The 72,089-nt window shown below is 38.1% G+C and overlaps 4 protein-coding genes across 4 annotated transcripts; all 4 read left to right on the top strand.

Annotated features, from left to right (window-relative positions):
• The first annotated feature begins 2,264 nt into the window (after positions 1 to 2,264).
• Positions 2,265 to 6,489, top strand: LOC136181257 (GTPase IMAP family member 8-like). Its single transcript, XM_065962129.1, has 3 exons — positions 2,265 to 2,496; positions 4,310 to 5,503; positions 5,654 to 6,489. Exons 1-3 carry the CDS (start codon positions 2,265 to 2,267, stop codon positions 6,487 to 6,489), a joined length of 2,262 nt encoding a protein of 753 aa, XP_065818201.1.
• A 14,914-nt stretch (positions 6,490 to 21,403) lies between these two features.
• LOC114919465 (uncharacterized) lies at positions 21,404 to 31,156 on the top strand. The gene is made up of 6 exons (XM_065950672.1): positions 21,404 to 21,494; positions 25,576 to 25,629; positions 25,777 to 26,409; positions 26,507 to 26,554; positions 27,662 to 28,918; positions 29,072 to 31,156. Exons 1-6 carry the CDS (start codon positions 21,440 to 21,442, stop codon positions 30,619 to 30,621), a joined length of 3,597 nt encoding a protein of 1,198 aa, XP_065806744.1. The 5' UTR covers positions 21,404 to 21,439; the 3' UTR covers positions 30,622 to 31,156.
• Positions 31,157 to 33,146: 1,990 nt separating this feature from the next.
• Positions 33,147 to 41,591, top strand: LOC110001168 (GTPase IMAP family member 8-like). The gene is made up of 7 exons (XM_065950793.1): positions 33,147 to 33,291; positions 33,613 to 33,668; positions 34,347 to 34,400; positions 34,553 to 35,173; positions 35,271 to 35,318; positions 37,766 to 38,956; positions 39,107 to 41,591. Exons 2-7 carry the CDS (start codon positions 33,650 to 33,652, stop codon positions 40,225 to 40,227), a joined length of 3,054 nt encoding a protein of 1,017 aa, XP_065806865.1. The 5' UTR covers positions 33,147 to 33,291; positions 33,613 to 33,649; the 3' UTR covers positions 40,228 to 41,591.
• Positions 41,592 to 51,781: 10,190 nt separating this feature from the next.
• On the top strand, positions 51,782 to 64,094 carry LOC114917175 (uncharacterized). Its single transcript, XM_065950766.1, has 7 exons — positions 51,782 to 52,084; positions 52,668 to 52,736; positions 56,869 to 56,922; positions 57,070 to 57,702; positions 57,800 to 57,847; positions 59,231 to 60,424; positions 60,578 to 64,094. The coding sequence occupies exons 2-7, from the start codon at positions 52,718 to 52,720 to the stop codon at positions 62,143 to 62,145; spliced, it is 3,516 nt and encodes a 1,171-aa protein (XP_065806838.1). The 5' UTR covers positions 51,782 to 52,084; positions 52,668 to 52,717; the 3' UTR covers positions 62,146 to 64,094.
• Positions 64,095 to 72,089: the final 7,995 nt, after the last annotated feature.

Here is a 72,089-nt window from a genome sequence, read left to right as displayed (position 1 = left end):
CGCGGTCACACTGGCCATCTGTACGCACGATTGCCCCCCCGCTGCGCCATTCCCACGCTGGCTGACACGGCCCGCGGTCACACTACACAGGACTAACCGTGCCTAAAAGCACGATTACCTCTTGTACATAACGTCTTAATACAGCACATGCACGCTTTATGTTATTATGAAGCATGCTCAGTTTACAAACAGGCGGACGAGAGAGAACGAGAGAGAGAGAAAAAGCATTTTTCTCTGTGTTGTAAGACTTATGCAGACCACAAACAAAGGACTGGATGGGTTTATTTCACATTTTGTGGGTCAGTAGACACTCAGGTTACCAAAATATATGTTCAAAAACACTGTAAAAGTGGATTTTTCATAATATGTCCCCTTTAAGGCTAGCACCACAGTACATCACAACATCAGAAGGACCGATTGTCAGTTTTTTCTGTTGACATCCAATTCTCAGTTTTTACAGAGCATTGATTCTCCTTACTTGTTAATGGATGGGTAGGTGACATCTTGATTTATTATGTCATTTTGTTTTCTCGTCCAGTGATTAAACTGTCATCAAAGATTTTATTCTGACTCTTGCCTTTGATGAGACTCCAATTAGTCTTGAGGATTTATTTTAAATAAACGTTTGGCGGATGGCTGTTTTCACATTCCTCTGAACTGTTGAAACGCATAGGCTACTTTCTGTCATCTTAAATTGTTGGCTAGTGTTGGCTAGTGATTTTTAAATTTGAATTCAACTCAAAGTAAGAATGTGTGACATGTTTCACATAAATATATCATAAATCAAGTCTATCCTGTGTAAATGTTTCTCTAAGTCATGACTGTCTACAATGAGTGAGATGCTCGAGTCCCGCTGGCTGTGTTGTTGTTAGAACTGTGTTTACATGGACGGGACGGCCAGCTCCTCTGCTTGTGTATAAAAGCTGTTTTAGCCCAGGACAAGAGAAAAGAAGAATATATAGTTATTTTTTATGGTTTATTTGATGGGGACAGATATAATATATTTAGACTAAGTTGTTTTTTTCCCCAGAATTTTTAAGTGTAAATGCACTCTACAGATTTGATTACTGACTGGTTAAAACATTGGACAGATGTGAAACTATTAAAGTATTTAAAAAAGGCTCAGCCGATTGTCAGACTATTTCTTATAATCCTTAAACAAAAAAGATTATCCTTAATCTTTTGACAAATATTTTTAACATGGCTTTTAAAATGTAATTGAGAATCTTAAATGAACCCCAGATACTTCACCTCTGCAACTTGTTCGATACGTTTTAATAGAGAAACAGACTGACTTACTTTTCTTGGTGTTTAGTGTTAAGCAAGAGGCATCCAGCCAGTTAGCCTGGTTAGTAATACAGGAAATCAAAGTGACACATTGTCATCTTCAGACAAGTGACTTCAGGTTATTGCACATGTTAATTTAAATATTGGACGTAGATAGTGCTAAAATATGCCGGAAAAAATATTGTTTTATGAATTACACTAATAAGTTGTTGTTTTTTTGGGCCATAATCTCAGTAGAAAAAATATCTGAAATTAAGCTCTACTGGCTGGAACTCTGCTAAAAGTTGAGTGTTAGTTTCTTAACTGTTATATGACTTTAACATCACTAATTAAAATTTTCTTTCAAAGTTAACTATTTTTCATTTACTGACCCCTATAAGTATTTTGTTAGACATGTTAATGTAAAGGTGAAGGCTGGCAGCGATTATTTAATGGGAATCACAAGCATGTAGCAATACTCCTGAGTCTGTGGTACTAGGCTCCACATTCCTCTGTAAACCTTTTTTAATATTTTAAATTTTCTTTTAAGGTTCTGAAACACAGCTGTTATTTCCAGATGAATCAGTCCCTGATGTCCAGCAGAGTGGCATCATATGGCAACCGTAGCAGCAGGTGAGTCCAGTAAGATTTTAAGATTTGGGATAATTCTCCTACATATTTTGTAGATGCCAAAAGAGATTTGTAATAATTCACTCTGACGTTCTCCAGAATTTTTCCTGCCAGCCCCCTAGTAAAATTTCTATACATACATACGTAACCTTTGTTCTACTTAATCTTTCCTGACTGCCAGAGGTGGTGCTTTAAGCACTGGGTGACTCATACCAACATAGTCATGAGGAATCCCCACACACCAACCACATTACATTGAAGCTGATTAATCTGGTAAAAGAATCACACCCAGCGGATAGGGGTTTGGGATGTTCACTCTGTAGAACCTTGTGAAGGTGCTCGGCAATGCCCAAGATGTCGCGGCAAAAATGTCCTCCAGGGGCCTGAGGGCCACGTTATGGGTTGAGGTGGGCCGCATTTGGCCCCCGGGCCGCCAGTTGCCCACCCCTGCCTTAGAGGCTCCAAAGATTGGCGATTGGAGTCCCAGGTCTGAGGCTGTCTGGAGGGCCGGCGATTTGGGCCTGAAAGTCCTAGGCTGCCCATCGGTGCTGGGCACTGAGGCTTCTGGTGACTACTGGCACAAGCTGGGGACTGTTAGCGGTGCTGAGGAGTGACCAAAACACTCCTAGGCCTAATATGGGGAGACATCCTCCTGCTGAGACCAGAGAACTGCTGCCTGGTCTGTCCAGCCTGGATGGTCCATTCAAGAGCCTCTAGAGCAGTGGTTCTCAAACTTTTTAGACTGCGTACCACCTCTGAAAATATTTGGCTTCTAAGTACCATCATTATGGTAGACGTTAAAATACACGTTAGGCCTATTTCTACACACATTTTACGCAGGAGGCAAATTAATTCATAAAAATAATATTATTTATTATTGACTGTTGGCAGCCACGCTGTAGGCCTACTAAGGGCTAGCGCTAGAACTGGAACTTAAACTCCACAGAACACTGACATTTGACCAAATCAAAAAAAATGCAGAAAATAAAAATGACAACTTTATACCTGTTTGGATAATTAGTCTCCAGTTTTTCCACACAAAAACGATATCTGGGCCCAAGTATATTTCCGACCTGTTCTGAGTGAGAGTGGGGGAGAGAGAGAGTGTGCAGGCGCGTGCTCCGTGCAGGCTCAGTGCAACAAGAGCCTCTGTATTATAAGGCTCTGCATTCAACATAACAAATATCCCTCTCGACTCCTGCGGAGATTTAAGACAGCGAAAGAGAGCAGAATCACATCAGCTTCAGAGCAAGTGAGAGAGAGGGAGGGGGAGCGATAAGGTCCGAACACTCTTGTAAATTCATCAAAACTGAAGCTTCTCCTGGCTCCGTTTTAAAAATGTAAATGTACAGCTGTAAATGTATTTTATGAAATAGGCAATTATTTTGATGGGGTGAACATCAAAACCTGTTAGAAATTATCGCCCTGAAAACATCAGTTTTTGATATTGGTCTGATGAGTAGCTGTGGCTTAATGGTTCAGTGGCAGACCCTCCAAAATTTCAAATATTCAGCTCCTGCAGGTCAACCTAGAAACATAACATGATACTGATACTGATTATGACTAGACATAAAACCTCTTGGGTCCATGCCCCAAACTCTACAGGTGGTGAGCCAATTTGGATTGAATTTCAAAATAATGCCTATTTAAGCCATAAACCATAACTCCTCTTCTGGCTTTCATCCGATCCTACCAAAATTTGGTCTGGGTTGTGTAGAGACTTTGGGAAATTATTTAAAGTTAATAAAGAAGGTATAAAAAGCTAAGGTATTTTTAAAGGAGGGTGGGCATGGTTGGGGTTCAAATTTGATGCTTTACTCGTTTACAAAATGAGAAAATTGTTTTAAGTTTTATATGCATTGTTTAATCTCCAATATTTGCATGAATGATAGCAATGAATACTAAGAACAGAATTAGTAGAAATGTATTCCTTGAAAAACACATCAAGGTTGGTGTAAAGATAGTAAGTATACTGCTTAGCAGGAGTTATGCTGCAATATAGTAAAAAGTTATGAAGAGATTCCTGTCAGAAATACTTTTTAATAGTTTTTATCTTGTTACTGTATTGTTTAAGCTAGTCAGAAACAGAAAAGGAGCTTCAGGTTAAATGCTAATTTCTGGAAGGTTTATGAGGAAAAGGGATGTGGGACATGTTTCAACATGAAATAATGCATTTCAAGATGCTAGTTGTTGACCAATCTATACATATCTATATATGACAAGTGTAATTGTAATTTCATCATAACACAAAAATAGCTATTTTGATGTAAAAATGTTTAAGGTAAACATTTCTGAAAATGTGACTCTTCTGAAAAAATTACCATTTTAGCCCAATAACCAGATGTTGGTATAGCATCTTATTAAAAACACTATGTGGCATCTCTACACGTGACATTTCTTTTTTCTATTACAGTCAGAATTCTGCTGCTGGGGATAAAGGACGACAAAACAACAAAACTTGGAGACTTTATCACTGGAAAAGAACAACACTGGTTCAGCTCTATAATAGAGGCTTTTGCAACCAAACAAATGGTGGAGAGTGGAGAATGGAGAGGAAAGCCTCTAACAGTTGTGAAAACTCCAGAAGTTTTCAGTGTTTCTGTGGAGAAGCTGAGAGAAGAGATGAAGAAGGCTGTGAGTCTCTGTCCTCCTGGACCAAATGTTGTGCTGCTGTTAGTGAAACCTTCTGATTTCACTGAAGAGAACAGACAAACACTGAAGTTCATCCTGAGTTTGTTTGGTCAAGATGCTTTCAAACACTCAGTGGTCATCAGCACACTTAAGGAGGATAAAACAGGTGTCTCTTTTAGAAGTCTCATTAAAGACTGTGGAGAACGACACTACAGTATGGCTGACAACAACCGTGATGTATTAATGCAAAAGATTGAGAAAACTGATCATGACAACAAAGGAACCTTTCTCACTGTCATCGAGGATTCAGTCGCCCCAAAGTCTGATCTTATAAAAACAGCTTTGAGCCTGGTTCTGTGTGGAAGGAGAGGAGCAGGGAAGACTTCAGCAGCTGAGGCCATTTTAGGTCAGACAGATCTTCATTCAGTCTCCAGCTCATCAGAGTGTGTTAAACATCAGGGAGAGGTGAGCGGACATTGGGTTTCCCTGGTGGAGCTTCCTGCCCTGTATGGAAAACCTCAGGAGGAGGTGATGAAGGAATCATTCAGGTGTGTCTCTCTCTGTGATCCTGAGGGCATCCATGCCTTCATCCTGGTTCTACCTGTGGATCCACTCACTGATGAAGACAAAGGAGAGTTGGAGACCATGAAGAACACATTTGGGAGTCGATTCAATGACATCACTGTGTTGCTGTTCACTGTTGAGTCAGATCCCTCAGATCCAACTGTTGTTAACTTTCTAAAAGAAACCAATTCCATCCAGGAGCTTCTTCAGAGCTGTGGAGGAAGATCTTTGGTTCTAAACATCAAGGACAAGCAGCAGATCCCAGAGCTGTTGGACATGGTGGAAAAGATGCACGAAGATAAATCCAAATCATTCATCTTCACAACAGAAACATTTGCACATGCCCAAATAGAAAAGATCACAACTCTACAGGCTGAGCTGAAGAACCTGAAAACAAAAGACCCAGTCATCTGTAAGTATTATTTATTTTAACTTGTAAATATAAATCCTACTAATTCACTTTTTGAAATAAACAACCTATTGTTAATCATACCTTAAAGTCTGTATCTATACTGTGCAATTGTCAGCATTGAAGGTAACTCTAGGTCTTCTTTTTTCATAGGTGATGATAAGCTGAGTCAAGAGAGTCTCAGGATTGTGCTGATAGGGAAGACTGGCACTGGGAAGAGTTCTTCAGGAAACACCATTCTAGGAGGAAAGACATTTGAAGCTAAATCATCCCAAACATCAGTCACAAAATGTTGTCAGAAAGCACAGAGTGATGTGAACGGTCGTCCGGTCACTGTGGTTGACACTCCTGGTCTGTTTGACACAACTTTGTCCCATGAAGAGGTTCAAGAAGAGCTGATTAAATGCATCAGTCTTCTGGCTCCAGGACCACATGTCTTCCTGTTGGTGTTACAAATCGGCAGATTTACACCAGAGGAAAAGGAGACATTAAAACTCATCAAGGAAGTCTTTGGGATGAATGCTGAAAAGTTCACCATCGTTCTTCTAACTGGAGGAGATTCATTAAAGCGTGACAACATGTCCATTGAAGAATACATTGAGAAGAAATGTGATGATTCCTTTAAGAAACTGATTGCTGACTGTGGAGGAAGATACCACGTGTTTGATAACTGTGAGGAACAAAACAGAACTCAAGTCAGTGAGCTGATAACCAAGATTGAATTTATAGTGAGAACTAATGGAGACAGCTGCTATACCAATAAGGTGCTGCAAGAATCTGAAGCCGCTATAAAGAAAACAATGGAGAGACTCTTGCAGGAGAAGGAAGAAGAGATGAAGAGAGAGATGGATGAGCTTCTAAAGAAACACGAGGAAGAAATGAAAGAAAAGGGAAGAAGAATAGAACAACAGAAGAGAGAAATTGAAAAGGAGCGACAACTGAGAAAAACAACTCAAAGAAAAGCAGGAGAGGATCAACAAGGAGTGTGAGGAGAGAAAGAAAGAACAGCAAAAGAGAGAAGAAGAATTTCAGAAACAGGAATGGGAATGGAAACTCTCAGCTTTGGAGAAATCAGAATCAAAGGAAACCATTGACATGGTGCTGGAGGAGACTAGAGAAGAGATGAGAAAGCAACAAGAGACTTTGGAGAATGAAAACAAGATGAACAGGGACAACAGGAGGGACAAACAAAACTTGAAGCAAGGACAAGCAAGACAAAGTGACAGAGTAGAATCTTTTACGAAACCTCTCAAAAACCAAAGAAAGACGTGTAAAAGAAGAAATAGAGGAATTAAAGCAACAGCACGAACAAGAAATAAATGAAATGAAACAAAAATATGAAAGCAAATGTATCATCTGCTGATTGTTCCATCAACTCTTGATTATGTCATTTGCTGATTGAACACCATCTGTTTGGTGTTTCTGCTGGACCACACAGGGTATGCCACTAGTAGACTGTAATTTTCTTCTAAATGACTTATTGATAAACAAAAAATCCCCCTGGAACATGCTCAACGGTGTCCAAGAAGAACATCAAGAGACTTTTGATAAAATAAATGTTATAAGTTCTCGCTAATAATTTTTTCTACAAACATTCTAGGACTTGATGAAATAAACGCACAATACTTGTCCCCTAATACAAAGGATGAGTTCTTGTTAACTCCTTGATCAGTCACAGTGCCTACCACCATTTAATTAGGCGCACACATGTGCATGATGGCTGCCTTGTTTGGTGCATTGGCTCTACACATTCTCAGAAATTCCTGTGACGCAGATGCCGTATGCACATGAAAAGAAGGGGGGTGGAGGGGGAATGGGATACAGCAGCAGGGGCAACAATGGCAAAAAGGTCTGGAGACAAGCTGATGGATTAAGTCTACAGTTATCCACATCTGTACGATGTGTCATTGTCACTGGACAGAGACAAACATGCCTTTCAAAAAAAGCATTCTGACAGGTACATTTTACTTTAACGTTGACATGGAAACCTTTAAAACTAAATGGAACAAGCTGGGTGTTTCAGTTTAACAAGTGACCCTGTAAACTGGCGACTTTCAGCCGAAAGCACGGTGGCTGCAACTGGCTTTGTCTGTTTTTCCATGAAATACAATAAATACACATCTAATGAGTATATTTTGACATGCTAACGAAATACTAGCACTGGCATTCATGGACAAATTTAGTTGAAAGCCGACAGTTAAGGTTCACTCGTTAAACCAAACACACCGACCGTGACATTCCTGCACAGAGGATAATGTTGAGTGCAGACGTTGCTGATGATGTGTTCTGACAATGAGTCATCAGTCACCCAAACTGATCAGACTCAGGCGATGACTTAATTTAATGTAACTAAAATGGTGTCATCTTTTGCTGTTTAAAAAATGTGTCTTTTATTGTAATTTTTTTTTTTTTTTTAAATGTTTTCTATAGTTGGTTAGACATAGTCATACAAGTAATTTCATTTATTTAAAAAATGTACATCAAGTATTATAAGGAAATATTTTGGTATTTTTTTTCAAGTTTGCATATTTTTATAAACACAACTGTCTTATTCCCTGAGATAAAACTTGTTTTGTTTTTCTTTTTTCTAAGTCTGTGATAATTAAAAATATCTTAACAAAATAATATATTTTCAGTCATTTCCTTTATCATGGGGAAGTAATACTCTTCATAGATAGACCAAAAGATGTATGATAATATCTAATCCACAGAGTAAGTGATTATCCACCAGATCAGCAGCTGCTACCTTTCATTTCTTAGTTTTAAAGTTGACTTTTAAATAGTACTTTTTATGTCTGGTTATGATCAGTCAATAGTAGCCATGTTGTAAACAAGGCTCTAAGAAACCTAAAGCTTTAGTTTTAGAGACACAACATTTACATTTCTGAGTAAAGACTTTTTGAACACCAAGTCCGTTTTCTTTTATATCCAAAATTGCCACTGGTTTGAAAAAAAGGATCTCATGTTGTGTAAATCATTGTTTGCAAACTTTCCCTCCATTAATTTTTTCAGAACAGGTTTTATTTTCTGTGTGTTTCTGCCTCCATCTCTTTTTGTCTTAGTGTTCAGGATCAATTACATTTTAATGTGTGGTTACAGTAGAAGGCAGCAGTCAGTCTAACTCGACTTCTGACATCCTGAAATACACCTGGAAGTGATCAGGATAACTCTGCAGCTCTTATTAATGAGGAAACTCTCCTTGATATTGTCTTGTTTTCAGAAAGGGATGGACCACATGTTTTTATTTTTTCCAACTGAGATGACCACAATATCATCTTCACTACCTGATGACTTCATTTTGTGTCATGCTGCAAATTTTTGCGATAAATAATGTGACACTTTTATTTTATCGGATTACGGATTCGAAAAACGCAGCTGACCAAATGGACTCAGTGTGCAAAGACCTTTTGTTACTTCCTCTTTCTGTGCAGCCTTTTTTGGTCATTACAATGAACATTAACGTGTAGAGACCTGCCTTCAATCAGTCTGTCAACATGTCTCCAAAGCAAGAACATGCTTCATATGTCTTTGGTGCAGGACACAAAAATTATCATATAGTAGAGACAAAGTTTGAATCACTGGTAGGCTACTATGTTTTGAAATTCAATACTTGAAAGCAGCATTTCCTTCCAGCTAAAAAGATGAACAGTGCATTCATCCAATCAGCAACGATTCATGTCACCTGAAGGTACCTGGCTTTCCTGTTAGAGGTTAATGTCCTTCTCTGTTTTGTGATTTGTTGATGTTTTTTGTGATATGAAAAAAAAATCCTCCGATTTAAAAAAAATGCATGGACATGACGTCGCTGAGTACAGTCCCAGTGTCGTCACCTTTACTTTAGGACATTCACAGAGTTAATGGTAACCGTAAGCCTACAGGAAAACTCAAAATCAACAGCACAATACAGTTTCTCACAATTGCTACAGAAAGACACACTTCTTGAAACCTTCCTCCCTTTAATCAAAACGGTGAACAGAAAACCCAGTTTTGAAATACATTCACAAAACCTCTGATTCTTCTGACAGACTCAAACAATCACATGAAAATCATCAGAATCAACCTGTTGAAGATCTGCAAGTGCAGACGACAGTGTGCAGGAGTCTTTTTGTCTTTCTTGCTTTTATTTGTTTTGTTTTTCAGAATAATTATTCACAACTCCATCACAGTTTACATATTGCATAGCCTATGTGTGATTTTTCATTCAGCCTCAGCATCGGGCCTTTCTGCTTGATCAGGCCGGAGGTCTTCATCCACATCACGGGCAATATTGTCTCTTCCTCCTCTAACTCTCAGATTGTATTAATTTAAGGTGTGCACTTTGAAATGGCTTATGTTGGCTTAATTACATCATTAGCAACACCATCATGTAGTAAATTAGAAGTGTTTAGAGTTTTGCAAAAAAGAGTGAATGAGATTCGCAATTTAAATCGGCCTACTAGGTGAAGTTGTTTAAGGTTTTTCTGAAAGAGTGATTTCAATAAATGAGTGACCATTTGGTTCAGAGAATGGGATTTAGTGTTTAAGCAACTGTGAAAAACTAAATGTAAAATGATCCACTTATATCTTGACAACACAGAATTTACAGCAATGGTGCAGTCATTTAAATCTGAATATAACACTCTTAACCACAAATCAAATGATATACACTAAGCTCTAATTGGCTTTAATTTACCTGGTGCTCCCTGTACAGTCCAGTTTTTCAGGGGAATCAGCTGTTATGTATCTGTCAGTTAAAAAACCTTTTCTACTCCTCTTTCATGTCATTGTAGGTGGACTGTATCTGTTATGACTTCTAAAGCTTGCTGGATATTTCCCTTCACTGGCATAATTAACATTACATTTTAGAATAACAACATAATGTTAGGAGATTTTGTGTCACCAGGCTCAAGATTTTTCTCAATTCTCTCTCTTACTTTCTCTCTCCACCTTTGCTATCTTCTTGTTCTTTATTATCTATTAAAATTGTGAAGGCATTCAACTCTCTGTCTCTTTTAATATAATGACTTTATTTCCCGCTTGATCTAAACGCTTCATGGACGGATCCACCTGAAGGGGGGGGAGGTGAGGACGGTCGGTACCACTCTGTCCACCTGCCTCGCAGAATAGGTAGAATATATAGACTGCTCTCATCCATATGCGATTATTATAATGTTTAACCATTAATAATGTACATTATTCAAACAACAAGCGGACATATTTCAGAAAGTCAAGTGTCCATTCTGTCCAACATCCCCCTCCCGAAATCTCTGCCGGTTGCTATGCGACCAACTCCGTAGACCGGCACATTTGAGCCAGCTAGCCAACCGACTCCTCTCAACTCTCAACAGCTTGATTACCACAGAAGAGGGAATTTAAACGTCATTTCAGCGGCACAAACTAAAGAAAAACTACAGAAGAAATATTTAGTCAACTTCTGTTTACAAGTTAACTTGAAGATACTCCTCGGAGATTTGTTCTGAAGCGACGTGAGTCATGGAAGAAAATCAAGCTTGGTACGTTGAGTCAAAAATAATGTGAGATACTGCTTGACAGATCACTCTAAATCATATTAAACACGATCGATATGATCACTGAGTCTTTTACAAAAATAAATGTGAATATTTTAAAGCTTACACAACATACTAATAACGTAAAAGCCACAATTTTACTTATTTGTGTGTTTTAATTTGTGACAGATCGACAGTTAACTGGATTCAAATTCTGGGTTGACTGAGTCAACTCTGCAGGGGCTCCACAAGATGGCGCCGCCGACCGGCTAAAAACAGATGGAGGTAGGTTGACAATTTGCTCTTTATCACTACTTTAGCGTTTTTTTAATCCCAAATATCTGGTCCTTTTATTTTTAGACGTGTATTATATAAATGTATTCAGGAATTGTAGAATGAATATAATCAGAAAGCCTTCAACTTTACAATAACCTTCAAAGAAGTAAAGTTAAAGATTTGTAAAAATTTCTATTAAAAATATGTTGTAACGAGGGCTGTCGCTATAACCGCAAAAATGAATTACCGCTGTGTAAACATGCTAATTGCGTTAAACGGAGGCAACCCCCATAACCACTAAACCTGTTGTCTACTGTAAGGGGAAAGCAGTTTCATGAGTGATTCATATAACAGGTAGGGGTCCTACAAGAAGACCATGAAACACATCTACAGAGACTTTAAGGTAAACGACCTGACATCTTAGGCAGCTTTAAGAAAAGACAATTAATGAAGGAAACTCAAATCATGAAGGATCATCAAAGTGTCGATAACGTTGGAGACTAAAGGAAACCTTTATGAACCAGACTACATGGAGGAATAACTTTTGCAGAAAGAGACGGCCGAGGAAGAAAGATGAAAAACGTGTGTGCTGTTTGGTAAGTTGTTTTATTTATTAATTTATTTAGTACTACTTTCCTGGTGGTTGGTATGGCAGCTCTCTTTTTATCTTAAGGTGGTTTTATACCTTCAAACTTTTATAACTTTATTTAATTAACTTAAGTTTAATAATAATAATAATAATAATAATAATAAATTAGATTATATAGCGCTTTTCTAAATACTCAAAGACGCTTAGTTTAACCTTCAGGACTAGAGAAACTAGGCAAATGTATTCTCTACTAAACCTTATCTGATAACAAACATTATCGTGAATTTGTTAACAAACATTTAATGTCTAACCATGATCTTTTGTATGTCCTTTTTTATTATTTGGTACTAAAAGCATTATATATCAGAGTACCATACGCTTTGCTCAGTGTTAGCTGACATATTGAGTCTGTAGATAATATCAATGCTTTCTTAAATCTGTTTTTCTCTGCATAGTTTTGTTATAAAGAGCCCTTTGCTGTCTGCCATTTTTTTTGTTTACATCTCAGACACCAGGTTATCTCTCTTTTATAATACCACCGTTTATAATGAAAAACAAAATCATGTAAACTATTCATCAGATGAGTTAAATATGATAAATTATGACTTCACAGACAACATTTGATTCATATTGTGTATTTAAAAAACAACATACTTCAGTAAGTGATTGACCTGTTGCTTCACCAAATCTTGAAGTTGTATGATTACATAAAGTGCCTGCGCTGCCACAAGAGGGCACACTGTCTACTTAAACTTTGTTTTTCTCCAGATATTTTTTTTCATTTCTGTTTAAGGAGCTGCAGTTGAATATTTCTTCTCACCTCAGTGTTTATGTAATTCATACTTTCATACTCATATTTACGTTTTTCCCATTCCTCTGACAAGGTCTACATATTTACTATATTTGACCACAGTGGAAGCAACATCACCTCGTCGTCATAGACAAACCACATGCAGGTAAATCATGCTATTGCTCTAGGAGACTTGGATTGCCCAAGATTTGAAGACCATCTCTTGATCTCTTACAGGGTTAGACTCTGGGCTACTAATGGGTAAGTACATCCATGTTTTTCTTCTCCTACGTAGGTAGACTGTCAGGTAAGTCTATTGTCATCTCTCAATGCAGTTACAGTGCAGAAACCTCAGGCATCATCGGCACCAAATCAACAATCTCTAAACTCGACAGTTTTTCGCTGGCTATTAACCACTTCTCAGTTTCTCCCTCCCCTCAGGTTAAGAGTCTGGGTGTCATCCTAGACAGAACACTATCATTCCAAGCTCACATCAATAATGTCACCCGGTCTGCTTATTTCCATCTTCGTAACATTAATCGCCTCCGCCCGTCCCTCCCTCCCAGCAGTACCGCCATCCTCGTCAACACCCTGGTAACATCCCGTTTTGACTACTGCAACTCCCTTCTCTTTGGTCTCCCTCTCAAGTCCATCCACAAACTTCAACTGGTCCAGAACTCTGCCGCTCGCATCATCACCAGAACGCCCTCTGTTAATCACATCACCCCTGTTCTACAGCAGCTTCATTGGCTCCCGGTTAAACATCGCATCACCTTCACAATTCTGTTATTCACCTTCAAGGCCATCCACAACCTCGCTCCGCTTTACCTCTCTGAACTCCTGCACATCAACACACCTACCCGCACTCTCAGGTCTTCTTCTTCCATTCAACTCACTGCACCACCCGCCCACCTGTCCACCATGGGGTCCAGGGCCTTCAGCTGCTCTGCCCCCACCTCTGGAACTCCCTCCCACCACACATCCGTAATATCGACTCTCTTTCCAAATCTTATCTCAAAACACATCTTTTTCAACTGGCATAGTCAGTCTGATCATTCTCCATCCGGTCTCATAAATCCTTTACATCCTGTGCATTTGTGTTTTTTTTGTGGTTTTAATGTTAATTTTATCGTTGTGTTGTTACTTTGTTGTTTTTATCTCTGCTTTGTAAAGTGACCTGGAGAGTTTTGAAATGCGCCTTTAATTAAAATGTATTATTATTATTATTTGAATCCTTTTTCTGTCGCAGCAAGAAATTCATGGGGTTAATTAACTTGACAAAAACTAGATACACAAGTATGAACAAGTAATAATAGAATACCTCTATAATTTAAAGGTTATCAGATAACATATTACTAAGATTACATTAATTTTATTGTTAAATCTCATCAACACCTACTTTAATTACCGAACTCTAATAAAAAAATCAGATAGTAGGCCTTTTAGGTCAGCATTAACTGAAATCACAAAGCGTCCTCCTGTAAGTCTGCTGTTAAGATCCTATCACAGTAACTGATCTAAAAACGGTGATCCATGAATACTTTTCCTGAAGTAACCTGCACCCCATGTGTTCAGCCCATTGATATGGTTTTTATTCCTCTTGAGGTGATGACCTATCAGTCAGATTTAAACTTAGCCTAAGGATTTACCAACAAATAAAAAAGGTTAACTTATGATCAGTAGGACTGATTAAACAACTAAGCAAGGTGATAGTTTCTGTCAGTGATGAGAATGTAATTAGTTCCTCTTGTGGGGTGTTATCCAGTTCAAAGCATCTGACCTAAACTAGTCGAACAGCATTCTGTTCACTCACACAACACAGTGACTGATAAAGACTCTGAATCTGACAAACCTATCTTCAATCTAATGACTTCAGATTATTTTCGGATAGAATTGAAATGTTGAAGTCAGAAAGTATTGGATTGAACTACAGCCAAAAGGTCTTAGACTTAGAAACTTTATTTATCCCTGAGGGCAATTCGGTTCCAGAGTCCACCCAGACCATGTATACATTTACAAACAAACAACAGATGGAGTATGTCAGAGACAACAAACAAATCAGTACTTGACAAAGATGAGCGCTTGCACACTGACACCCTCGTGTGGTCTCTTTGGGCAATGACACCCTTTATTCTTAATGAACAAAATTGGTAATTTGCAAATCAAAAGTGACTAATTTCAGTATTTTGTGACTTTTAATATCAACAATAGATTTGGAAATTGATATTTATCAAACGGAATAAATGTTTATTTCTCTTCTGAGTCTTTGTAACTTCATGGCTGTGGATGAAGATATTTAGTCTCTGTGATGTGAATTCTTCCCATGTGGCATAAATGGTGGCCCATGGTGTCCAGAGTTATCACTATAACTAAATGTCTTGCTGGAGTTATACGTGTGCTTTCAGCCACTATATAAGATCCCATAAGTGTTGTACTTTTCTTCAAGTTAAGGGAACTGAAGAGTTGATCTTGATTCCCCCTCACAAACAGATTCAGTTCATCAGTGTGTTAGACTAAGATAAAGTGCTCAGATCTTGCACTTTAATAAAACCAGTTATACCTCAGTTTCAAAAGTAGTCATTTACATGTTCGGCATACATAATTTATATAAACAAGTCATTTTGTGTGAGAACTTCTTCCGGCTGCTGTAAAAGTGCCTCTTTCCTGTTGGCTGCTACCAGGAAGGGGTGGGACTTGTTTTCCATAGCCAATCGGTAGTCGACATAACTGACACAGCCAATAAGAACAGAGTCCGAGTTTAGTTACTCTGACTGACCAATTTTTTAACCAATTACATTATACAAATAATCACGAGCTCATGTTCCACTCTCGTTTCACTTTTATTTATTTTTGTGTCACAGCAAGAATTTAATCGGGTGAGTTACCAGAAAACTAGATACTCAAAAATGAACAAGTAGCCTAATGTTACCTGTATAGTTTAAAAGTTATCAGATAACGTTTTACTAAGATTATATACATTTTATTATTAATTCTGAGTAGGTGATCCATGAAAACTTTTCTGCTCTAATGTGTCTATTCCTACAACAAGTCAGCAAGCTCATATTGAAAGTGAGTATGTATTATATTACAAACAACATTTTGAAAAAAGATTTGTGTGGTATTTTGGTTTGAGTTTTTAATACATTTTCTAAAAAAATCTCTGAGGTAAGGTCATTTATTGAGAAGTTTGTGACAATCATTCAGGCAGCTTTCATGGCGCCAGTTCGATGTTGTAAAAATCAGTTGGTGAGCCTCAGTGTTAAATCGCACAAGGTGAGATTTGCAGTGGCGGTTCTAGACCACTTTTACTGAGGGGGCCAGGCTGGGGCCAGTTGTTTTGTCAAAGGGGCACATTCTACCGAGGACAAAAAGAGACAAAGATATTCATGCTTTAATAATGTTTAATGGCATCTTAACAAAAGATAGCGGACAACATAAAATACCATCATTTGTATTTGTTTCAGTGTTTCCATAACAGTATTTGGTTCAGTAGCAGTATTTAATACTGCATTAGATTCCTACTTTTCAAAGGGAAATATTAAACTTTTTTTACAACTAGTTACAGTTACTTTGCAGATTTAAATTCACATAAATAATATACAGTAAAAAAAACATGTTAAGAGTTTACAAATTACAATATTGAAAATAATAAGGTTTTTGTGATTTTTGGCAAACCGATCAATGAATAAATCAAGATTCAAAGCCTTTGCCTTTGTAGACTCAATACTTAATACACCCAGATTGCTCAATCTCTCACCCGTTATGGTGGACCTGAGGTAAGTTTTCACCAGTTTCAGCTCAAAAAACACTTCTTTATAGGGCTCAATGAACATCACCAGCTCTACTGTACTAGAGAGTCTCTGCATTCCAGACTGTATTTTCCTTTCTAGAATTCGTCTGAATTGATGTAGTTCATGCCCCAAGTCATCAATGTTTGAATCATACAATCGAGCAAATGCAAATAGAGCTGTATCTTGCAGGAATGCATCACTTTTGGGGTTTAGAGCTTGGATGCTATTCATTAATTCGCAGTTAGTATTTGAAAACCTTCTGTCAAGCTCATTGAGCATGTTATCAATGACAGGGTAGAAACAGGTTGTACGAAACCTGTCTTTATCTGGTTCTGATGCTTTCTGGCAGCTGGCTGTGTTGGCTGCTGACTGTGGCTGTGTGTCTGTTGCAGTATCACATTGCTCAGAAATGTTTAACACATCATCCCGCAAGTTATTAAAAAATGACTCCTGCTTAAAGTCATTCAATGTCTGAACCAAAGCTTCAACTAAATCAACAGCTTTTGAAATGTCAAGTGATGAACACTGTAGCATATCAGACAAGTTTTGCTTCTTCAAACACTTTACGGAGTGTAACAAGATGCACAATGAATTCAAGCTCTATCTGTGCCGTAGACAGTGGGCATTGCAATGGATGTAAAAGGCATATTTTGCTTGCTCTTTGATTCTAGCTTGGTCCCCGGTATGCTTACCACTCATGACTGCAGCACCGTCATATGCTTGGCCTACAAGCTTGTTTTTGTATTCTTGACCATGAACTTCCAAAATGTGGATTATTTTTTCAGTAAGCCTGCTGCATCTAGCTTCTCGGCAGATTAAAAATGAGGAAAACTCTCCTTAATAGCTCTATTGAAATAGTACCTTAGTACTAGAGAAATCTGTTCTTATTTTTTATATCTTTCGTTTCATCTGACATGATGCTGAAGACTTCACTTTGTTTCACTTCTTCTGTAATTTCAGTTCGAACCATTTCTGCCAAACAATCCAGAACCTCATTCTGAATGATTTTGCTTGTGTACTTCGCATTATGAATAGAAGTTAAGTCTTTTTTTAACAGTTTTGTCATGGTTAGCAATTGTCTCTAGAATTGCCCTGAAGTTTCCTTTATTATCTGAGACTGCAGACTCATCATTTCCTCTTTGAGCAATGTTTTGTGTGGCAGTAAGTAGTAGCACTTCCCCTATGGTTTTATGTGTTCCCGATTTTCTGTAACAAGTCTGTTATGCTCCTTGTTTAGGACATTTGGCAGTGTTGAATTATTTGCTACAGATCTCTAATAGTCTCTCCATGTAATCATTGAATGTTTATGCCTCTCAGACTTGGCATGGATTGCAAATCCCCCCTCTCTGTAGGTTGCTTTCTTCCAGTTTTTGAATTCGGATGGTGAGTCAAAAACTGAGTCTGTGCTATTAGGGGGGCTAAAATGTCCACAGGCGTAACAATATGCCGAGTCTGATTGTTTGGAGTACTCAAGCCAGGGGTGTATGCTGTACCAGGTGGCCTTGAAGCTCCTTCTCCTGTCCCCCATCAAGGTCCGTGGAAACAAGGTCATGTTGGGTTGCATCGGTGGGTCTTCTTTACCCCTGCTGATATCTGTGGAGAAAGTCCAACCAAATCATATGGCACATAATTCACTAGCAATCAAGAAACACCAATTATAGGCAATCTATAATTATAAATCAATGACATGAAGGAGAATTTGATTTGATTTCTTCTCAATCATAAGACAACACACCTCTACATGGACACACATTCTAAACTTCAATTCAACATCACACACCTGATGGTCCAGTGCTTGTGGATGCACCTGTATCCTCTTTGTCTCACACTCTCGTTAAATTTCAACCAAAGCCTCACTCTCTGGACCTTCATCTGTGTCATCTTCCTTCTCTGTGTCCTCACTGTCATCTATCAAGTCCCCTGGCTTTCCCTCTTTGACGCTCTCCACTCCCTGTGCTCCCTCAACACCTGGATCGTCTGTGTCTGTTTCTATGTCTGCCTCATCATTGTTTCTACTTTTGGGGGCAAAATAGGACATAATGTCCTGGTTTCTATTCATTTTGATAACCTCTATAGACAAAAACAACGGGAAAGAATGCACAATACTTAAGTAACCCAGAATGGTGAACTAACGTTACTGTTACAGACTTGGATGTACATTGTGGTAACGTTAGCCTTTGCGCTAGGAATTATGTACGTTATAGCATGCCGTCAGGCTAACCATTTATGAAGACAGCCCATTTCTTTCAAACATTAGCTATTGCAAAACTTAACGTTACGTTACTTGCAACAAGTATTAATGCAAGCAAACTTTTAACTGTTCGGGCTGATGTGGCTGCTAATGCTATTAAGTTAGCTAACTAGTCAAAGACAACATTTCCTGACCAGTCTTACCTTGTAACAATTAGGCTAAACAAATAAAAATGTTTTTCTCACCTTAAATCTTTCGTGTCAACGTTATTGGTCTCATAGCATGAGAATCTTGATTGCTTGCTTCCAATAAGATCTGGCAGTGGCGGGTAACGTCGTTAGCGGATGCAGCGTCAGTTTACCGCTCTAAAGGGTCCGACAACAATCTTAAGACCACAGAATTAGAATGACTAGTTCCATTCATGATTGTTGATTTGACAGGGATTACCATTCTTTTGATTTAAGCTCTGTGGTTGAGCCACAATTGTTCGGCCTTTCACTTTCGCATCAGCGCAATATCATCGAAATTAATTATTTTTTTATTAATATGCTCTTCGTTTGGAAGGGGGGGGGCACAGGGGGGTCCAAGCTCAGTGTTACAGGAGCACTGGCCCCTGTTGGCCTTGTGGGCCTGCTACCTGAGATGGATTAATCTTCAGATTCACACTCTGTGCTGCATTTATTATTCAGACAGGAAAATATTTGTGTGTGGTTTTCCGTAACCATAAAAATAAAGGACATAATGAAAAATCCATCATATGCGAGTTATTAAATACAACACTGCAACCTTACTCCAATGTACAGAGATAACCAACATAACTGATATGAACATGAGAGACTGTATTCTTTACTGACCTAACATCGCGATGGCAAAAAATACAGTAAATATCAGTTCTCATAAAAATAACTTCCTTCATGTATTTATATGAACATAAATACAGAAGATGAATAGATACTGGGCAGCACTATTGAAGTTACAGTCACACCTGCATGCTAATGTTTATTAAAGGTACACTTGAGGAGCGCCTCTTTACTAGTCCCTCTGAATACCTGAGAAATTAACATTTTATATCAGTACACCATTGCCACACATTACATACAGTTGTTGCTTCTCGCCTGTAATCATTCGCTGTACTTTGCATTTGCTCATACAATCGGAACTATCCTGGCTAATGAGTATAAGCTTTCATTTCAAATGTCCACTCCTATATGAAATGAAAAGAAAACCGACAAACTCTATGAACACAGACATGTTCTAACTGTCCAAACGATGGAGAGCTAAATAACTTGAATCTTTTACAGAACTAAGGGACAGCTGACTGGCCAACAGCAATGCACAGTAGGCGCGACAGATAGACTAAGGCATATAAGAGTATATAAAAGAACAAGTAGAAATGCATGAAAGGATATGCAATCTTCATAACAATCAGCATGAATATTCAGCTATTTCTATAAGCTTAATGTAATTCATGCCCAGAACTAAGCAGAGACTGTGAGACTCTTCACTTTTTCCCACTTGTCACTCAAATCTTCATTCATATCAAATCACATAATTCTTTAAAGTTGTTCATTTTGCGATAATTGACCTTTGCTTGTGTAACATTGCAGCACTTACTGTCCTGGGTTTGTTTGTGTAAGCATTATGTTACAGTTCATACCAAAGTACAAAGTAAGTTAAAGCAAACACACAGCTTTGATTTAGTTCAGTCAATTTTTATTTGCACAATATAATTGTTGTTCTCTTTATCGGATACTTACCTTTATTTATTCTTTTGTTCAGTTCCCCATGTGGTCCTGCAGCTAAAGGGGCTGGTTCAGCACTTCCTGGGTATTTATAAGATTGATGATGTTATCACTGACATCATTGGGGCAAATCGACTGTAGGGTTTATCTTGAGTTATGTTGTCTTTGTTTTTTTATTTCTTGCCTATTTGAGTTATTAGTAGAATATAATTTAATGTTTAAAGTTAATTGGGTTGGGTTAATGAGCTAAGGTTCATTTTAGGGTTCATGTTGATTTCTTTGGTTTCAGAGAAAAGTGTACACCCACCCTTTGAGTTATGTTACACCAAGCTGCAGCTAATTTGTTATTGTGGCAGTCTATAAAGCCAGGAAAAGTTTGCTATTGCTGAAAGAGAGGTGAGGCCTTTGACACATGCCTTAGTAGGGCTGGGAAATATATTGAGTTTTTAAGGTATATGGATATATTTTCAAACAAGATATAGGGTAAGACAATATCGTAAATATTGATATAGTTTATGTTACATTAAAATAATGTGATAGAGGTGCCAGGTCACCTTTTTCTCACCTCACTGATGTTGACTGACTGTCTGTCCCTCTTAACCCTGCTCCTCCTCTCTCTCTCTTTTATTGTATTTAAGGAAAATTTTTATTTGATAATATTACTTTTTAAATTCACAAACAGATAGTTTATTTTTTCATGTGTTTTCATTGTTAATAAAATACATATTGATATATATCGAGTATCGCCATTCAGCTAAACAATATCAAGATATGAGTTTTGGTCCATATCGTCCAGCCCTATGCCTTAGTTTGATTTAGTTTTGAGGTAATTTACCTTATTTCCTTTGAACTTTTGTTTTTATTAACTTAAATGAAGTCTGCTGAAATGCCTTCCTACCACCTTCCTAATCACTTGAGCTAAACTACTTTACAAGTATATGAATTCAGTGATATTACAGGAATTGCTATGAATGATGTCTGCACTCATTGATTTATTTACTAATGAGTAATGTGCTACTGTACATGTTACCCTTTTAAATATTTAAAATCCTTTCTCTAGGTTCTCAAACAGAGATGTTCTTTCCATTGGAATTAGTCTCTGATGACATCATGGCGACTGCAGCAGCAGGTGAGTCCAGTCAGACTCTGTTTTATCCTCTGTCTACATGTTTAAAGACTCCAAAAGAGATACTGAGACATTTAAGCAGGTCAGTGAGTCTTGGATTTAAGAAATAGTAACAGCCTTAACACTTTTTATTTTCTTGAGCAGATATATTTTATGCATCACTACATACAATATATCATTCTAAACACAGAGGGGTCTGGTGTATGTCCTTAACTTTATAAAGGATGAATGTGCACCTGGCTGTTTGGCCAACCACTCTCCCCTTGCGTTAGCACATAGTTATCAAACTGTCAGATTGTCAAAGTCCCTGCTCCTCTCCGCTCACATCACCGCTCCCTCTCACTCTGCCCGACCCTGAGCAGGTTAGATGACAGAGCGCTGAGAAGGTGCTCTAACTGTGCGAGGTGTTGCATGTAATGTGGTAAAATATAGAAATGTATGCTCATTTAGATATAATAGTAATGTGAATGGGCTTAGACAGGCTACATAAACTTAATTGAAAGGCTCAAATATATTTTTCGGCTCCAGACGGATATGTATTTTTTTCTTCACATCGCGATGACGATGCTGTAACAATATATCGTGCAGCCCTATAGTGAATTAAATGCAGAGAAATATAATGGTGATTGAGTCTGTAGTAAAGGCTTTCTTCTTAGAAAAACATATCACATTCAAAATTCCCTCTTAAAATATCACAGTGCAGCATATAAGTGCAATTAGCCTTCTTTCATATTTTAGGACAAAATAAGTTTCTATGTCTACCTGCATTCCAAAACTAAAAGAGATTAATGTCAATAAATAATGAAAGCAATGTTTGCATATATGTAAGGCAGGCATAGTTAGTATTTGTAAGTTTCTCTTTCTCTTAAGTAACTCTCTTCACGATGGTTTGACATCCTAATATATATAATAGGCCTATTTTTCATGTTTCATTCTGTTGACATATTTCACAACAGGAAGTTTTCCTGCACTCCTTCATAAAGTGATCATTTCACTCTCAGACTGTACGGCACTATTGTCTGAAATCTCTGAATAAAGTTGAACTTTTATTTGTCATCATAGTTTTAGCTTACCTTGTGCATTTTAATTTGATATTTTTAATCCGCCATCGTTCAATATTTTGCTCTATTTCTGTTATTGGGCTATTTAATTACCTTGTGCCGTTGGACCACCTAACTGTGTTCAAAATACATGAACTCCAGTATGTGTTCAAACTCATCTCTGTGTGTTCTCAAAGTGAATTATTAAAGAGGGAAAACACACAAACAGAAAAACTGATACAAAGTTATTTTGGGTAAGAAGCATAAAACAGGGTTTTTCCTGCATAAACAATTCTTTGGCGCCCCCCAAAGAGGTTTTACCCAGCGCCAAAGGAAAATCCAGAGCGCCAAAAGAAAAAAAAGACGATGCAAATTGCAAATCAAATCCTCCCTGAATGTTAAAAGTATCAATACATCAAACGACTGTTGAACAAGCAGAACATAAACTTAAATACGACGTCTCTGACTTCTAGCAGTCATCTCCCCTCTCATCCGTTTACACATGTGGCTCGCGCTGGATAGCCAGCTGATTGACTGTTCGTTTCTTTTGATTGGTTCCGTCCGCTCCGCTGACACCCACAAGCGCTAAATTCAGGTTGATTTTCCGTTTGGAGTTAATTTCAAAGAGCAATGCTCTTCATGACGGTAAATATTTATCCCAACAGTCATGTTAAAACTATACTAAACCGCGTATGACGTATAGCTGCAGCTACTTGTCCCTGCTCCTCTGCTGTCTGCAGACGGGTCATCGGGGGGGCACGCCGAGACGAGACACACCAACATACATGGCTGCAAACGCGCACACACACACCGGAACACCAACCACCGCACACACCTGTTGACTTGTCGTGAAACGGAACCCGGTTGATCCGCTATCCGTATGGACCGAGTCGGGAACGCACGTTCAACTTTTCTCTGTTCAATTCCAACGTGTCTGCTTTTATCAACAATCAATATCTTAACGACTGTAACGTCAGCCAGCTGTAGTCTGTGAACTTCTCCACACAGACTGTCAACCAGCGCTGCGTTAGAGCCAGCAAATATATTTTTATTATTTCTCAATTTCCTGATCTGATCAAATGATCCAAATTATCTGTGACTTAAATCTGTGATTATTTGACATAATACCTTAGTAATTCAAATAAATGTACTTTTGGCAGGATGTGACCTCGCCTCTCCCAATCTCATTACACCCCTCTCCCTCAAAATCCCTCTCCTCCCATGTTTCACTGTTGCAATTAAAAAAAAATTCTTTACCAGATTGAATTGGGGTTTCAGTAACTTAAGCATAATGATAATATTATTTATAAAATGGTCAGAAATAACAGGAAATGCACAGATTTCTGTCAAATAAGGTAATACTGAGCCAGGACAAACCCTGTAAAAGTATAAAATCCTCCCACTTCTCGTCTCCACTTCTTTTTAAAGCCAACTGTCACCCTACAGAGGCTCTGCCTTAAAAAGGAGAGGCATTTTTAGCTTTAATAATAAAAACAAGCGATTATCACGTCAGGCCAAATCTTGACCTTAAACAAAGAAATCTAAAAACATGTTCAAAACTTTTTCACCTATAATAATAATAATAATAATAATAATAATAATGCATTTTATTTAAGGGTGCCTTTCATGTCACTCAAGGTCACCTTACAGACACAGCAGTAGAGTAAAAAACACGAACACTATCAACTACTTAAAAACAAAAACACAAAAACAGCAGCTGTGAGCTGTGATCTGAAGGTGGGGAGATAGTTAATGTCATGGATGGTTTGTGAGAGAGAGAGTTCCAGAGACGGGGGGCCGTACGGCTAAATGCTCGAGATCCCATTGATGATAGGCAGAAAGGAGGTGTGGTGAGGAGCATGGAGGAGGCAGAACGGGGGGACCAAGAGGGTGTGCAGGCAGGGTCCGAAATTAACTTTTTGACTCACCGGCCAAGGTGGCAGGTAGATGAACAATTTCATATCAGTCGATATATAAATAATAATACATTTAAAAGCTGATTTTTGTTCCTGAGTGAAAGATGAAGAAACCAAATGGTTAATTATGGTTTAATTATTCTTTATCGTCAGAACATGAAGAATTATAATTAAACAGGAACATTTCACCATCATAAGCTCAGAGCACGGAGGTAAACAAATCAAGCAAAAAAGGCAGTGACTAACAATAAATAATACACACACATGTAGGCACACACACACAGACTTACCTTTAAATAGAAAGACATTTTAGCTGTGGACTTTAGCTGAATGTGAATGTTTGATAGTTGTGTGGGTTTATTTACAATGTTACAATTCACTTAGCAGACGCTTAGCGCTCAGTCTGTAGGGACTTGGGTTGGGAACCGGAGGGTCGCCGGTTCAAGTCCCGTTGTGGACCAAATATGGAAGTTGGTCTGGTAGCTGGAGAGGTGCCAGATCACTTCCTGAGCACTGCAGAGGTGCCCTTGAGCAAGGCACCAAACCCCCTCCCCACCACCAGCTCAGGAGCGCCTGCTGTGGGCAGCTCTGTCACTCTGACATCTCTCCATTAGTTCAGGTCCATAGGATCCTGTTTGTGCATGTGTGTGTATATTTCAGCCTGTGTGTGTGTTGCATGAACTACAGAGTGTAAAAACTGAAATTTCCCCTTGCGGGGATCAATAAAAGTAAATCTTAAATCTTATTACCGCTGTTTTGGATGATAAAGATAGTCATCTACCGTTGTCTCCAAGCGTTTCTACAACAAACTAGGCTTACATCATGTCCGGTCCTGACAGTGGAGATGACTCACGACCAACTTCCACCAGATGCGTGTCCGGTCCGTCTCCGCTTTTTTACGTGTTTATAAGGTTTATATAGAGTTTTATACCACATACATCATATTATCTCGCACTGTCGCCAGTTAGTTTGTTTAATTACCGCTATTAAAGTTATAACTTGCACGCTTTATAAAATGTGTTAGTTCATGTCACCTCCCAGGCTCCGTAGACTTCTACTTTATTTAGGTGTAAAATGTCATGAAAGACTGTGCACACCTATGACAAAATGTACTTGTTTCAATCATAGATGATCCGCATCCCCTGAGGCGCTGTTGGAGTATGGGATGGTTGCCACCTGACAGTGAGTAAAACTTCTATCCATTTGTATAAGAATATCTGTTTTGGTCACATCTGTAAAAACAGTAGGTAATCAAATCCCAAAATAAACCAAGAAAACTGGATTTAAAAAAAATAGCCAGTTAGTCTGTTTAAAATTTTCTTTTCACAGTGTCTGAGTTGAGGGTTGTTCTGCTGGGGAACTCATGGTCTGAGAGGAGTTCAGTGGGGAACAACATAATGAGAGAGACTGTGTTCAACACTGGAAAAGAAGCAGACCAATGTGAGCAAGTCAGGAGACAAATAAAGGAGAAAGAAATAGTTCTCATCAACACTCCAGATCTGCTGCATGCCACCATCTCTGAAGACAAACTGACAGAACATGTGACAGACTGTGTGAGACTCTCTGATCCTGGACCTCATGTGTTCCTGTTGGTTCTCCAGCCTGATGACTTCACTGAGGAACACAAACAGAGATTCTGTAGAGTTCTTAAACGCTTCAGTGATCAGTCATTTGATCATTCACTGATACTGATATCAACACCCAGAGAGCAGGGCTCAAGTGGTGTTAAGATATATTTACAAAATCAACCCTTAAAAGAGATGATCATAGAATGTAGATACAGATATTTGGAGGAGGCAAACCTTGAACTTCCAGAGCTGTTGACCCGTTTGGGTCAAATTGTGAAAGAACACAATGGAGAGCATGTCATCTGTGAAGTGTTCATGGATGCCACTGATGACCTACAAAGAATACAACAAAAGGAAACATGGCCCAGAATCCTGGATGCTGTTATGTCTTCTGGTAAGAGATCTGTTCTAATCAAAATGTTTAAACTCAAAATCATGACTGATCTCATGAGAATATGAAGCTGATAGTCAATGATGTCATCTTTTAACAGGTCTTCTTACCAGGGAAAACATGGTGACACCCCCTCCCTCAGGGGAAAGTAAGTAAACTTTCATAAATAGACACAATTTATTTTACTGACCAGTACAATATTGGTGCCACTGTGGTTGACCCTTATCCCCAAAAAACTCATCTCCCTTTAGAGAAAACTTGGGAAATTATAATCACTTTTTTTATTTTTTATTATTATAAATATGTTGTTTCCAAAATGTGAAACCGGAATCCAATAGAGACTTGACTATATTATCTGAGAGCAGTACAAAGTTCAGCTCCCGCACTAAAAAACAACTTGGGCCCATGCCCATAATGCAAAAGGTGGTGAGCCATTTTGTACTGATTTACAATCAATCAATCTTTATTTGTATAGTGCCAATTCATAACAAATGTTGTCTTTAGACACAAAAATAGTAGATAGTAGATCTAGACCGTACTCTTTATATTATTTACAAAGACCCAACATTAATCTACCATGAGCACAATAAAGTTACAGTGGCAGGTAAAAACTGCCTTTTAACAGGAAGGAATCTGGAGCATCACCAGACTCACCAAAAGAGTGAGTTGTATAATTAAAATAATGCCTATTTAAGCCATGAACAGGGTGCATATTCAAAATCAGTCCTCTCGAAGGCTTTATCCGATCCAACCCAATTTGGTCTTGGTAACGTAGATACCTTGGAGAATAAAATGTATTAAAAGCTTAAGTTTTGTTAAAGGGCGTGGCCATGGCTGGGGGGTTAAAATGTATGTAAAATTACAGAAAATCACTGTAAGTTTATATATGCAAGGTCCAGCACTGTAAAGCGCAGAAGTTAAATCAATAATAAAGTGTATTTGTATGTATTTGTGTAAACTGCTTAGCAAAAGTTATGCTGTAATAAAGTAAAAGTTATGGACACATTAAATCAGGAAGCATACATGTAAATTACTGTATACTTCCTGTTTTAATGTGACGGTTTAACAGTTTGTAAACAGGTTGAGGAATATAAATATATATAATGATTATGTAGGTATGAACAGACACACACAGACAGACATTGATTTAATGGTTCATAGTTTTTTTTCCTGCTACTGTCTGGATTAAGCTAATTAGAAGCTAACATGAAGATTATGAGTTTTTTACACGTTACATTTTATTTTTCTATTACAGTCAGAATTCTGCTGCTGGGGACAGACGACAAAACAACAAAACTTGGAGACTTTATCACTGGAAAAGAACAACACAGCTCAAGCTTCATATCAATGCCTTTTCAGAATCAGTACTTTCATAATCAATACTTTATTAATCCCAGAGGGAAATTCAGTATTTCAGGTTTTGCAGCCAAACAAATGGTGCAGAGTGGAGAATGGAGAGGAAAGCCTCTAACAGTTGTGAAAACTCCAGAAGTTTTCAGTGTTTCTGTGAAAAGGCTGAGAGAAGAGATGAAGAAGGCTGTGAGTCTCTGTCCTCCTGGACCAAATGTTGTGCTGCTGTTAGTGAAACCTTCTGATTTCACTGAAGAGAACAGACAAACACTGAAGTTCATCCTGAGTTTGTTTGGTCAAGATGCTTTCAGACACTCAATGGTCATCAGCACACATAAGGAGGATAAAACAGATGTCTCTTTTAGAAGTCTCATTAAAGACTGTGGAGAACGACACTACAGTATGGCTGACAACAACCGTGATGTATTAATGCAAAAGATTGAGAAAACTGTTCATGAAAACAAAGGAAACTTTCTCACTGTCATTGAGGATTCAGTCACCCCAAAGTCTGGTCTTATGAAAACAGCTTTGAGCCTGGTTCTGTGTGGAAGGAGAGGAGCAGGGAAGACTTCAGCAGCTGAGGCCATTTTAGGTCAGACAGATCTTCATTCAGTCTCCAGCTCATCAGAGTGTGTTAAACATCAGGGAGAGGTGTGTGGACATCGGGTTTCCCTGGTGGAGCTTCCTGCCCTGTATGAAAAACCTCAGGAGGAGGTGATGAAGGAATCACTCAGGTGTGTCTCTCTCTGTGATCATGAGGGCGTCCATGCCTTCATCCTGGTTCTACCTGTGGGTCCACTCAGTGATGAAGACAAAGGAGAGTTGGAGACCATCAAGAACACATTTGGGAGTCGATTCAATGACATCACTGTGTTGCTGTTCACTGTTGAGTCAGATCCCTCAGATCCAGCTGTTGTTAACTTTCTAAAAGAAACCAAATCCATCCAGGAGCTTCTTCAGAGCTGTGGAGGAAGATCTTTGGTTCTAAACATCAGGGACAAGCAGCAGATCCCAGAGCTGTTGGACATGGTGGAAAAGATGCACAAAGATAAATCCAAATCATTCATCTTCACAACACAAACATTTGCACATTCCCAAATAGAAAAGATCGTAACTCTACAGGCTGAGCTGAAGAACCTGAAAACAAAAGACCCAATCATCTGTAAGTATTATTTATTTTGATATGTATAAATATAAATTATACTAAATCACTTTTTGAAATAAACAACCCATTATTAATCATAGCTTAAAGTCTGTATCTATACTGTGCAATTGTCAGCATTGAAGGTAATTCTAGGCCCTCTTTTTTTCACAGGTGATGATGATAAGCTGAGTCAAGAGAGTCTTAGGATTGTGCTGATAGGGAAGACTGGCACTGGGAAGAGCTCTTCAGGAAACACCATTCTGGGAAGAAAGACATTTGAAGCCAAATCTATCCAAACATCAGTCACAAAATTTTGTCAGAAAGCACAAAGTGATGTGAACAGTCGTCCTGTCACTGTGGTCGACACTCCTGGTCTGTTTGACACAACTTTGTCCCATGAAGAGGTTTATGAAGAGATGATTAAATGCATCAGTCTTCTGGCTCCAGGACCACATGTCTTCCTGTTGGTGTTACGCATCGGCAGATTTACATCAGAGGAGAAGGACACATTACAACTCATCAAGAAAGACTTTGGGAAGAATGCTGAAAAGTTCATCATCGTTCTTCTAACTGGAGGAGATTCATTAAAGCATGATAACATGTCCATTGAAGAATACATTGAAGAGGGATGTGATGATTCCTTTAAAAAACTGATTGCTGACTGTGGAGGAAGATACCATGTGTTTGATAACTATGATGACAAAAACAAAACTCAAGTCAGTGAGCTGATAACCCAGATTGAAGAAATGGTGAAAACTAATGGAGGCAGCTGCTACACTAATGAGGTGCTGCAAGAAGCCGAAGCCGCTATAAAGAAAGAAATGGAGAGACTCTTGCAGGAGAAAGAAGAAGAGATGAAGAGAGAGAGGGATGAGCTTCAAAAGAAACACGAGGAAGAAATTAAAGAAATGAAAAGAAGAATGGAAGAACAGAGGATAGAAATTGAAAAGGAGAGAAAACTGAGAGAAAAACAACTCCAAGAAAAGCAGGAGAGGATCAACAAGGAGTGTGAGGAGAGAAAGAAAGAACAGCAAAAGAGAGAAGAAGAAAACAGGAAAAGAGATGAACAGGAAGAAATTAAGAAACAGGAATGGGAACAGAAACTCTCAGAATTGGAGAAACAGAAAGAATCAGAATCAAAGGAAACCATTGACAAAATGCTGGAGGAGACTAGAGAAGAGATGAGAAAGCAACAAGAGACTTTGGAGAAAGAAAGAAGAGAACGGACACAAGAAGATGAACAGAGACAACAGGAAGAACGAACAAAACTTAAAAAGCTCCAAGATGAATATGAAAAAGAAAGAGAGATTAATGAAAAGAAAAGAAAGGAAGAGGACAAATACAGAAGAGAACAGGAGGAGAAGGAGAGAAGAGAATTGGAGGAAAACTACAAGAGACAAATGAAGGAAATGAAGGATAAGTATGAAGTGGAGGCCAGAAAACAAGCTGAAGAACTCAATGATTTCAGACAGAAATACATGAAGGACTTCAATGCACTGATAGAGAAACACATGGAGGAAATGTGTGAGTTGAAGCGAAGACAAGAAAGACAAATGCACGATTCAGAAGAGAGACGTGACAAAGATTACAATCTTTTACAAAACCTCTCAGAAAGCAAAGAAAAACATCTGAAAGAAGAAAGAGAGGAATTGAAGAAAAAGCATGAACAAGAAATAAATGAAATGAAACAAAAATGTGAAAGCAAATGTATCATCCTCTGATGGTTCCATCAACTCTGGCTTATGACATTAGCTGATTGAACACCGTCCGTTTTAGTTTTGTGTCTAGCTGGACCAGTGTCCAAGAACGCCACAAAGACACTTCCAACAGTAACTTAGTCTGACTCAGTCGGTGACTTCATCTAACAGTTAACATAACTAAAATGGTGTCATCTTTTGCTGTTTTATATACAGTAGAAAATTGTAAGAGACATGCTGCCACAAGAGGGCGCCCTGTGTATAAAACAGGCCTGTTCCTTTTTAAAGGAGCCTTTTCCTAATAAATGCAATTGTTTTTTATGGTTTTTACTCTAATTGATCTAAGTGATTCCTGTTTGATTTCTTCATTCAGTTTAGATGTGAATCAAACACAAAACCATTGCTCCAATTATTGTTTGTACAGTTTTTTTTAATTTCAGGTCTTTTGATCTTTGTATTTTGAAAAATGTGTCTTTTATTGTAAAAGGTGTTTTATGTTTACTATAGTTGATTGTACTCATTCAAGTTATTTAATCCATTGAAAAAATTTACATCAAGGATTATAAGGATTTTTTTTTTTTTTCAAGTTTACTACATTTTATAAACACAAATGTTTCATTCCCTGATGTAAAACTTGTTTTGTTTTTCTTTGTTCTATGTCTGTGATAATTAAAAAATAATCTCTACAAAAAAGAAGTTTCAGACATCACCTTTATCGTGGGGAAGTAAGACTCTTACATGTGATCTGACATTTCAATCAATCAAGCTTTATATATGCTCAGCACCTTTCATACAAATCAAATGCAATTCCAGGACTGTCCTGGTTCATAAAGTAAAAGAGAAGAGCCAGAGGATCTGAGGGGCCGTCATGGTTCATCAACTTCAATCATCTGTGAGATGTAGTCTGCTGCAAGGGTACCCTAACCCTTCAGGACTAGAGAAGCTAGGCAAATGTATTCTCTACTAAACCTTATCTGATAACAAAGACTTTAGTGATATATCAGGAATTTAATAAAACTAGTTTAATGTCTAACACAAATCTTTTGTATGTCCTTTTTTATCATTTGGTGCTAAAAGCATTATATATCAGAGTACGGCAAGCTTTATTATTATTATTAATAATAATAATAATAATAATAATAATAATAGTACATTGGTTTTATATTGCACTTTGCTTAACAAGCTGAATGATAGCTGACATATTGAGTCTGTAGATAATATCAATGCTTTGTTTGATATATGTATTTTTGTGTCACCTTGAAAGACCAGATTTTTTTGTATCTTCAATATCTTGTAAGTAAGAGGGAGATTTGATGTTTGTATGTTTGAGACCTGGCATGCCCAAGATGGGAAGACCATCTCTGGTTCTCTTACAGGGTTAGACTCTGGGCTACTAATGGGTAAGTACATCCATGTTTTTCTTCTCCTACTTAGGTAGACTGTCAGGTAAGTCTATTGTCATCTCTCACACAATGCAGTTACAGTGCATCGTAACACCCACTCCTACTGTACTAACAGTCATGCATTAAAAAAGACAACCCTTCAGAAGTTAACCAAATCAAAACATCACTTATTTGGACATTTAAAATGAGCGTCTCTAATGGTTAAACAATTCTTTACTTTCCTGCAATTATTTAAGTCATTTATTATTTTCTATTTAACAGTTAAAATAGTGTTTTTAAGATACACTTTTGATTTATTATATCCATAGCTTCATTTGCACCTTGTTACTCAATGTTCACCAAAAAGTCTCTTAGTTTAGAGCAACAACTACAGGATTCTTTTTTTATGGTTTCCTACAAAGTGCCCATTGACCTCTGTACGTTATATATCTGCAATATACAGTACAAGTATACAGTATGACAACTCAAAACAGACCTCTTAAATATCACAAAAAGATTAAATCTTCAGGGTAGCACTTGTAGATCGTTCCCTTGTTTGCCTCTGTCACAGTCAGTATCTCTGACTTTATTCAACAGTCACATTTACACTTCTAAAGGTTGCTTGCTGTTCTTGATCTCTCCACCAGATGCTCCCAGTTTCCATCCAATCTCTATGTTTTAAACCTCATCCTTTTTCTAGTGAGACCTGTTGTTTACTGCTCTGTTATTTAAAATCATTCATCATACTTACTTGATTTATTATATTTTTTAGAAAGAAAAAGGTTAATAATTTACAAATTCTATAAGTTCCAATAAACTACCAAAAGGCTTTTATTAATAACCAAACAAGTGTTTTAATGAGTTACTTCAAAATATTATACATAGTGACTGTTTTCAGTGTTTCCTCAGCTATCACTGAAATGAAAAACATATTTAGAGATGAATATTTATCATTCAAAATAACTTTCTTTTAATGATTCCAACCAACCTCCTTGTAGTCCCGTGTTTCGAGAACTATACTTTTCCGCCAGCAGGGGGAACTGGAGAGTTCATCTTGATTCTCTCGATCCCTCACAAACAAAGGTGGTTTATCTGTGATTTAAAATATGAGGAAGTGCTAACTTCTTACATTTGATACAACCTGTTATTCCTCATTGTGAGAAAAAGTCTCAGGCAAATCCAGGTTGTCCTTGAACTCGACAAACACGCTGTAACATGTTAATCTTTATTAAACTATGTTTTAGTCAGATGTGCCGTGGCTGCTTCACTTGAACTTTTACTGCTGATTTTTTCACAACAAGAAATTCACCAGGTGAGTAAACTCGACCAAACTAGATATAGAAATATTATCAAATCATAAAAGCAATGTTAGATCGCTTGTACTGAGTACTGATTGAGAGCCTCCTCGCGGCAGAGTTTACATACTGTATGTTTAAGGGGACGAGCTCCATCAGTTATTGAAGGTGATACATTAAAAAAAACTATAGTCCTGCACAAATGTAAACATACACCCAATTAAGATCCGTTGCTCTCAGTAACCAGACTAGGCTACATGCTACTCTGAAAAACTTTATTAACAAAAGTAAACATGAACTGTGTTTCAAAGTTCTCAATCAAAGCTGTTCTTTTCCAGTCGAATTCGTCCCTGGTTTTTCCAGAAGAGTGACATCATGGCGACTGCAGCGGCAGGTGAGTTGAATTTATTAGTCCATACAACTTTGTACTCGTCAGCAACAAAAAAAGTTTTGTACTCAGCTGTTCAAACAGTTCAATGAGTCTTGGATTAAAGCCTCGAACATCTGAAGTCAATAAACAGTTTTTTATGAGAAAGCAGACTAATTATGTGCAGCACTATGTTTAATTCATCATTCTAAATACTGAGGTGTCTGATGTACCGTTAATCTTAAATTAAAAGCCCAACATCTATCCAAGAAAGACAGAATAAACTTGTTTGTGTAGCAGGTTAGTAGATTAGGTGGCGATATGTGTGTATGCTTACACTAAATGTGAGCGATGCTTCTCAGAGTGTCCTGCATCATTAACATTAATGAGTTGTAATTCAAACATTTCTTGACATCATCATTTTGTACAAAACTTTATATTCTTTATAGGTGGATTCACAATTTTATAGACTCTCCCATCTTTGCTGAGAACAAGTTTGATTGAAAATATTTAAAGGCCTGTTTTGTATTGACAACGGACTCTAATAAAGGCACGGCAATTTCATGTACTGAAGTAAATCAAAGCCTGGGCTATTCATTTTAGTCTCACAGTGCAGTTATATTCATGTCAGTAACTTCACTAATATTTGCAATTAAAGTCTATGATCACCCATGACAACATTCATCTGTGTCCTTCAAATCACAGATGATCTGCATCCTCTGAGGCGTAGAAGTAGCTTTCAATGGTTCCCACCTGACAGTAAGTGAAACTTTTATCCAGCTGTACATCAATACCTGGATTTACATTATTTCTGGGTAGCATCTGTAAGTAGGTACCCCTGAAATAAAAAATATATAACTCTTCCTAAATGTATGTGTGAGTAGATCTTTTTAAACCTTTGTTTTTCACAGTGTCTGAGTTGAGGGTTGTTCTTCTGGGGAACAGCTGGTCTGAGAGGAGTTCAGTGGGGAACCTCGTACTGGGAGAGACGATGTTCAACACTGAGGAAGAACCAGACAGCGTTTTGAAAGTCAGAGGACATATAAAGGAGAAAGACATAGTTCTTATCAACACTCCAGATCTGCTGCATCCCACCATCTCTGCAGACAAACTGACAGAACATGTGACAGACTGTGTGAGACTCTCTGATCCTGGACCTCATGTGTTCCTGTTGGTTCTCCAGCCTGATGACTTCATTGAGGAACACAAACAGAGATTCTGTAGAGTTCTTAAACGCTTCAGTGATCAGTCATTTGAAAATTCACTAATATTCATATCAACACCCAGAGAGCAGGGCTCAAGTAGTGTTAAGATATATTTACAAAATCAACCCTTAAAAGAGATGATCAGAGAATGTAGATACAGATATTTGGAGCTGGCAAACGTTGAACTTCCAGAGCTGTTGACCCGTTTGGGTCAAATCGTGAAGGAACACAATGGAGAGCATGTCAGCTGTGAAGGGTTCATGGATGCCCCTGATGACCTACAAAGAATTCAACAAAAGAAAACATGCGATGCTGTTACTTCTTCTGGTAAGAGATCTGTTCTAATCAAAATGTTTAAACTCAAAATCATTACTGATCTCATGAGAATATGAAGCTGATAGTCAATGGTGTCATCTTTTATCAGGTCGTCTTACCAGGGATAACATGGTGACACCCCCTCCCTCAGGGGAAAGTAAGTAAACTTTCATAAATAGACACATTTTATTATTACTGACCAGTACCATATTGGTGACAATTTGACCTCATCACTCTTTATAGAAAAGTTGATAAACTATAATAACTAATGTTAGAATAGCAGTTTTTCTGCTACAGAGAATAATTTTATATATGGACCATTCTACCGAATTGGTTCAAAGTCAGGTTGGAAATATTTAGATTTTTTTAAAGTTTTATTCCCAAATTGTTTCCCCTATACTATATATATTGTACTATATCTGAAGTACACGTATCTATTAAAAGAACCATCAAATTTGATATTGCACTTTTAGACTGTTTTGGAATGTTTTTCCTCGCCCCAAATTTGTCACTACCGAAACATAGTATTAAACCATGATAAAAACAATATTATGTTAACCTGTTAATATTATGCTGACTTCCCTTATGTAAAGATTATTTTTACAAATTTGTATTGAAGGTTTTCACAATAAAATCACTAAAAAATATTTTTTTAAACAAATCTCAAATTTAAAATTTAAAAATTCAAATTTCTTTCTAAAATGTAAAACACTGATCAGATTGATTTCAGAGTTAATGATTTATGAGATGGAACATCCAATCAGTATCAGTTAACCAATTAGTATCATAACATTTTAGTTGATAACTCAATATATATAAATATATTTTTCTAAAAACAACCAGTGTTTCGGTAGTGACCAGTATTTTCTTTGTAGTGCTTTATCATATTCCCTCAACCTCAGTGCTTAATATTAACTCATAACATGCCTGATGTTGGGAATATTACAAGCACGTATGTTTAATGGTCAATAAAATAATAAATTTTTTAAGAAAAATGTTCATTCATGACCATTTATAGTACAAATATTACTTATCAATTGCTTATTTGCTGTAAATAGATGATTGAAATGATGAAACTTAAAGAAACTCATTGCTTTTAAGACTTTTGGACACATTTATTTCAAAATGATGGGATTTAACTACTAACCAGTCCATTTTGTCACTACCGAAATGATAATGTCACTACCGAACTTGACCGACTGTTTCGGTAGTGACAATTCTATCTAATTTTGAGCATAACTAAAGAATGCTAGCAAGCACATGGCAAGCAAACACATCTTTGAAGAGATGTACACCCATAGAAACATAATAATTTGCATACAACCCCAAAAAGTTTACATAATTGAAGAGAATGTGTGTTTGGTAGTGACCATTTTTAAAGTTACACACTGATTTTCAGACTTTGGGAACACATTTCTTTAAAAATTATGGGATTTAGCTGCTTATCATGCAGCCATGGGGGACAGGGATGCAATGTCACTTCCTGGTCAAAAATTCAGGGGTGTGGCTTAAATTTAGGGTCAGCCAAGCCACCAAAACTCTTGTGTTTCGGTAGTGACATGAAAACAAGGGACATGATTTTTTTGAGCATAGTTTTTAATTTAAGAATTAAACCCACAATAAATCTAAGTCTTTCAACCTCTTTTTTAACTTAATCATAAAGATATTTTAAATTACACAGTTGAAACAAATCTAAAAAATGTTTTAAGTGGTATTTACATAAATTGAAATTTAGGGGTCAGGATTGGGGACAGCTACTTCTCAATAGAAAGTACCCTATGATGATTTTGTATTTATTTAGCTTATCACTATCTCATTTAATGCCCTGGGTTTAAATAGATCATAATATAATCTAAGTAAATATCCATGTCTGAATACTTAATTGTTTTGTTAAACCTTTTTTTGTAATGGGACTGCACTTTGAACTAATTCGGTAGAATGCCCCATATTGTATCCAAAAATGCAAAACAGCAATCCAATAGAGACTTGGCTATATGATCTGCGGGCAGGACAAAGTTCTTTATACTGTAGATACCTTAGAGAATAAAAGTTATCAAAGTTTTGTCAAAGGGCTGGGGGTCTAATGCTAATTTACAAAATTACCTAAAATAATTGTATGTTTCAAGTTTGAAAAGTTCAATCTTAACAGTGTCCAGCACTGTCGAGCAGAAGTTAAAAACCTAGGTGTATTTGTAGAAATGAAACATATAAAAGTTGGTGTCAAGATAGTATGTGTAAACTGCTTAACAAAAGTTCTGCTGTTATAAAGTCAAAGTTGATCGACAATGGGAAAGTATACACGTAATGTATACTTCCTCTTTTAATATGATGGTTTAACAGCTTGAAAGCAGGTTAAGTAATACAAATATTTATACATAACTATAAAGGTAAACAGACACACACAGTCATAGATTAAATGTTCGTAGTTCATTTTCCTGCTACTGTCTTGATTAAGCTAGTTAGAAGCCAACATGAAGATTATAAGTTTTTCTCTTCCATTAAACAACTGAAAGCTAAATATAGAAAACAGAATGTAAGCTTTAGTTTAACCATGTGGCATGACTTAATGTCTCTATACACATTTATTTCATTTTTCTATTACAGTCAGAATTCTGCTGCTGAGGACAGACGACAAAACAACCAAACTTGGAGACTTTATCACTGGAAAAGAACAACACAGGTCAACCATTAAAACAAAGCTTTCCTCAGCCAAACAAGAGGTGCAGAGTGGAGAATGGAGAGGAAAGCCTCTTACAGTTGTGAAAACTCCAGATGTTTTCAGAGTTTCTGTGGAGAAGCGGAGAGAAGAGATGAAGAAGGCTGTGAGTCTCTGTCCTCCTGGACCAAATGTTGTGCTGCTGTTAGTGAAACCTTCTGATTTCACTGAAGAGAACAGACAAACACTGAAGTTCATCCTGAGTTTCTTCAGTCAAGATGCTTTTAAACACTCAATGGTCATCAGCACACATAAGGAGGATAAAACAGGTGTCTCTTTTAGAAGTCTCATTAAAGACTGTGGAGAACGACACTACTGTATGGCTGACAACAACCGTGATGTATTAATGCAAAAGATTGAGAAAACTGTTTATGAAAATAAAGGAACCTTTCTCACTGTCATTGAGGATTCAGTCGCCCCAAAGTCTGGTCTTATGAAAACAGCTTTGAGCCTGGTTCTGTGTGGAAGGAGAGGAGCAGGGAAGACTTCAGCAGCTGAGGCCATTTTAGGTCAGACAGATCTTCATTCAGTCTCCAGCTCATCAGAGTGTGTTAAACATCAGGGAGAGGTGAGCGGACGTCGGGTTTCCCTGGTGGAGCTTCCTGCCCTGTATGGAAAACCTCAGGAGGAGGTGATGAAGGAATCATTCAGGTGTATCTCTCTCTGTGATCCTGAGGGTATCCATGCCTTCATCCTGGTTCTACCTGTGGGTCCACTCACTGATGAAGACAAGGGAGAGTTGGAGACCATGAAGAACACATTTGGGAGTCGATTCAACGACATCACTGTGTTGCTGTTGACTGTTGAGTCAGATCCCTCAGCTCCAGCTGTTGTCAACCTTCTAAAAGATACCAAGTCCATCCAGGAGCTTCTTCAGAGCTGTGGAGGAAGATCTTTGGTTCTAAACATCAGGGACAAGCAGCAGATCCCAGAGCTGCTGGACATGGTGGAAAAAATGCACAAAGATAAATCCAAATCATTCATCTTCACAACACAAACATTTGCACATGCCCAAATAGAAAAGATCGTAACTCTACAGGCTGAGCTGAAGAACCTGAAAACAAAAGACCCAGTCATCTGTAAGTACTATTTATTTTGATTTATACAAATTATTCTAACTTTTAAAAAAAATGAATAACCTATTGTTAATCATACCTAAAAGTCTGTATATATACTGTACTATACAATTTGCAGCATTGAATGTAATTCTAGGCCCTCTTTTTTCACAGTTGATGATGAGAAGCTGAGTCAACAGAGTCTCAGGATTGTGCTGATAGGGCAGACTGGCTCTGGGAAGAGCTCTTCAGGAAACACCATTCTAGGTCGTAAAGAGTTTGAAGCCGAACCAAGCCAAACATCAGTCACAAAATGTTGTGAGAAAGCACAGAGTAAGGTAAATGGTCGTCCTGTCACTGTGGTTGACACTCCTGGTCTGTTTGACAATAGCTTGTCTCATGAAGAGGTTCAAGAAGAGATGATTAAATGCATCAGTCTTCTGACTCCAGGACCACATGTCTTCCTGTTGGTGTTAAGCATCGGCCGATTTACACCAGAGGAGAAGGAGACATTACAACACATCAAGAAAGGTTTTGGGAAGAATGCTGAAAAGTTCACCATCGTTCTTTTAACTAGAGGAGATTCATTAAAGCAAGCGAAGAGGTCCATTGAAGAATACATTGATAAGAGATGTGATGATTCCTTTAAGAAACTGATTGCTGACTGTGGAGGAAGATACCACGTGTTTGATAACCGTGATGACAAAAACAAAACTCAAGCCAGTGAGCTGATAACCAAGATTGAAGAAATGGTGAGAACTAATGGAGGCAGCTGCTACACCAATGAGGTGCTGCAAGAATCTGAAGCCACTAGAGAAAAAGAAATGGAGAGACTATTGAAGGAGAAGGAAGAAGAGATGAAGAGAGAGATGGAGGAGCTTCAAAAGAAACACAAGGAAGAAATGAAAGAAAAGCAACAAGAGACTTGGGAGAAAGAAAGAAGAGAACGAACACAAGAAGATGAGCAGAGACAACAGGAGGAAAAAACAAAACTTAAAAAGCTCAAAGATGAATACGAAAAAGAAAGAGAGATTAATGAAAAAAAAAGAAAGGAAGAGGACAAATACAGAAGAGAACAGGAGGAGAAGGAGAGAAGTGATATGGAGGAAAACTACAAGAAACAAATGAAGGAAATGAAGGATAAGTATGAAGTGAAGGCCAGAAAACAAGCTGAAGAACTCAATGATTTCAGACAGAAATACATGAAGGACTTCAATGCACTGATAGACAAACACATGGAGGAAATGTGTGAGTTGAAGCGAAGGCATGAAAGACAACTGCTGGATTCAGAGTAGAGACGTGACAAAGAGTAAAATCTTCTACAAAACCTCTCAGAAAGCAAAGAAATACACCTGATACACCCCACCATAAGGCAGCCCTATGGGACTAACAACAGTCCACACATTCCCCCATTAAAATACTTAAAACACCTTAACAAAACAAAACAAAGGGATTTATTACAATATGACACACTAAATGATAACGAAGATCAAAATATAACAAAAGACAATCCCTGACTGAGAGGCACAGCAGTCCCAACTCCAAATGCCTCCTGCACCCAGCACTGGCCTTTTAAGCACTGAGGCCAGGTGTACCTCGTTGTGTAATTAGTAGCTTCACCTGGGCTGGAGACAACAGAAAGGGAGAAGGGACACAGGGAAACATACAGCCGTAACACATCTAAAAGAAGGAAAATGAAAAAAATATACAAAAGCAAATGTATCTTCCTCTGATGGTTCCATCAACTCTTGATTATGATGTTAGCCGATTGAACACAGTTTGTTTTGGTTTATGTTTTTGCTGGACCACGTAGGGTTGATATATGTACAGAAACATGCCCAACAGTGTCCAAGGAGGTGACAAAGAGATTTCCAGCAGTAACTTAGTTCTTGCTAAGATTCATGGATGTGATGTGATGTAAAACAAACACATGATACCTGTGCCCTAATAAAAAGTGCTCAACCAAAAACTGGGACAACGATGTCATTGTATGGAGGAAAATGTTGGAGTGCCAACGTTGCTGATGATGTGTTCTGTTCGCGAGAAATCGGCTACCAAAACTGATCGGACTCATTCATAAGGTTTTGCTGTTTTATATACTGTAGGTGTACAAATTGTAAGAGAGATGCTGCCACAAGAGGGCGCCCTGTGTATAAAACAGGCCTGTTCCTTTTCAAAGGAGCCTTTCCCTAAAAAAAACCTTTTCCCGGAAAACCACTGCTTTTTTATCTTGTTTTATGCTTTGGTTTTAACTCTGCCTGATTTCACCTGTCTTACTAATGCAATTGTTTTATATGGTTTTTACTCTAATTGATCTAAGTGATTCCTGTTTGATTTCTTCATTCAGTTTAGATGTGAATCAAACACAAAACCATTGCTCCAATTATTGTTTGTACAATTTTTGTAATTTCAGGTGTTTTGATCTTTGTATTTCGAAAAATGTGTCTTTTATTATAAAAGGTGTTTTATGTTTGCTATAGTTGATTGTACTCATTCAAGTTATTTAATCCATTGAGAAAATGTGCATCAAGGATTCTCAGAGATATTTTGGTATTTTTTTCAAGTTTACTACATTTTATAAACACAAATGTTTCATTCCCTGAGGTAAAACTTGTTTTGTTTTTCTTTGTTCTATGTCTGTGATAATTAAAAAATAATCTCAACAAAATTAAGTTTCAGACATCACCTTTATCATGGGGAAGTAAGAGTCTTACATGTGATCTGACATTTCAATCAATCAAGCTTTATATATGCTCAGCACCTTTCATACAAATCAAATGCAATTCCAGGACCATCCTGGTTCATAAACTAAAAGAGAAGAGCCAGAGGATCTTGAGGGGCCGTCATGGTTCATTAACTTCAATCATCTGTGAGATGTAGTCTGCTGCAAGGCCATGTATTACTTTATAACTAATACAATAATTGTAAAATCAACAAGAACAGGCAGCCAGTGTTAAGATTTTAGAATCAGCGTCATGTTCGCTCTCCTTCTGGTCTGCATTTTGAATGATTTGCAGCTGATTTATTGTTTTCTTTGTCGGGCCTTAAAGGAGAGTGTTACTGTAGTCTGACCTGGCCTCACTTTAGGGTTAGTCATATTAAACACCTACATGTCTTGCTTCTTGGCTTGGGTTAAGTCCAAGTGCAAAAGCATGATTACCTGTTGTACATAACGTTGTAATACAACGCATGCATGCCTTTGAACCGATAATACTTACTTCAGTTCTGGTTAGGGTTAGGTACCCTTATTTTTACAGTCTATGTGAAATATACGTTGAAACGAGGGCTGTCGCTATAACCACCAAAAATGCTGTGTAAACATGGTATTTGCGGTAAACGGAGGCAACCCCCATAACCACTAAACCTGTTCTCTGCTGTAAGGGGAAAGCAGTTTCATGAGTGATTCATATAACAGGTAGGGGTCCTACAAGAAGACCATGAAACACATATACAGAGACTTTAAGGTAAACGACCTGACATCTTAGGCAGCTTTAAGAAAAGACAATTAATGAAGGAAACTCAAATCATGAAGGATCATCAAAGTGTCGATAACGTTGGAGACTAAAGGAAACCTTTATGAACCAGACTACATGGAGGAATAACTTTTGCAGAAAGAGACGGCCGAGGAAGAAAGATGAAAAACGTGTGTGCTGTTTGGTAAGTTGTTTTATTTATTAATTTATTTAGTACTACTTTCCTGGTGGTTGGTATAAAAGCTCTCTTTTTATCTTGTTGTGGTTTTATATCTTCAACCTCATATAACTTTTTTTATCCGTTAGGAACTTCAGTTTAACCTTCAGGACTAGAGAAGCTAGGCAAATGTATTCTCTACTAAACCTTATCTGATAACAAAGACTTTAGTGATATATCAGGAATTTAATAAAACTAGTTTAATGTCTAACAATGATCTTTTGTATGTCCTTTTTTATCATTTGGTGCTAAAAGCATTATATATCAGAGTACGGTAAGCTTTAATAATAATAATAATAATAATAATAATAATAATAATAATAATACATTGGTTTTATATTGCACTTTGCTTAACAAGCTGAATGATAGCTGACATATTGAGTCTGTAGATAATATCAATGCTTTGTTTGATATATGTATTTTTGTGTCACCTTGAAAGACCAGATTTTTTTGTATCTTCAATATCTTGTAAGTAAGAGGGAGATTTGATGTTTGTATGTTTGAGACCTGGCATGCCCAAGATGGGAAGACCATCTCTGGTTCTCTTACAGGGTTAGACTCTGGGCTACTAATGGGTAAGTACATCCATGTTTTTCTTCTCCTACGTAGGTAGACTGTCAGGTAAGTCTATTGTCATCTCTCACACAATGCAGTTACAGTGCATCGTAACACCCACTCCTACTGTACTAACAGTCATGCATTAAAAAAGACAACCCTTCAGAAGTTAACCAAATCCAAACATCACTTATTTGGACATTTAAAATGAGCGTCTCTAATGGTTAAACAATTCTTTACTTTCCTGCAATTATTTAAGTCATTTATTATTTTCTATTTAACAGTTAAAATTGTGTTTTTAAGATACACTTTTGATTTGTTATATCCATAGCTTCATTTGCACCTTGTTACTCAATGTTCACCAAAAAGTCTCTTAGTTTAGAGCAACAACTACAGGATATTTTTTTATGGTTTCCTACAAAGTGCCCATTGACCTCTGTACGTTATATACCTGCAATATACAGTACAAGTATACAGTATGACAACACAAAACAGACCTCTTAAATATCACAAAAAGAGTAAATCTTCAGGGTAGCACTTGTAGATAGTTCCCTTGTTTGCCTCTGTCACAGTCAGTATCTCTGACTTTATTCAACAGTCACATTTACACTTCTAAAGGCTGCTTGCTGTTCTTGATCTCTCCACCAGATGCTCCCAGTTTCCATCCAATCTCTATGTTTTAAACCTCATCCTTTTTCTAGTGAGACCTGTTGTTTACTGCTCTGTTATTTAAAATCATTCATCATACTTACTTGATTTATTATATTTTTTTAGAAAGAAAAAGGTTAATAATTTACAAATTCTATAAGTTCCAATAAACCACCAAAAGGCTTTTATTAATGACCAAACAAGTGTTTTAATGAGTTACTTCAAAATATTATACATAGTGACTGTTTTCAGTGTTTCCTCAGCTATCACAGAAATGAAAAACATATTTAGAGATGAATATTTATCATTCAAAATAACTTTCTTTTAATGATTCCAACCATCCTCCTTGTAGTCCCGTGTTTAGAGAACTATACTTTTCCGCCAGCAGGGGGAACTGGAGAGTTCATCTTGATTCTCTTGATCCCTCACAAACAAAGGTGGTTTATCTGTGATTTAAAATATGAGGAAGTGCTAACTTCTTACATTTGATACAACCTGTTATTCCTCATTGTGAGAAAAAGTCTCAGGCAAATCCAGGTTGTCCTTGAACTCGACAAACACGCTGTAACATGTTAATCTTTATTAAACTATGTTTTAGTCAGATGTGCCGTGGCTGCTTCACTTGAACTTTTACTGCTGATTTTTTCACAACAAGAAATTCACCAGGTGAGTAAACTCGACCAAACTAGATATATAGAAATATTATCAAATCATAAAAGCAATGTTAGATCGCTTGTACTGTTGACAGAGATGACATTAAACAGCATGATGTTCCAAAATATAAAGGCAAACAGGCAGTAAAACAAACGGACAATAAAAGCATACTGATAGAATAAAATATTAAAATGAAAAAGAATGTCTGAAGTACAGAAGTAAAACGAGGGACAGACTCTGCAAGTCTGATCTCTGGCAGGCTGTTCCACTGTCTGGGGGGCTATGACAGCAAAAGCCATGTCCGCTTTAGTTTTCAGCCTGGACCCTGGAACAGCCAGTGGAGAACTGCCAGAGGATCTCAGACTGCGTCCTGGTTCATAAGGGGTTAAAAGCTCTAAAATATATGTAGGAGCCAGCCCATGTTGTGGTTTGAAAGTAATTAAAATAATCTTAAAATCAGTGAAGGGATGCTAAGATTGGAGTGATATGGGCACATTTGTTTTTTCTTGTTAAAGCCGGGCTGCTGCGTTTTGGATTGTTTGAATGTGTTTGATTTATTTTTTTACTGAGTCAGGTGTATAATGAATTACAGTCTTCAAGGCTGGAGGAAATAAAAGCGTGGATGATTTTCTCCAGATCTTTTTGCGACATGAGTGATTTGACTTCCAAGACATCCAACAAACATGTGAATAATGTAAAGTATTGTGTGTGATCAGGTCTGAAACGAGGTGCCCTGTTAGGGTTTCAGTAATTATTTATGCTGTTAAGGTTATCAAAAATGAGGTGAGATAGTTTCTGTCAGTGCTGAAAATGTAATTTGTTTCCTCTTGTGGGGTGTTATCAAGTTAAAAGCATCTGACCTAAACTAGTCGAACAGCATTCTGTTCTCTCACATAACACAGTGATGGATAAAGACTCTGAATCTAACACATTTATTTCAGATCTTGCACTTTAACCAGTAGTTTAAAAAGTAGTCATTTACATGTCCGGATTACAACATTTTATATCAGCAAGTTAAACATTTTGTGAACTTCTTCCTAACAACAGCAACAGCCGTCTGCTCTAAAAGTGCCTCCTTCCTGTTGGCTGCTACCAAGAAGGGGAGGGACTTGTTTTCCATAGCCAATTGGTAGTCGCCATTAGCTGACACAGCCAATAGGAACAGAGTCCGAGTTTAATTACTTTGACTTACAGATTTTTAACCAATAAAAATAAACATATAATCACGGAGCTCATGTTCCACCCAAGGGGCAACCTCCGGTCTCGAAAAATGAAGCCTATGCGGAAGTACAAAAAACTGCAGTTCCTCGAGGTTCCGCTTGAGGCTGGCTGCAGAAGCGCCGGAAGTGCCATAAGCCCACAGCCAAAAAAGCCCGTTTTTACCACAGGAATCAACATGTTTACAGCCTGGTTCAAAAAACGAGACACATCTGAGAAGTTGACGGCCCCTTCTCCTCACACTGTGGGGGGGGTGAATTTTTTTATAACTCATCGGATTTTATTCTATTAAGGAAAACGACTATGCCCATATTTGGTTGTGGCAGATTTGATTGACAGCTATGTGCGGTCAGCAGGTCAGGAGGCTAACAGCTTGATTTCTCCTCTTTCTTACTTCGTTTGGAGAGTTTGTTTAACGCATATCTGACAACATACATGGCTTGCTGTGCGGTTAACAGACCATCCAACAAGTTGATGCTTCAGTTTTTTTCGGTAAGTGATATAGTAGTGTTATATTTACTGCTTACTCATGTGTTTATATTTACGGACCTAGCTTGTTTAGCGTTAGCTTGTAAACCAGTCGGCTAACTGTGTAGCTCATTATTTACATTATTTACGGTCAATGGTTTAGAAATGTTTGTTGTTAAGATGTTGTTGTTGAAAATAGTGAGTTTGTGTGATGTTAGAAGCTAAAGGTTCATCTCGGTGGTTATCTGACATTATGAGGAATGTTATACTCCACGTAAATGTGGACATTAAAAAACAAACTTTGTGTAGTAATTATCCGTCAGTAACATAAACTGAACTGAACCTAATGTGCTGTGTAGGTTATAGAGGATGACATTAATGTTACATGGTTGATGTAGTGTCTTAAGATTTGAGCAAACTATTAACAAATAAAAAAAACTTCACTTTGTAAGAGCATCTGTAACCATTAAGAACTATATTAATAACCATATTAATTTTCACTGAACTCATACACAGAATATAGCAGTAGAAATATAAAATATAAATAACATATGGAATGAAAATAAGATATAAAGCACATAGATATAAAGTATAAGAAATAGTTTGAAGAATACAGCCATGTACTGAGCTCATGTTAATAATAAATGAGTTACTGTATGTTCTGTACTGAAGCACAGAGAGTTGGGACCTGTTAATGATTTAAATAATTCAGATTATATTTGTTTCATGTTAAGATGGAGTACTATCCACAATAAACTGCTTAATTTTTCCTCACAAAATCTGAGACAATTTGATGTGGAATATCATTGTGTGAGTGAGTGAGAGAGCTGAAAACAGCATGATTACAATAATGTTTATCCTCTTAACTTTGAATAGATGTTGATTACCTGAATACTGTACCTTTGTTGTCTGTGCAGTACACTGTTGAATTTATAAATGTGCTCTTACACACAGATGAATACAGAAAAATAGATGAGAACAAAAAAAATGATTTAATGAATAACTGATATTTTCTCTCTTTCTTTGTCATCCTGAAGACCCCTCACTAAAAGTCCATGTTCTCCTGGATCCATGTCACATGCTCGAGCTTCTTCTGAATGACTTTTCAACAGTTGAAGTTCTGCTGAGAGAAGATGGCCAGCAGATAAGACAGCAGTACATCAAGGAGCTCCACAGGCTTCAGAAGGAGGAGGAGGGTTTGCACCTTGGAAGACTGTATTCATGCTGTTCAAATAAAACTAGATCTCCTCCAAACAACTTGCAATCAAACTATTTTCTTCCCATTTTAAAACCCTTTGTCCAGTTTAGATGGGATAAGTTGATATTATGTGATATTGATCTGGGAAGACTACATTTCTAAATCATTTTTAACTGTGTTTTTATTCACAAGTTATTGATCTTATTTACTCTCCATGTATCTTGATTTAAGAATGGGGCTGTGTTTAAGGGCAAATTTTTGCAATGACTCTGTTCCATCCCACTTTCAGAAATGAACTACATTAGTATTTATCAAAAGAATAAGAAGTTGTGTAAAAGTAGACTTCCTTCCCTAAGCTATTGAGTTGAGCATTAATCTGAAATGTATACTCATAAGTAGACATAAAGGAGTGCATTTATATAGAAATATTTATTTAATCTGAAAAACAACATTAAAAAAAGTCTGTTTTTACAGCAGAGATTAACATGTTTACAGCTTGGTACAAAACAAACAAATAGGTGTGATTAGCTCATGTCTCGATGGACACACTGTACAGGGGGTGAATGTTTTGATGAAGGATAAGAGTTATTCACAATAAGGCGTGTAGCTGACCAGCTTGACAGGTGGGCGCGGTGTAACGGTTTGTCAAAAGGCTTAAAACCCGTCTCAGCTCTCAGCCTGTGGGTGACATCACTCAGACCTCCCTCACAGCGAGCTGTTGAAGAGAAGCAACCGAAGTCCACCCCAGAAGAACCAACAAATACAGATGTTGTTGAGGCTCAGGTTTCTTCCTCTGTCTCTGCAGCTCTCTGGGCACCTCGACGGACCAGTCACCAATAATCCACACTGTGTCTATAGGAGAAATACAAAGGGGTTCAATTAATGCCTCAGACAAGACAAAATGTACAGTTAACTACATGTGACAGCTCAGGCTGTTTTTTTGTTATGAGCCACATCTGCAGGAATAATATTGAACAAGGTAGCTGCAACTCATCATAATAGATGCCAGTCTTAAATACTATTTTTTCTAATACTTAAAGTTTTTGGTGTGAAGCTGACACTGTCCACAGACTCCATGACTTCACAGGGTTCAATAGAAAACAAATATCTTATAATAAATACTAAATAATTATTTTTCAATTGTCATGTTCACCTCATCGCTGTTGACATCAGTAAATATAAGACACAGACATTCCTCTTTTTGTCAGAACAGTAACATGAACTGTATGCTTTGTAATATTGATTTCTTCTGGATGTCTCATATTTATTTACAGTCTATGGATAAAACTTTGTTAATGTATTTTTCTGCTAACACTGACAAAGTCTAACTTCTCTAACAAATAACTCATAAACATAGTTGTATATTTAACAAAGTGTAGTTTTAAGACTTTAATTAAATATTTGTGTTGAATATAATTCGTTTTAACTGTGTTGTAGAAAAGTTAAATGTTAACTTACTGTTTGTAGAGTTTTCTCAGGACGAGCAGGAATAGTTGATGATAGCAGCCTAGCTGTTAGCTATGCTGTGAAGTGGACTGCTAACGTCGAGCTGAATGGGCGGAGCTAAGTCCCGCTGGTCCCGCCTTACTGCTGTAGCTAGGTTGATCCGAAGTTAGGTTGAGACTGCAAATCCAATATGGATGCGGCCGTCGATTGGACTCATTTTCTGCCTATGTCACAGACGGGTCAGGGTTCGTCCAGTAATATTTACAGTCTATGGTTCCACCCGACCCCCAACTCCACTCTCGTTTCGCTTTGAATTCTTTTCGTGTCGCAGCAAGAAATTAATTGGGTGAATGAACTTGACGAAAACTAGATAAACAAGTATGAACAAGTAATAATGGAATAGCTGTATAGTTTAAAGGTTATCAGATAACATATTACTAAGATTACATTAATTTTATTGTCAAATCTCATCAACACCTACTCTAATTACCGAACTCTAATAAAAAATTCAGATACTAGGCCTTTTAGGTCAACATTAACTGAAATCACAAAACGTCCTCCTGTAAGTCTGCTGTTAAGATCCTATCACAGTAACTGATCTAAAAACGGTGATCCATGAATACTTTTCCTGAAGTAACCTGCACCCCATGTGTTCAGCCCATTGATATGGTTTTTATTCCTCTTGAGGTGATGACCTATCAGTCAGATTTAAACTTAGCCTAAGGATTTACCAACAAATAAAAAAGGTTAACTTATGATCAGTAGGACTGATTAAACAACTAAGCAAGGTAATAGTTTCTGTCAGTGATGAGAATGTAATTAGTTCCTCTTGTCGGGTGTTATCCAGTTCAAAGCATCTGACCTAAACTAGTCGAACAGCATTCTGTTCACTCACATAACACAGTGACTGATAAAGACTCTGAATCTGACAAACCTATCTTCAATCTAATGACTTCAGATTATTTTCGGATAGAATTGAAATGTTGAAGTCAGAAAGTATTGGATTGAACTACAGCCAAAAGGTCTTAGACTTAGAAACTTTATTTATCCCTGAGGGCAATTCGGTTCCAGAGTCCACCCAGACCATGTATACATTTACAAACAAACAACAGATGGAGTATGTCAGAGACAACAAACAAATCAGTACTTGACAAAGATGAGCGCTGACACCCTCTTGTGGTCTCTTTGGGCAATGACACCCTTTATTCTTAATGAACAAAATTGTTAATGTCTTTGTAAATCAAAAGTGACTAATTTATATATTTAGTGACTTTTAATACCAACAATAGATTTGGAAATTGATATTTATCAGACGGAATAAATGTTTATTTCTCTTCTGAGTCTTTGTAACTTCATGGCTGTGGATGAAGATATTTAGTCTCTGTGATGTGAATTCTTCCCATGTGGCATAAATGGTGGCCCATGGTGTCCAGAGTTATCACTATAACTAAATGTCTTGCTGGAGTTATACGTGTGCTTTCAGCCACTATATAAGATCCCATAAGTGTTGTACTTTTCTTCAAGTTAAGGGAACTGACAAACAGATTCAGTTCATCAGTGTGTTAGACTAAGATAAAGTGCTCAGATCTTGCACTTTAATAAAACCAGTTACCAGGAAGGGGTGGGACTTGTTTTCCATAGCCAATCGGTAGTCGACATAACTGACACAGCCAATAAGAACAGAGTCCCAGTTCAGTTACTCTGACTGACACATTTTTAACCAATTACATTATACAAATAATCACGAGCTCATGTTCCACCCTCAACTCCACTCTCGTTTCACTTTAAATTATTTTTGTGTCACAGCAAGAAATTCATCGGGTGAGTTACCAGAAAACTAGATACTCAAAATGAACAAGTAGCCTAATGTTACCTGTATAGTTTAAATGTTATCAGATAATGTATTAATGATTATATACATTTTATTGTCAATTCTGAGTAAAAATACACCTGAGATGGATTAATCTTCAGATTCACACTCTGTGCTGCATTTATTATTCAGACAGGAAAATATTTGTGTGTGGTTTTCCGTAACCATAAAAATAAAGGACATAATGAAAAAACCATTATATGCGAGTTATTAAACACAACACTGCAACCTTACTCCAATGTACAGAGATAACCAACATAACTGATATGAACATGAGAGACTGTATTCTTTACTGACCTAACATAGCGATGGCAAAAAATACTGTAAATGTCAGTTCTCATAAAAATAACTTCCTTCATGTATTTATATGAACATAAATACAGAAGATGAATAGATACTGGGCAGCACTATTGAAGTTACAGTCACACCTGCATGCTAATGTTTATTAAAGGTACACTTGAGGAGCGCCTCTTTACTAGTCCCTCTGAATACCTGAGAAATTAACATTTTATATCAGTACACCATTGCCACACATTACATACAGTTGTTGCTTCTCGCCTGTAATCATTTGCTATACTTTGCATTTGCTCATACAATCGGAACTATCCTGGCTAATGAGTATAAGCTTTCATTTCAAATGTCCACTCCTATATGAAATGAAAAGAAAACCTACAAACTCTATGAACACAGACATGTTCTAACTGTCCAAATGATGGAGAGCTAAATAACTTGAATCGTTTACAGAACTAAGGGACAGCTGACTGGCCAACAGCAATGCGCAGTAGGCGCGACAGATAGACTAAGGCATATAAGAGTAATATAAAAGAACAAGTAGAAATGCATGAAAGGATATGCAATCTTCATAACAATCAGCATGAATATTCAGCTATTTCTATAAGCTTAATGTAATTCATGCCCAGAACTAAGCGAGAACTAAGCAGAGGCTGTGAGACTCTTCACTTTTTCCCACTTGTCACTCAAATCTTCATTCATATCAAATCACATAATTCTTTGAAGTTGTTCATTTTGCAATAATTGACCTTTGCTTGTGTAACATTGCAGCACTTACTGTCCTGGGTTTGTTTGTGTAGGCATTATGTTACAGTTCATACCAAAGTACAAAGTAAGTAAAAGCAAACACACAGCTTTGATTTAGTTCAGTCAATTTTTATTTAGTTTCAGGATTTGCGCAATATAATTGTTGTTCCATAGCAATAAGTAAGGTATTTTACCTGCTTTTTGTAAAGTGTCTCGAAATAACACTTGTTATGAGTTGACGCTATACAAATAAAAATTGATTGATTGATTGATTGATTCTCTTTATCGGATACTTACCTTTATTTATTCTTTTGTTCAGTTCCCCATGTGGTCCTGCAGCTAAAGGGGCTGGTTCAGCACTTCCTGGGTATTTATAAGATTGATGATGTTATCACTGACATCATTGGGGCAAACTGACTGTAGTGTTTATCTTGAGTTATGTCACCTTTTTCTCATCTCACTGATGATGACTGACTGTCTCTCCCTCTTAACCCTGCTCCTTCTCTCTCTCTCTTTTATTGTATTTAAGGAACATTTTTATTTTATAATATTAATTTTTTAATTCACAAACAGATAGTTTATTTTCCATGTGTTTTCATTGTTAATAAAATACATATTGATATATATCGAGTATCGCCATTCAGCTAAACAATATCAAGATATGAGTTTTGGTCCATATCGTCCAGCCCTATGCCTTAGTTTGATTTAGTTTTGAGGTAATTTACCTTATTTCCTTTGAACTTTTGTTTTTATTAACTTAAATGAAGTCTGCTGAAATGCCTTCCTACCACCTTCCTAATCACTTGAGCTAAACTACTTTACAAGTATATGAATTCAGTGATATGACAGGAATTGCTATGAATGATGTCTGCACTCATTGATTTCTTTACTAATAAGTAATGTGCTACTGTACATGTTACCCTTTTAAATATTTTAAATCCTTTCTCTAGGTTCTCAAACAGAGCTGTTCTTTCCATTTGAATTAGTCTCTGATGACATCATGGCGACTGCAGCAGCAGGTGAGTCCAGTCAGACTCTGTTTTATCCTCTGTCTACATGTTTAAAGACTCCAAAAGAGACACTGAGACATTTAAGCAGGTCAGTGAGTCTTGGATTTAAGAAATAGTAACAGCCTTAACACTTCTTATTTTCTTGAGCAGATATATTTTATGCATCACTACATACAATATATCATTCTAAACAGAGAGAGGTCTGGTGTATGTCCTTAACTTTATAAAGGATGAATGTGCACCTTTTTTGATCCAGTAGATGTCGTCCTTGAGCACCAGCATGAAACCAAAATCAACTGCTGTTTGGCCAACCACTCTCCCCTTGCGTTAGCACATAGTTATCAAACTGTCAGATTGTCAAAGTCCCTGCTCCTCTCCGCTCACATCACCGCTCCCTCTCACTCTGCCCGACCCTGAGCAGGTTAGATGACAGAGCAAGGTGCTCTAACTGTGCGAGGTGTTGCATGTAATGTGGTGAAATATAGAAATGTATGCTCATTTAGATATAATAGTAATGTGAATGGGCTTAGACAGGCTACATAAACTTAATTGAAAGGCTGAAATATATTTTTCGGCTCCAGATGGATATGTATTTTTTTCTTCACATTGCGATGACGATGCTGTAACAATATATCGTGCAGCCCTATAGTGAATTAAATGCAGAGAAATATAATGGTGATTGAGTCTGTAGTAAAGGCTTTCTTCTCAGAAAAACATATGACATTCAAAATTCCCTCTTTAAATATCACAGTGCAGCATATAAGTGCAATTAGCCTTCTTTCATATTTTAGGACAAAATAAGTTTCTATGTCTACCTGCATTCCAAAACTAAAAGAGATTAATGTCAATAAATAATGAAAGCAATGTTTGCATATATGTAAGGCAGGCATAGTTAGTATTTGTAAGTTTCTCTTTCTCTTAAGTAACTCTCTTCACGATGGTTTGACATCCTAACATATATAATAGGCCTATTTTTCATGTTTCATTCTGTTGACATATTTCACAACAGGAAGTTTTCCTGCACTCCTTCATAAAGTGATCATTTCACTCTCAGACTGTACGGCACTATTGTCTGAAATCTCTGAATAAAGTTGAACTTTTATTTGTCATCATAGTTTTAGCTTACCTTGTGCATTTTAATTTGATATTTTTAATCCGCCATCGTTCAATATTTTGCTCTATTTCTGTTATTGGGCTATTTTCTTACCTTGTGCCGTTGGACCACCTAACTGTGTTCAAAATACATGAACTCCAGTATGTGTTCAAACTCATCTCTGTGTGTTCTCAAAGTGAATTATTAAAGAGGGAAAACACACAAACAGAAAAAATGATACAAAGTTATTTTGGGTAAGAAGCATAAAACAGGGTTTTTCCTGCATAAACAATTCTTTGGCGCCCCCCAAAGAGGTTTTACCCAGCGCCAAAGGAAAATCCAGAGCGCCAAAAGAAAAAAAAGACGATGCAAATTGCAAATCAAATCCTCCCTGAATGTTAAAAGTATCAATACATCAAACGACTGTTGAACAAGCAGAACATAAACTTAAATACGACGTCTCTGACTTCTAGCAGTCATCTCCCCTCTCATCTGTTTACACATGTGGCTCGCGCTGGATAGCCAGCTGATTGACTGTTCGTTTCTTTTGATTGGTTCCGTCCGCTCCGCTGACACCCACAAGCGCTAAATTCAGGTTGATTTTCCGTTTGGAGTTAATTTCAAAGAGCAATGCTCTTCATGGCGGTAAATATTTATCCCAACAGTCATGTTAAAACTATACTAAACCGCGTATGACGTATAGCTGCGGCTACTTGTCCCTGCTCCTCTGCTGTCTGCAGACGGGTCATCGGGGGGGCACGCCGAGACGAGACACACCAACATACATGGCTGCAAACGCGCACACACACACCGGAACACCAACCACCGCACACACCTGTTGACTTGTCGTGAAACGGAACCCGGTTGATCCGCTATCCGTATGGACCGAGTCGGGAACGCACGTTCAACTTTTCTCTGTTCAATTCCAACGTGTCTGCTTTTATCAACAATCAATATCTTAACGACTATAACGTCAGCCAGCTGTAGTCTGTGAACTTCTCCACACAGACTGTCAACCAGCGCTGCGTTAGAGCCAGCAAATATATTTTTATTATTTCTCAATTTCCTGATCTGATCAAATGATCCAAATTATCTGTGACTTAAATCTGTGATTATTTGACATAATACCTTAGTAATTCAAATAAATGTACTTTTGGCAGGATGTGACCTCGCCTCTCCCAATCTCATTACACCCCTCTCCCTCAAAATCCCTCTCCTCCCATGTTTCACTGTTGCAATTAAAAAGAAATTCTTTACCAGATTGAATTGGGGTTTCAGTAACTTAAGCATAATGATAATATTATTTATAAAATGGTCAGAAATAACAGGAAATGCACAGATTTCTGTCAAATAAGGTAATACTGAGCCAGGACAAACCCTGTAAAAGTATAAAATCCTCCCACTTCTCGTCTCCACTTCTTTTTAAAGCCAACTGTCACCCTACAGAGGCTCTGCCTTAAAAAGGAGAGGCATTTTTAGCTTTAATAATAAAAACAAGCGATTATCACGTCAGGCCAAATCTTGACCTTAAACAAAGAAATCTAAAAACATGTTCAAAACTTTTTCACCTATAATAATAATAATAATAATAATAATAATAATAATAATAATGCATTTTATTTAAGGGTGCCTTTCATGTCACTCAAGGTCACCTTACAGACACAGCAGTAGAGTAAAAAACACGAACACTATCAACTACTTAAAAACAAAAACACAAAAACAGCAGCTGTGAGCTGTGATCTGAAGGTGGGGAGATAGTTAATGTCATGGATGGTTTGTGAGAGAGAGTTCCAGAGACGGGGGGCCGTACGGCTAAATGCTCGAGATCCCATTGATGATAGGCGGAAAGGAGGTGTGGTGAGGAGCATGGAGGAGGCAGAACGGGGGGACCAAGAGGGTGTGCAGGCAGGGTCCGAAATTAACTTTTTGACTCACCGGCCAAGGTGGCAGGTAGATGAACAATTTCATATCAGTCGATATATAAATAATAATACATTTAAAAGCAGATTTTTGTTCCTGAGTGAAAGATGAAGAAACCAGATGGTTAATTATGGTTTAATTATTCTTTATTGTCAGAACATGAAGAATTATAATTAAACAGGAACATTTCACCATCATAAGCTCAGAGCATGGAGGTAAACAAATCAAGCAAAAAAAGGCAGTGACTAACAATAAATAATACACACACATGTAGGCACACACACACAGACTTACCTTTAAATAGAAAGACATTTTAGCTGTGGACTTCCAGCTGAATGTGAATGTTTGATAGTTGTGTGGGTTTATTTACAATGTTACAATTCACTTAGCAGACGCTTAGCGCTCAGTCTGTAGGGACTTGGGTTGGGAACCGGTCGCCGGTTCAAGTCCCATTGTGGACCAAATATGGAAGTTGGTCTGGTAGCTGGAGAGGTGCCAGATCACTTCCTGAGCACTGCCGAGGTGCCCTTGAGCAAGGCACCAAACCCCCTCCCCACCACCAGCTCAGGAGCGCCTGCTGTGGGCAGCTCCGTCACTCTGACATCTCTCCATTAGTGCATGTCCATAGGATCCTGTTTGTGCATGTGTGTATATTTCAGCCTGTGTGTGTGTTGCATGAACTACAGAATGTAAAAACTGAAATTTCCTCTTGTGGGGATCAATAAAAGTAAATCTTAACTCTTATTACCGCTGTTTTGGATGATAAAGATAGTCATCTACCGTTGTCTCCAAGCGTTTCTACAACAAACTAGGCCTACATCATGTCCGGTCCTGACAGTGGAGATGACTCACGACCAACTTCCACCAGATGCGTGTCCGGTCCGTCTCCGTTTTTTTTATGTGTTTATAAGGTTTATATAGAGTTTTATACCACATACATCATATTATCTCACACTGTCGCCAGTTAGTTTGTTTAATTACCGCTATTAAAGTTATAACTTGCACGCTTTATAAAATGTGTTAGTTCATTTCACCTCCCAGGCTCCGTAGACTTCTACTTTATTTATGTGTAAAATGTCATGAAAGACTGTGCACACCTATGACAAAATGTACTTGTTTCAATCATAGATGATCCGCATCCCCTGAGGCGCTGTAGGAGTATGGGATGGTTGCCACCTCACAGTGAGTAAAACTTCTATCCATTTGTATAAGAATATCTGTTTTGGTCACATCTGTAAAAACAGTAGGTAATCAAATCCCAAAATAAAGAAAGAAAACTGGATTTAAAAAAAATAGCTAGTTAGTCTGTTTAAAATTTTCTTTTCACAGTGTCTGAGTTGAGGGTTGTTCTGCTGGGGAACTCATGGTCTGAGAGGAGTTCAGTGGGGAACGACATAATGAGAGAGACTGTGTTCAACACTGGAAAAGAAGCAAACCAATGTGAGAAAGTCAGGAGACAAATAAAGGAGAAAGACATAGTTCTTATCAACACTCCAGATCTGCTGCATCCCACCATCTCTGCAGACAAACTGACAGAACATCTGACAGACTGTGTGAGACTCTCTGATCCTGGACCTCATGTGTTCCTGTTGGTTCTCCAGCCTGATGACTTCACTGAGGAACACAAACAGAGATTCTGTAGAGTTCTTAAACGCTTCAGTGATCAGTCATTTGAAAATTCACTGTTACTGATATCAACACCCAGAGAGCAGGGCTCAAGTGTTGTTAAAATACATTTGCAAAATCAACCCTTAAAAGAGATGATCATAGAATGTAGATACAGATATTTGGAGCTGGCAAACCTTGAACTTCCAGAGCTGTTGACCCGTTTGGGTCAAATTGTGAAAGAACACAATGGAGAGCATGTCAGCTGTGATGTGTTCATGGATGCCCCTGATGATAAACAAAGAATACAACAAAAGGAAACAAGGCCCAGAATCGTGGATGCTGTTATGTCTTCTGGTAAGAGATCTGTTCTAATCAAAATGTTTAAACTCAAAATCATTACTGATCTCATGAGAATATGAAGCTGATAGTCAATGATGTCATCTTTTCACAGGTCTTCTTACCAGGGATAACATGGTGACACCCCCTCCCTCAGGAGAAAGTAAGTAAACTTTCATAAATAGACACATTTTATTATTACTGACCAGTACAATATTGGCGCCACTGTGGTTGACTCTTATCCCCCCAAAACTCATCTCCCTTTAGAGAAAACTTGGGAAATTATAATCACTTTTTTTTTTTCATTATTATAAATATATTGTATCCAAAAATGTGAAACCGGAATCCAATAGAGACTTGACCATATTATCTGAGAGCAGTACAAAGTTCAGCTCCCGCACTAAAAAACAACTTGGGCCCATGCCCATAATGCAAAAGGTGGTGAGCCATTTTGTACTGATTTACAATCAATCAATCTTTATTTGTATAGTGCCAATTCATAACAAATGCTGTCTTTAGACACAAAAATAGTAGATAGTAGATCTAGACCGTACTCTTTTATATTATTTACAAAGACCCAACATTAATCTACCATGAGCACAGTAAAGTTACAGTGGCAGGGAAAAACTGCCTTTTAACAGGAAGGAATCTGGAGCATCACCAGACTCACCAAAAGAGTGAGTTGTATAATTAAAATAATGCCTATTTAAGCCATGAACAAGGTTCAAGGTTCAAGGTTGTCTTTATTATCCCTGCTAGAGGGCAATTTGTTTTGCAGTCAGCAGTAAAACACACACATACATACAGCCCGAAATGAGCAAACAACATAGAAAGGACAGTAAATAATAGATAAGAAACAGAGGCAACACAGTTAGTGGTTTAAAAAGGTGATGGCAGCAGGAACAAATGAGTTTCAGGGTGCATATTCAAAATCAGTCCTCTTGAAGGCTTTATCCAATCCAACCCAATTTGGTCTTGGTACCGTAGATACCTTGGAGAATAAAATGTATTAAAAGCTTAAGTTTTGTTAAAGGGGCGTGGCCATGGCTGGGGGGTTAAAATGTATGTAAAATTACAGAAAATCACTGTAAGTTTATATATGCAAGGTCCAGCACTGTAAAGCGCAGAAGTTAAATCAGTAATAAAGTGTATTTTTATGTATATGTGGCAACTGCTTAGCAAAAGTTATGCTGTAATAAAGTAAAAGTTATGGACACATTAAATCAGGAAGCATACATGTAAATTACTGTATACTTCCTGTTTTAATGTGACGGTTTAACAGTTTGTAAACAGGTTGAGGAATATAAATATATATAATGATTATGTAGGTATGAACAGACACACACAGACAGATATTGATTTAATGGTTTATATTTTCCTGCTACTGTCTGGATTAAGCTAATTAGAAGCCAACATGAAGATTATGAGTTTTTCTTTCATTAAACCATTGAAAGCTAAATATAGAAAACAGAATGTAAGCTTTAGTTTAACCATGTGGCATGACTTAATGTCTCTCTACACGTTACATTTTATTTTTCTATTACAGTCAGAATTCTGCTGCTGGGGATAAAGGACGACAAAACAACCAAACTTGGAGACTTTATCACCGGAAAAGAACACCACAGCTCAGGCTTCATGTCAATGCCTTTTGCAAACAAACAAGTGGTGCAGAGTGGAGAATGGAGAGGAAAGCCTCTAACAGTTGTGAAAACTCCAGAAGTTTTCAGTGTTTCTTTGGAGAAGCTGAGAGAAGAGATGAAGAAGGCTGTGAGTCTCTGTCCTCCTGGACCAAATGTTGTGCTGCTGTTAGTGAAACCTTCTGATTTCACTGAAGAGAACAGACAAACACTGAAGTTCATCCTGAGTTTCTTCAGTCAAGATGCTTTTAAACACTCAATGGTCATCAGCACACATAAGGAGGATAAAACAGGTGTCTCTTTTAGAAGTCTCATTAAAGACTGTGGAGAACGACACTACTGTATGGCTGACAACAACCGTGATGTATTAATGCAAAAGATTAAGAAAACTGTTCATGAAAACAAAGGAACCTTTCTCACCGTCATTGAGGATTCAGTCGCCCCAAAGTCTGGTCTTATGAAAACAGCTTTGAGCCTGGTTCTGTGTGGAAGGAGAGGAGCAGGGAAGACTTCAGCAGCTGAGGCCATTTTAGGTCAGACAGATCTTCATTCAGTCTCCAGCTCATCAGAGTGTGTTAAACATCAGGGAGAGGTGTGTGGACATTGGGTTTCCCTGGTGGAGCTTCCTGCCTTGTATGGAAAACCTCAGGAGGAGGTGATGAAGGAATCACTCAGGTGTATCTCTCTCTGTGATCCTGAGGGTATCCATGCCTTCATCCTGGTTCTACCTGTGGGTCCACTCACTGATGAAGACAAAGGAGAGTTGGAGACCATGAAGAACACGTTTGGGAGTCGATTCAATGACATCACTGTGTTGCTGTTCACTGTTGAGTCAGATCCCTCAGATCCAGCTGTTGTTAACTTTCTAAAAGAAACCAAGTCCATCCAGGAGCTTCTTCAGAGCTGTGGAGGAAGATCTTTGGTTCTAAACATCAGGGACAAGCAGCAGATCCCAGAGCTGCTGGACATGGTGGAAAAGATGCACGAAGATAAATTCAAATCATTCATCTTCACAACACAAACATTTGCACAAGCCCAAATAGAAAAGATCACAACTCTACAGGCTGAGCTGAAGAACCTGAAAACAAAAGACCCAGTCATCTGTAAGTATTATTTATTTTAACTTGTAAACATAAATTATACTAATTCACTTATTTTTTTTATAAACAACCTATTGTTAATCATACCTTTAATTCTATATTGTTCAAAATAAATGTTCAGCATTGAAGGTAACTCTAGGTCTTCTTTTTTCACAGGTGATGATGATAAGCTGAGTCAACAGAGTCTCAGGATTGTGCTGATAGGGAAGACTGGCAATGGGAAGAGTTCTTCAGGAAACACCATTCTAGGAGGGAACACATTTGAAGCTGAAGTATCCCAAACATCAGTCACAAAATGTTGTCAGAAAGCACAAAGTGATGTGAACGGTGGTCCGGTCACTGTGGTCGACACTCCTGGTCTGTTTGACACAACTTTGTCCCATGAAGAGGTTCAAGAAGAGCTGATTAAATGCATCAGTCTTCTGGCTCCAGGACCACATGTCTTCCTGTTGGTGTTACAAATCGGCAGATTTACATCAGAAGAGAAGGAGACATTAAAACTCATCAAGGAAGGCTTTGGGAAGAATGCTGAAAAGTTCACCATCGTTCTTCTAACTGGAGGAGATACATTAAAGCGTGATAACACGTCCATTGAAGAATACATTGAAGAGAGATGTGATGATTCCTTTAAAAAGCTGCTTGCTGACTGTGGAGGAAGATACCACGTGTTTGATAACTGTGAGGAACAAAACAGAACTCAAGTCAGTGAGCTGATAACCAAGATTGAAGAAATGGTGAGCACTAATGGAGGCAGCTGCTACACCAATGAGATGCTGCAAGAAGCTGAAGCTGCTATAATGAAAGAAATGGAGAGACTCTTGAAGGAGAAGGTAGAAGAGATGAAGAGAGAGAGGGAGGAGCTTCAAAAGAAACACGAGGAAGAAATGAAAGAAAAAGAAAGAAGAATGGAAGAACAGAGGATAGAAATTGAAAAGGAGCGACAACTGAGAGAAAAACAACTCCAAGAAAAGCAGGAGCTTATCAACAAGGAGTGTGAGGAGAGAAAGAAAGAACAGCAAAAGAGAGAAGAAGAAAACAGGAAAAGAGAGCGAGAGGAAGAAATTAAGAAACAGTCATGGGAACAGAAACTCTCAGCTTTGGAGAAACAGATAAAATCAGAATCAGAATCAAAGGAAACCATTGACAAAATGCTGGAGGAGACTAGAGAAGAGATGAGAAAGCAACAAGAGACTTGGGAGAAAGAAAGAAGAGAATGGTGGACAAAACAGACACAAGAAGATGAACAGAGACAACAGGAGGAACGAGCAAAACTTAAAAAGCTCCAAGATGAATATGAAAAAGAAAGAGAGATTAATGAAAAGAAAAGAAAGGAAGAGGACAAATACAAAAGAGAACAGGAGGAGAAGGAGAGAAGAGAATTGGAGGAAAACTATAAGAGACAAATGAAGGAAATGAAGAATAAGTATGAAGTGGAGGCCAGAAAACAAGCTGAAGAACTCAATGATTTCAGACAGAAATACATGAAGGACTTCAATGCACTGGTAGAGAAACACATGGAGGAAGTGTGTGAGTTGAAGCAAAGACAAGAAAGACAACTGCACGATTCAGAAGAGAGACGTGACAAAGAGTACAATCTTTTACAAAACCTCTCAAAAAGCAAAGAAAAACATCTGAAAGAAGAAAGAGAGGAATTGAAGAAAAGGCAAGGAAAAGAAAAAAAAGACTTGGAAGATGAAAACAAAAGCAGTTGTATCATCTGCTGAAGGTTCCATCAACTCTTGATCATGACGTCAGCTGATTGAACACCGTTTGTTTTGTTTTGTGTTTTTGCTGGACCACATAGAAGTTTCTTCTAAATGACTTGTTGATAAACAACAAATCCCCCTGAAACATGCGCAACAGTGTCGAAGAAGGACCTGAAGAGACTTTTGATAAAATACATGTCTAAGTTCTCTCTAATGTTTCCCAAAAAACATTCTAGGACGTGATGAAATAAACACACAGTACTAAATTTGCGGTGAGCCCCGCCCGCTCTCGTCCAAATGCTTTTGCCCTAATGATCAGTCACAGACTGTAGCCTACCACATGGCCCAGGCCAGATATTGCTTTTAACCACAAGTAAACATGTGATGATGGCTGCCTTGTGTCCCCTGCATCTGTTTGACACGTTGGCTCTGCATATTCTCAGAAATTCCTGTGATGTCGATGTAGTGGATGCACATGAAAAGAAGGGGGGTGGAGGGGGGACGGGATACAGCAGCAGGGGCAACAATGGCAAAAAGGTCTGGAGACAAGCTGATGGATTAAGTCTACAGTTATCCACATCTGTACGATGTGTCATTGTCACTGGACAGAGACAAACATGCCTTTAAAAAAAAAGCATTCTGACAGGTACATTTTACTTTCAACCTTTAAAACTAAATGGAACATGTGGGGTGTTTCAGTTCAACGAGTGTAAACTGGCGACTTTCTGCAACTGTCTTTGTTTCGTCTTTCATTAAATACACATCTGAAGAAACTATCACTGGCATTCATGGACACATTCAGTTGAAAGCCGACAGTTAAAGTTCACTCGTTAAACCAAACACTCTGACCTTGACGTCCCTGCACAGAGGAAAATGTTTAAATGCAGACGTTGCTGACGATGTGTTCTGACCACCAGACATCAACCACCCAAACTGATCAGACTCAGTCAGTGACTTCATGTAACTAAAATGGTGTCATCTCAGTTCATTTACATTAAATTCAATCATATGGCTTATTTTCCATGTACAGTCTTATGAAGTTCCAGGGTCCTTCATCTCCATAATCAAACTCAGAATATGGGGTTATTCCATAAAGGGCATGATGGTAAAGACGACCCATTAAAGCAGGGATCTCCAACCTTTTTTCATCTGAGAGCTACTTTAAAAAAATTCAAGTGGCCAAGGGCTACTTGAATCAAATCACTTGCATTTATTTACATAGCTCACATCAGCTGAATTAAGCCACTGTTTGTAGACGTGTGAAATTGCAATAAGCCAATGCTCATCAATATTCTTAATTTCACATCAATGTCCAAGAAAACATTAGTACTTCATATTTGTTTTTATGGGCCAAATATATGAATAGTGGGAAAAGGTACATTTACCGTCGTCAGATTTTTATTTTTATTTTTAACACAGTCAGTCAACCTAAAGGCGAGCTACTGAAAACCTGCCCGCGAGCTACCAGTAGCTCCCGAGCTACCTGTTGGAGACCCCTGCATTAAAGGATAAATGCTTCTGCAAGGATTTTACAACCTCACCTCACCACCTTGTCTATTTTAAAATTGGTTTTGGAGTGAAACCATAAAGCTGATAAAGAGACAGACTTGCTATGTTCAGATAGGATGTTTTCCTCGATCTGTTTTGTTTTTCTTTGTTCCATTTCTGATAATAAATATAATCTTTACAAAATAACACCTTTTCAGACGTCACCTTTATCATGGGGAAGAAATACTATTTTTTTTTTTAATTGTCTTTTATTGTAAAATATGTTTTTTCGTTTCCTATAGTTGGTTATACACATTCAAGTTATTTCATTTATTCAAATAATGAACATCAAGGATTTTAAGGAAATATTTTGGTATTTTTTTCAAGTTTACTTATTTTTGTAGAAATGTTCTGAGGTAAAACTTGTTTTGTTTTTCTTTTTTCTGTCTGTCATAATTAAAAATATCTGAACAAAACAATATATTTTCAGTTGTTGCCTTTATCATGGGGAAGTAATACTCTTACTATGTTATCTGACATTTAATAGACCTGAAGATATATGAATATCATCTAATCTACAGAGTGATTGATTATCCGCCGGATCAGCAGCTGCTACCTTTCATGATTTAGTTTTTAAAGTTGACTTTTAAATTGTACTTTTTATGTCCGGTTAAAATTTAACCAGTCAATAGTAGCCACGTTATAGAAACCTAAAGCTGTCATTATGGAGACACGACATTTACAAACATGATTTACATTTCTGAGTAAAGACTTTTTGCACACCAAGGGCCAGATTTACTAAAGGTTTGCGTGTCTTAAAACGTATGCAAACTTGATACCACCACCAAAAAAAGTGCTATCTGATCTACTAACGGCATGCAGTGAGGATTGCGTCTTTCATATGAGCAAAACAACACGCAATTGTCCTTTTAGTACTTTTGCCTTAATGAATATGCAATATGGGGCGTTTCTGCCCTAACGTGCAAAATACTGGGAGGAGAAAATGCAAAGAACTGAATGAAGTTAGTAAAGGCATTGCGATTTATCAAGCCTGGCAAAAATTGCAGTGATTGTGACGGTGTCTGTATTTAACACCTTTGAAAAGAACGTGCTAACCCAGGAGACCAGTGTTACACACAACAGACTGCTGTTATTGAAGTTAGGAGGAGACATAGGCACAATCCAAGAAGGCATAAAGATCGCATTATTCCCCAAGCATGTTAATATGTTTGGAATGACAGCAGGAAACACCATGATTCAACTATATTGTTGCCTATTTATAGCCAACAAAACTGAACATTCACAGCCTCTGCATTCTAAAGAATTTCAACACTGACATTTATTTCTTTCCATTTTTCTCAGTTCGCTAACTTCATATTTTAAACTGGGGATTTCCTTTTTCTCTGGCTGTGCGTCTCTCCCCCAGCTCGTGTCCTCTGGTGCTCTCCTCTCCATAGTGCGCACGTCTCCTCCCTCTACAGCCCGCTGCTGCTACGCTTGGATGGGGAGACCTCACCACTGCTTGTACCCCCATCTTCGATACCTCTTACCTGAGTATTTATGTCTGATCAGACACAGCACTGACCACCTGTCTTGTGCGCAGCAATGTGCCGAGTGTCGGGCCTGAGCGAGGATCTCATGTTGTGTAAATCATGTTTGCACACTGACTCAAGAATCAAGATTTTTATTTGTCACATGCTCATACAGTGCAGTGAAATGTAAAGACTGTTCCGCAAGGCCATGCAATAAACACTCAGATTACTAACACACATAGAAATATAATGTAAAATTAAAAAATAAATATTTGAATATACAAAATATAGAATAATGTAAACATAAACAGTCCGTTACCTGGGTGGTGGGGATCACTCATGATCCTGTCATCCAGCCATGTTTCCATCAGGCAGATTATGTTGCAGTCCCTCATGTCCCGTTGGTATTTTACCCGACCCCTCAGATCATCCATCTTGTTATCCAGGGACTGGACGTTGGCAAGAAGGATGCTTGGCAGGGGTGGGCGGTGGGCCGGAGTTCTTAGCCTGTTTCAGACACCACCTTGTCTTCCTCTGTGCTTTTACCTCCTCTGGCCATTGTTCCCGTCCTGTGTTGTGTTACGCAGGAGTTCGACCGGCAACCACTGATCATCGTTGAAACTGCTGGAAACTGTGTTTGTGACCAGTCTCTTTATGTCCAAAAGCATACTGCGATCATAAGCTATCTTTGCTGAAAGAGCTGATGAAAAAAAGTTCACAAAAACAACATAAATAAAGAAAAAAACACACAGCCTCAGCGGAGCAACCCGGATGGCGTCTGGACACGGCCGCGCCATCTTAGAAGTCACTCAGAAACGTTTCTGTCATTTTTTTTTCAGAACAGGTTTGATTTTCTGTGTGTTTCTGCCTCCATCTCTTTTTGTCTCAGTGTTCAGGATCAATTATGTTTTAATGTGTGGTTACAGTAGAAGGCAGCAGTCTGTCTAACTCGACTTCTGACATCCTGAAATACACCTGGAAGTGATCAGAATAACTCTGCAGCTCTTATTAATGAGGAAACTCTCCTTGATATTGTCTTGTTTTCAGAAAGGGATGGACCACATGTTTTTATTTTTTCCAAGGAATGAAATGACCACAATATCATCTTCACTACCTGATGACTTCATTTTGTGTCATGCTGCAAATTTTTGCGATAAATAATGTGACACTTTTATTTTATTGGATTACTGATTTGACAAACGCATCCGACCAAATGGACTCAGTGTGCAAAGACCTTTTGTTACTTCCTCTTTCTGTGCAGCCTTTTCTGGTCATTACAATGAACATTAACGTGTAGAGACCTGCCTTCAATCAGTCTGTCAACATGTCTCCAAAGCAAGAACATGCTTTGGTGCAGGACACAAACGTTATATGATAGTAGAGACAAAGTTTGAATCACTGGTACTATGTTTTGAAATCAATACTTGAAAGCAGCATTTCCTTCCAGTTAAAAAGATGAACACTGCGTTCATCCAATCAGCAATGATTCATATTCACCTGAAGGTACCTGGCTTCTCTGTTAGAGGTTAATGTCCTTCTCTGTTTTGTGATTTGTTGATGGTTTTTTGTGATATGAAAAAATAAAATGCATGGACATGACGTCGCTGAGTACAGTCTCAGTGTCGTCACCTTTACTTTAGGACATTCACAGAGTTAATGGTAACCGTAAGCCTACAGGAAAACTCAAAATCAACAGCACAATACAGTTTTTCACAATTGCTACAGAAAGACACACTTCTTGAAACCTTCCTCCCTTTAATCAAAACGATGAACAGAAAACCCAGTTTTGAAATACATTCACAAAACCTCTGATTCTTCTGACAGACTCAAACAATCACATGAAAGCAGTTTTTTCTGTGCCACAATCACACACTGTTTTCACATCATACACACAGCAGTCAAAATAAAAACACCACAGAGCAGACGTCACACATTACATCCAAAAAACAAACCTGGTGGTCAGGGATCGCTCCAGAATTATTATTTTTTAATTATTTAGGAAGCAAGTAAGAAACATTAATAAAAATAAATGATACAATTACTGAAATTGCAGTTCAGTTTTCCAAGAGAAATATTGATAAAGAAAACCTTTTGCACACCTGGACAGGTGCATAGGAGAGATGTCGACAAACAAAATAAAAAATACTTTATTGCTTCACAACGTTTAGTACTCCGAACTTCAACAGGTTGATTAATCAAAACTATTGATGGAAGCTCACTGAATATTCAGTAATACATCACAACTTTTACAATTCTTTCACTAAGTTAGTGACTTATATTTATTTATATGTTAATTTCATGTCCATGCACATTTGTTGTTGTTCTTGTACTTTTGTATATTGTTTTTAATCCTTATATTTGGTATTTTTGTATTATATTTTTTAAATCATTTTATACTGAGCTTGCACCGTGGTTCAGAGAGAAACCTTTTTTTTTTATCTTTCTGTGTGTCCAGCACGTATGGAAAAATTGACAATAAAGATGACTTTGACTTTTTGCGCTGAAATGGAGACAAATTACAGAAAAAAGAAACAATGGACCATCTTACCTCCGTTTTTTAGAGGTGTGGTCTCTGAAGCGCTTACAGCAGACTTGTGAGAGAGGTTGATTCATCATCAGAATCAACCTGTTGAAGATCCGCAAGTGCAGACGACATTGTGCAGGAGTCTTTTTGTCTTTCTTGTATTGTTTTCAAAACTCCGTCACAGTTTACATATTGCATAGCCTATGTGTGATTTTTCATTCAGCCTCAGCATCGTGCCTTTCTGCTTGATCAGGCCGGAGGTCTTCATCCACATCACAGGCAATATTGTCTCTTCCTCATCTAACTCTCAGATTGTATTAATTTAAGGTGTGCACTCTGAAATGGCTTATGTTGGCTTAATTACATCATCAGCAACACGTGTTCAGATTTTAGTCCTTGTGTGTAAACTGTGACAACTGCGCTGTATTTGTGTTTAACTTCTGCCACCTGTTACCATTATGCTTCACAGGTGTACCATCATGTAGTAAGCTAGAAGTGTTTAGAGTTTTGCAAAAAAGAGTGAATGAGATTTGCAATTTGTGTCTTAGGCCTACTAGGTAAAGTTGTTTAAGGTTTTTCTGATTTCAATAAATGAGTGACCATTTGGTTCAGAGAATGGGATTTAGTGTTTAAGCAACTGTGAAAAACTAAATGTAAAATGATCCACTTATATCTTGACAACACAGAATTTACAGCAATGGTGCAGTCATTTAAATCTGAATATAACACTCTTAACTTAAAGTGCACACACATACAAGCATCCACAGCTAAAAACAACAAAAGAAGAAATAACAAAAAAGGAACTCTCATTCAGGTAAGATGGGCAATGTATGGTAGGAGTTATTTACAGGTGGTAGCATAACAGAATATAAATAGATATTGCAGAAATATAAAATAAATATTGCACAGTATGAAATGTAAGACATAGCAGAAATATAAAATAAATATTGCACAGTATGTGTGGTGAGGGTGGGACGGTCAACGCATGTCCAGGTTCAGTGTGGTTATGGCTCTGGGGAAGAAGCTGTCCTTGAGTCTGTTTGTCCGTGCTCTGACAGACCTGTAGCGTCTGCCAGAGGGCAACATGTCGAACAGATGAAAGCCGGGGTATGAGCTGTCCTTTACAATGTTTTTTGCTCTGTTCAGGCAGCGGGAGTTATAAATGTCCTTAAGTGAGGGGAGTGTGCAGCCGATGATCTTTTGTGCTGTGTTTATTACTCTCTGAAGCCCCTTTCTGTCTGCTTCAGTGCAGCTGGCGTACCACACTGTGATGCAATACAGCAGCAGGCTCTCGATGGAAGAGCGGTAGAAGTTCACCAGCAGCTTCTCATTCAGGTTGTTCTTCCTGAGCACCCTCAGGAAGTGCAGGCGCTGCTGTGCCTTCTTGGTGATCTCAGAGATGTTGGGAGTCCAGGAGAGGTCAGCAGAGATGAGGGTGCCCAGGAACTTGAAGGTCTGGACCCTCTCTACACAGACACCGTTGATGTGGAGGGGAGCTGGGTCTGCGCGGTGCTTCCTGAAGTCGAAGATGATTTCCTTTGTTTTCGTGGTGTTCAGTGCCAGGTTGTTCACTGAACACCACGTTGTCAACTTCAGGATCTCATCCCTGTATGCAGACTCGCCTCCCCCTGAGATTAGTCCAACCACAGTGGTATCGTCTGCGAACTTGACGATGGTGTTACCGGGGTGGGTTGGGCTACAGTCGTATGTGTAGAGGGAGTACAGTAGTGGGCTCAGCACACACCCCTGTGGACATCCGGTGCTGAGTGTGCGGGTGGAGGAGACGTGGGGGCCAAGTTTAACAGTCTGGGGACGGTTTGTGAGGAAGTCTTTTAACCATGAACAGGTGTGTGAGTGGAGGCCTAAGTCCGACAGTTTTTTAACCAGAATGTCCGGGATGATTGTGTTGAAGGCAGAGCTGTAGTCAATGAAAAGTAGCCTTACATAGCTCCCCTGGTGTTCCAGGTGGCTCAGCGCAGTGTGGAGAGCTATGGCTATGGCGTCCTCTGTGGATCTGTTTGCTCTATAAGCAAACTGGTGTGGGTCGAAGGTCTGAGGAAGGCTGGCTTTGATGTGGTGTAAAACCAGCCTCTCAAAGCACTTCATGATGACCGGTGTTAGAGCAACTGGACGGTAGTCGTTGATGATTTTTTGGGCACGGGTATGATTGTGGCTGATTTCAGGCAGGATGGAATGGTGGCTTGTGACAGGGAGAGGTTGAAGATGCAGGTGAAGACTTGTGAGAGCTGGTCTGCACAGGCTTTGAGCACCTTCCCTGGTACTCCGTCTGGGCCAGCTGCCTTCCTGGGGTTTACTGCTCTTAGCACCCGTCTCACTTCGTGCTCCTGTACAGTGAGTGTGACGGTGCTATGTGCCGGTGGAGGCTGAGGTGGTGTGGCTGTGTGGAGCTCAGTTTTCTCAAACCTTGTGAAGAAGCAGTTCAGCTCCTCTGCCAGCGAGGCGCCTGAGTTCCCAGGTGTGATGTTGCAGCCCCTGAAGTTTGTGATTTGTTGTATGTCTTGCCACACCTGTTGTGGGTTGTTGTCAGAGAGGTGGTCCTCTATCCTCCTCCTGTAGGCCGACTTAGCATCCTTGATTCCTCTCTTCAGGTTGGCTCTAGAAGCACTGTTCAGCGCTCTATCACCTGACCTGAAGGCAGAGTCGCGGTTTCTAAGCAGCATTCGGACCTGGCTGGTCATCCAGGGTTTCTGGTTGGGAAAAACCCGGATGCTTTTTTCAACAGTGACATTTTCAATGCAGTACTTGATGTAGGTCAGTACTGTCTCTGTGTGTTCTGCCAGGTCCTGATGTTCAAATACATCCCACTGGGTGTTAGCAAAGCAGTCCTGTAGCTGAGAAAGTGCATCCTCAGGCCAAGTTGTATCAGTCTTTGTAAGGGGTGTAGTTCTCCTCCTGAGAGGGGTGTATGCCGGGGTAAGGAGCAGAGAGAGGTGGTCTGACTGGCCTAGGTGAGGGAGAGGTATGGCTCTGTATGCGTGCTTGATGTTAGAGTAAACATGATCAAGTGTGTTTGCACCCCTGGTTGGACACTTAACATGCTGAAAGAATTTCGGGAGAACCGTCTTAAGGTTTGCCTGATTAAAATCCCCAGCTATAATGTGAACTCCATCGGGGTGAGCACGCAGCTGTGTGTTTACTGTATTAAGCAGGGTGGAGAGAGCTGTGCTAACATTAGCATCCGGAGGTATATATACAGCCGTAACTATCACTACTGTTAGCTCTCTGGGTAAGAAAAATGGTCTGCATTTAACTGACATGAATTCGATGTCCGGGGAACAGTATTTATCTATGATTATGCTATTGTTGGACCAGTCGTTCTGCATGTAAATGCAAAGACCCCCTCCTCTTACCGGAGTCTTTGTTTCTGTCCCAGCGGTGGAGAGTGCGGCCTGCTAGCTGTACTGCAGCGTCGGGGATCCGCGGGTGAAGCCAGGTCTCAGTTATAATCGTAACACAGCAGTTATGAACATAGCGTTAACATTTGATTCATATTGTGTATTTAAAAAACAACAGACTTCAGTAAGTGATTGACCTGTTGCTTCACCAAATTCTGAAGTTGTATGATCACATAAAGTGCCTGCGCTGCCACAAGAGGGCGCACTGTCTATTTAAACTGGCTTTTTTCTCCAGATATTTTTTTTCATTTCTGTTAAAGGAGCTACAGTTGAATATTTCTTCTCACCTCAGTGTTAATGTAATTCATACTTTCATACGCATACTTACTTTTTCCCATTCCTCTTATCACTTATTCTTCAGTTTTGGTTGTAGGTTAAACCTGGCTTCGTAACTTTCTGACAAGGTCTACATATTTACTATATTTGACCACAGTGGAAGCAACATCACCTCGTCGTCATAGACAAACCACATGCAGGTAAATCATGCTATTGCTCTCGGAGACTTGGATTGCCCAAGATGGGAAGACCATCTCTGGTTCTCTAACAGGGTTAGACTCTGGGCTACTAATGGGTAAGTACATCCATGTTTTTCTTCTCCTACTTAGGTAGACTGTCAGGTAAGTCTATTGTCATCTCTCACACAATGCAGTTACAGTGCATCGTAACACCCACTCCTACTGTACTAACAGTCATGCATTAAAAAAGACAACCCTTCAGAAGTTAACCAAATCAAAACATCACTTATTTGGACATTTAAAATGAGCGTCTCTAATGGTTAAACAATTCTTTACTTTCCTGCAATTATTTAAGTCATTTATTATTTTCTATTTAACAGTTAAAATAGTGTTTTCAAGATACACTTTTGATTTATTATATCCATAGCTTCATTTTCACCCTGTTACTCAATGTTCACCAAAAAGTCTCTTAGTTTAGAGCAACAACTACAGGATTTTTTTTTTATGGTTTCCTACAAAGTGCCCATTGACCTCTGTACGTTATATA

Source organism: Labrus bergylta, chromosome 2 (assembly GCF_963930695.1).
Source record: "Labrus bergylta chromosome 2, fLabBer1.1, whole genome shotgun sequence".
Taxonomy (NCBI): Eukaryota; Metazoa; Chordata; class Actinopteri; order Labriformes; family Labridae; genus Labrus; species Labrus bergylta.
This window is presented reverse-complemented; position numbering and strand designations above follow the sequence as displayed.

Coding starts and splice junctions, on each gene's coding strand:
- LOC114919465 (XM_065950672.1), top strand. CDS start 21,440: ATGTTCTTTCCATTGGAATTAGTCTCTGATGACATCATGGCGACTGCA. Junction 21,495..25,575: donor CATGGCGACTGCAGCAGCAG/GTGAGTCCAGTC, acceptor TTTCAATCATAG/ATGATCCGCATCCCCTGAGG. Junction 26,555..27,661: donor ACCCCCTCCCTCAGGGGAAA/GTAAGTAAACTT, acceptor TTTCTATTACAG/TCAGAATTCTGCTGCTGGGG.
- LOC114917175 (XM_065950766.1), top strand. Junction 56,923..57,069: donor GGGATGGTTGCCACCTCACA/GTGAGTAAAACT, acceptor TTCTTTTCACAG/TGTCTGAGTTGAGGGTTGTT. Junction 60,425..60,577: donor AACAAAAGACCCAGTCATCT/GTAAGTATTATT, acceptor CTTTTTTCACAG/GTGATGATGATAAGCTGAGT.
- LOC136181257 (XM_065962129.1), top strand. CDS start 2,265: ATGTCCTCCAGGGGCCTGAGGGCCACGTTATGGGTTGAGGTGGGCCGC. Junction 2,497..4,309: donor CAAGCTGGGGACTGTTAGCG/GTGCTGAGGAGT, acceptor TTTCTATTACAG/TCAGAATTCTGCTGCTGGGG. Junction 5,504..5,653: donor AACAAAAGACCCAGTCATCT/GTAAGTATTATT, acceptor CTTTTTTCATAG/GTGATGATAAGCTGAGTCAA.
- LOC110001168 (XM_065950793.1), top strand. Junction 35,319..37,765: donor ACCCCCTCCCTCAGGGGAAA/GTAAGTAAACTT, acceptor TTTCTATTACAG/TCAGAATTCTGCTGCTGAGG. Junction 38,957..39,106: donor AACAAAAGACCCAGTCATCT/GTAAGTACTATT, acceptor CTTTTTTCACAG/TTGATGATGAGAAGCTGAGT.